The sequence below is a fragment of the Alnus glutinosa genome, chromosome 4 (genome assembly GCF_958979055.1).
Source record: "Alnus glutinosa chromosome 4, dhAlnGlut1.1, whole genome shotgun sequence".
Taxonomy (NCBI): domain Eukaryota; kingdom Viridiplantae; phylum Streptophyta; class Magnoliopsida; order Fagales; family Betulaceae; genus Alnus; species Alnus glutinosa.
Genome location: NC_084889.1, coordinates 9390820 through 9462908, shown reverse-complemented (window position 1 = coordinate 9462908; position 72089 = coordinate 9390820). Strand labels below are relative to the sequence as shown.

Sequence of the window (72089 nt, the reverse complement as noted above, 5' to 3'; positions counted from 1 at the left end):
CCATGATTACTACCATCATCAGCCATCGTGCCAAGTGTGTGAGAATGTACTGAAGACTCAAACAAATTTTCTAAACACACTTCAAACTCTATTTTTATCAAACGACCACTCTGATCACGATACCAAGCATTCATACACCAACAAACACACAATAATAAAAAATAAAAATAAAAAAAAATAGAAAATTAAAGATGGAACGAGTTTACCGGATATGTGACGAATCACAAATCGAAGCAAACCTCGTTAAAACGGTCTGGTGCTCTTTATCAACACCGAAATCCCTGGCAACGGCGCCAAAAACTTGTTGACAACTTAAGTGTGCGAACCCAAGTGCAAGTTGTCGCGAAGTAGTGATTCTCGGAAGTTGAGTGTCGAACCACAGGGATTTGGAAAACAAAGAACACTAAAAAAATAAAATTAAGAAAAATTTATCATAGATGATTTAGTTGAATTATGCAAATAAAATATATAATGAAAATAACAATTAAAAGGGATCGCTAAGGCATTATGGTTTTACTTTTAACAAAATTATAATATTTATTTCGCAACTCATGTGATAATCGAAGAATAGATCAGTGAATACCAAGAAAAAAATATCATCGAAAGATTAATCTTAAAATTGATTGATTTTACTACGCAAAATTGGTTATTTGATTCGCAGGGAATTCAAAGCATTCACTATACCCGTAGTTAACAATTTATCAAGGAATTTTGTAGAACAAAAACATTTTTCTAAGAATAAATCTTGCAATCAATTAAAAAGATCTTGCATTAAAAACCATAAAAGAGTTGAAAAATAAATACTACAATCTTATTAAAAGTTTCACCCTTAGCCTCAGCTAAAAATTTATCTAGACAAGATTATGTAAATAAATTTCATCGTTAAAATCATAAACATCATGCTAGCAAAATAAAATAACTGAGAAGAAAATAAAAATAAATCTTGAACCGTCGTCGATGTCTTCTTTGATCTTGAGCTGAACGTCTTCTTCTTCTTTTTTGCAATTTTTCGGCCCTCTTGTTTGTTGCCGTGTTGCTTCTCTTATAGAGATAAAAGTCATTATTCTTTTGGGATTCGTACTACTATAAGAATCCCAGTCTTCTCTTTGTTCCATGTCTCTCTCTTACACTTGAAATAAAACTCCGTTTCTTTTTATAAGAGCCAAAGACACCTTTTTCTTCTTGGTTTTGTCATGTAGTAGCATTAGAATGTTTATCCAATTCGTGAGTCCAGTAGTTTGGTTTCACATCTTCTTGTTTTACACATTAGACTCTATCTTGGGCATATGATAGACTTCTTCTTTTGACCCACATCTTGGCTTTTACTCTTTGATTTCTTTTGTAATTCTTACATAACTCAATTTCTTGCATTAATATATCATTTAATCTTAATATTAATATTTGAACAATATTCCACAATTAAATATAAAATGCAAGAATTAAATTATAATAAAGTACGATAATACTTATTTTAATAGGAAAAATAAGCATTTTTAAGCTATTATCACTCTCCTCAGCAAATTCTCTCTTCTCCCTCTTTCTAGCTTCTTTCTCTTCTCTTAGCTAGAATTTTACCCTAATTTTGCTGTGTGATTTTTGTGATTATTAAGTCCCGCATCAAATTGGTATTTGATCCTAACCCGATTGTTTCCCTTAATAATTATGCAATTCACGACTGTGCTACCCAGACCAATTTAACACCCTGACAACTACTATTCCAACACCGTTGTTGTCTGCCAACCCCAATTAACCTCTCCACTGTCAACCAACTCAAACCGTGAACCACCAACTTCCACCCTCCGGTATTGTAACGCCTCCAAAATTAATTAACTATTAATTAACTCTGTGCACCTCTCAAAATTCTGAGAAAAAAATCATATCATCGATCGTGTGAGACAGTTCTTGGCAAAATATCAATGCGAAGAATGAAATGAATTATACATAAATATAATACATGATATAGCAGAAATGTAAAGTCGTAACTTTAGCCCTTTCATGATAGGGTTTGTGCCTCCTGAGAGACCTCTAGTACAATACCAATGTTTCGGTGAAGTACAATGCCATGCACCAAGTGGCAGCCCAATCGAGTTCAACGTACCTCGAATGGCTCACACTACTAGCAATACTGTTCGGTCGTGACCATCATGCATACATAGCTATGCCAGTCACTTTCTTGACCCATTGGATCCAGAAAAAATATATTCTCTCTAATAGTAATAAAACATGTCGTATTACATCTCCTGTTGATCCGTTGGTGGAGCCGAGAAGCCAAGTTTTTCATTATATAATTAATTATATTAATATAAAGAAAATGGGGACTAAAAGCGAGGGAAAAAAAAAAAAAAAAAAAACCGTAATTCTGGACCAAACTATCCAGAAATTTATTTAGGGTTTTTTTTTTTTTTTTTTTTTTTTTTTTTTTTTTTTTTTTTTTTTTAGTGCAAGTGGCAATTCGATTGAGTTCGCGACCTCGAGCAGTTCACACTAGTAGCGATATTGTTCGATCGTGACCATCATGCATACATGGCTATGCCAGTCATTTTCTTAACCCATTGGATCAGGAAAAAATATAAACATAAAATTGAACTACAGTCACAATGGCATGCCCCGTATAATGGTAAAAGGCATTGGATATATATCTAGAAGATTTGTGACTGCACGCGTTGCTCTTTTCCACTATGTCAGTGGTGTATCAATTTTTGGTGGGCATAAAATGAAAATGATATGAAGCAATTATTTACTAAAAGAGAAAAACTTTTGAATTGGATAGAGAGTATAGGGCTCTAATTCATGTACAACCACAATGAATCCCACCCCAATGTGTCTTCAGGTTGTGTAATAGTTGGATTAGGATTGTATTTTTAGCATTATCCTGAGAATATATAATATGCACGAGTGTAGCACGTGTAGCTCACACATAGAGCAAATGAAGAGTTTGTATCCCGAAAGGCTTGTTTTTATGTTGTTGGAATATCTTATTCAACGAATTCCATTTTATTTTTTTGGCCCAATAAGTTCTTCCATGGCCGAGCTATTTGGAATGAATTTATGCTCAAGCCAGGAAAGAAGCAGGCCCTGTGGGTTGAAGGCTTTTAGGCTTTTACTTGGTCCTTAAAGACATACAGATTAGGGCTAAATAAATTGATCGAATGGAGCCTAAAACTCATTCTACAATACATGCACAAATCAATCCAAGCCATACTGGACACAACGAAAAAAAACGCTTCAAAGAACTTCAAGCCAACACAAACAATTATGGTTGGGTCTACATGCAGAGCTTCCTGGCTACTGTACGTAGAGGAGTTGTAAAGAGTATTAGAAATTTTGCGTATGTTTTTCTTACAGAGAATCTGTTGAAGGCTTCATTCAATATACTGATAAATATGTTGATAATATGCATACCGTTAGATGTAACAAAATAAAATAGCTCTTCATGTTAACGGTAATCTAACGAAGATAGAAACTAACCTTCTTGTAAAGTTTCTTGGTCGTAAAATAAAATAAAAAAGGAAATGATTTTGAATGACTCCAAAAACTTGTAAAAGTTAAGTCATGGGTGGCTCAAGCCTTAAGCAACTTAGGCGATCCCGAAGGCCCCCAACTAATAATTATACAATAAATTTATATATTTTTTTAAAAAAAAATTAAGGCTCAAAAAGCATTTTAAAGCTCTAATATAGTAAAAAATTAATAAAATACTATTTAATTAAGGCCTGCACTTAATAATTGTACAATAAATGTTATTTTCAAAACAAATTTTAAGACTCTAATATGGTAAAAATTTAATAAATAGTTTCTAACTAAGTCCCTCAATCATGATAAAAGTAATTACAAATTGAAAGTCTCATTATTCACATTCAGAAAAAAAAAATAAAAAAAAATCCATCAATTCTTGAAAAGTTCAACTTATTTACTCTTTTTAAAAGCCCAATTTTTAAGTTCATAAAATTAGTCAAACGTGAAATTTTTTTTCTCCAATGCTTATTTGAATTGAATGTTTAGAAAAATATGAAAAGTATTTGTTGGAGAAATAATTAACACCAAAGACATGTGGGCCTAAGGTAGTATCGGGGGCCGAGCCCATCGGGTTGGCCCGGCCAGATCAGACCCAAGTACAAGACCATTCGTTATCTCCAAAAAGACAGATCTTCAGAATATATCAAAATAGGCTTTTATCCCATCAAATATGGGATAAGGTACCTAATAGAATGACATTAGCTAAAGGGGTAGTGTCCTATCCAGTTTGGACTCTACTACCCAATTTGAATTCTATGAAGATAAAACTCAAGACTATGTGATCTAGGACTCAGACTCCTAATCAGAAAGATAAGATTCAAGACTATGTGATCTAGGACTCAGACTCCTAATTAAATTATGCTCCAAGCACTCTAGCAGTTTTATAACTGTGAACTGTGAGCCTATAAATAAGACTACTACGCCAGGTATTAAAAAACAAGCACATTCTCCGAGCTTTAGAAATTACTGATATTCTCCAGAAAATTAGTTTGAATTGACTTAGGCATCGGAGTGGGGGCCTGGTCGGTACCCCCATAGTCCGACGAGCCGTTTATTATTTTGCAGATTACGAGGAGAGCGAAGATTAAGGAAGGCAACGAATCACAAGGCAACACGTCACCGTATCGGAAACTGTACCAACAGTATTCAAAGTGCATAAATTCTCATTGTTTGAGTTGTGCATAATAGATAGAATTACGCTCTCGGTGAGTCTTCAATGTCCAACGGCATTATGTTCTATTACACATCAATCTTTATATAACTTATTTCCATTTTTCTCTTTATTTTTCTGTAAATCTTATTCTTTTATATCTTTAAATCAAGTGATAGGTCATTCTATATTTAATAAGTTATTAAAACAAAGTTTTAAAATACATTTTACAAATATAAAAAAATGGCATCACTTAAACTTATCGCATTATGTCTCAAAATTTATCGAGCTACCCTGAATTATGCTTGGAAAATGAAGCTAATTGCGTGCCTTGTCGGACAAAGGATTTGACTAAGAAAAATAAAAACACAAAAGGAAACTACCATCACATTTACTAACACGTCTAAATTATCAACGTATTGACCTTGTCAAAGAATGTTTAGAAAGAGAGACGTAACTAGAAAGTTGATTTTAAGAGATCAGATTGTAGTATTTTTTTTTTATTAAAGAGAAACACTAGAGTTCATTCTAATATTCTTTTAGGGTCATTTTATGCTAACCCCTCATCATCACCCTCTGGCGGTGACAAAAACATTACTTCCCCAACAATATCTGGTTCATCAACCCTATGTTCGACATATATGTGAACATTTTTCAATTAATAAACTTCTACAATGTTGAGAAAATTCACTATATGTTCATCATTTGTCAACGGCCTCCCCAATTCCTCCACATCATTGTCATCCATCTTATACCAGTATCTTAGGTCATTCACATACCCAAGATCTCTAACAATGTCCTCAATTTCCCACACCGAAAGGAAATCAACATCATAATTTTTGATTTCATCCATCAACCCCCCAACATACTGAAGGCCAAGATTCTGTTGCGCTATTCCACCATGGTGAATGGTGATATGCAGCGACATATTTGCAGATGGAGTTGTGGATGAATGAGAGTCAAAGAATTTTTTATTGCTAGAATTCTAACTGCTGAATATAAAATATGATGTTTAAAAAAATATGCATGGTTTAGATGAAAAATTTGCGTGCAAGGTTTAGAGTACGTTGCCAACGTTTCAAAATAAATTTTGTCAAACTGTTACTAACATGCAGCAACATAAAGTGGAGAAACTATGTAAGAAATGATTTTAAGTCGACAAACACAAGAGCCACATGTCAACTAGACGTCTAATGGTAAGAATTTAAGAAATTGTTTGAAAACGAAAAACTCCGGGACCAAAATGTCAAACACATACTCACTGCTTACTTTATTTTGAAACACAAACTTAGGGATGACAATGACCCAACTGCCCCGCATGTGAACTACTTAATTTATTCTCAACTCACTACAAAAATTTTACTCATTAGCGTTAACTCTTAGTGGACGCTAATAAGTCGACGCTAAAAGCCCGACACTGATGCTCATTAGCCAATCATCAGCGTCAACTGACATATGTCGACGCTAAAACTTATACCATATACACCATAAGTCGACGTTGATGATAGACTATTAGAGTCGACATTTATGTTGACGCTAATAATCTATCATTAGCGTCGATTCTTGTGGACATTGATACACTAAAAATAAAAATAAAAAAAATTATTAATAAGTCATTAGCGTCGATTGAGTCGACACTAATACCCTAAAAGAAAATTAATATATATATATATATATATATTTTAATACGCCATTAGTTTACTTCCGGTGCTCAAGCGCAGTAATTGATCCTTCTATGAAGAGGGAAGAAAGGCTCATGACAACTTCTAATTAAGCAGCTAGCCACGATATCTCTTTATGCCCCACTTATTAAAAACATCAAGTAATGGAAAATTCTGTGGTACAACCATCATATGTAGTCAATATCTTACATCTGTGGGGTAACAGGGGTTAAATTTTTAATTTGTCCACATGATTTACAAATGCTTGCTAACTTGGCATTGTAAACTCTTGGCTTCTAAGTTCCCAGCACACAGTTACTTTAAGTGAGAATAGAGTGGAGAAAATAATGATTAATGGCATTGCATATCGAGGCTCCCCATTGTGATGGTTCAATTATGAAGCAGGTATTGGTGAAGTACTTCCCACCTTTTTGATAAATATAAATTGAATTAATACATGGACAAAAAAAAAAAAAAAATAGTGGTAAAATAGTGGTAGATATGCTACACAAGAAATGATAACGTTATTATATTGACCTGAGGCATAGGAGAGCCATTATCAGTATTAAGTAGCATTCCAGACTCAAGTTCAACTTCAAATAAATTTGCCCAATTGTCCTCATGGAAGAAGCTAACTTCACTTCACACTATATGGATAACCACATCTTTGAGGTTATAAGTGAAAGTACTAAGCACTAAACAAAACTGTATATGTTAAGATAAAATTTTAATAAATAAAAACCAATCTCAATTAACTTTCCTCATATGACCAACTTCTATTATGTTGATAGCTTTAACTACAAGTTAAAAGCATGAAGTAACTTCACTACTCAGTATCTTCTTTCACTTACCCATATTGGCTTGACGAACAGTAATTGCCCAAGTAGTAATGTCTCTTACATTTCACTATATGGTTGTAAACACTAATTCTAATTCAAGAGCTGGTAGGACCTTAAGAAATATACACACAAGCTTCCCTAGTTTATAGAAACTAATTAATGCATTGATTTAGAGTTACCTAAATGTGAAATTTGTCATTTACATCAAACTTCGACTCCAACCATTTTACAAATATATCATAAAATCAAAAGCACTAGCGGTTCCAACATAGACAGGCAACATAGAATTTCAATTACAACCATTGAGAAGAAAAAAATGTGCAATTATATAGAAGATAGTTCATCAAATCTTTAAGTACATAACAAAATAAAAAGAGACATTGACAGGATCCAAAATAATTACCCGGTCAATGGAAAAGTCATTGTAACTCTTAAGTTTTTCAATTACTTTGTCCAAGGTACATTCAAAGCCAAACGCACCCATTGGGTGTAACTTTTTAGCAAAACAAACAACGTCCTCATCACTGTAAAACATACCAGATCAGAAGCTAGATTAGAGATAAACACACAATATTTAAGTGATCTGAAGTAAATAAATGAATATATAGAACTCCAAAATAGTAAAATGCAGCACCTTACGAAACTGAACAAAAATAGTTGGACACTAGACTCCGAGGAAGAACTCCAAAAATATTAACTGAGTTTATTTGTTAGAACCCAATTTTTGCTTAGCTAATTAGAAATACCATATCCAAAACTATATAAAGCATCAATCATATTCACTTTAGGTGATTGCGTTCTTGCAAATGCCCAGTACCTTGAAATTAGTGGCCAACATCGAGAGCCAACAACCTAAAGATTCCAACATATTGAAGAAAAGCAGCAACATGATAAGCAACAGCCAGACAGATTGGTCAAACATGTTACAAAGAAAACACATGGAAAATTACCGTAGCAATAGATGGGATATCTGATCAACCAGGAGACCCATGTGACATCCATTCCCAAAATTAGAGGAGTAGTATCATTTATCAAAGGAATACGTGAGTAGTGCTCTTTGGCCAACAAAGAATTTCTCCTGTCAAGCTATAAAAGAAAAAATAGCAGCAGAAAGAATCATTAATAGTACATTATTGGTGAGTAAGGATATTAAGCTTTCAAGCTTCTGCATCTACCTCAGAGTTTATTTTAAGAAGCATATTAGTGAGGTATTGATCATTAACCTTAGCAGGGGAAATGCATTGCGTGACTATTAGAGTTTGAATAGCCTTAAAAGAAGAATCCAATACAAACCCTAGGTACGACATAGGCATGGAACTACCACATGTAAATAAACTATCTACATTTTAAAACCATACACGGCATGACTTTCTATACTAACAATTGTGTTGACCAATTGGAGATAACAATGGATAACATTCCTCTGAAATAAATTCCACCTAACTATTGAAAACAGAAGTAGCATATGATTCAAGACGAATTTGTGCAGAGAGCTAATCATGTAGAAAAACCAATAATGTTCAAGTTCCAAAATTTGAATTGTAAGTAAGAAATCAAAAGTCTATAAGAACAAGATTGAGTTGTTACAGTAAAGCTTGTAATGAAAACAATTCGTAATAACAGTTCCAATGAACAATATCAAATCAACATCCAAAAAGTTGCAGCATGAATTCTACCCTAATTATTGGGTCAAGCACTCTTCTTCTAACTTATCCCAACTCACAAAAACTAGGTAATTGCAGTGATTCTGAAAAACATCTTCAACAATTATTGCAATCAGTTAGTGATTTCCCATTTCTAAATTATTTCCATAAAGGAAACAGAAATATTTAGTAAAACTTATTAAACCATCTGATAAGGCCAAGTGATATAATAAACTAGTTAATGATTGATTATTTAATTTCTTTTGCCTTGTCTAATAAATTAATTAAACTTTGTGTCCAATCATTTGTTTCTTCAACGTTTCCAAAATCTAAAAGAATAAACCATTTTTTTTTTCTTCAGAGAATTAATACTTCTACGGTTGCTTTTAGTATAGGCTATGCTTACAATTATACAATTTTTTTCTCTTCTTTTTTGAGCACGTAGAAAACAAACAGTTGTAATCCAATGCTTGACAGATTACCTAGGACACCCTTCAACTCGATCAAGCCATGATGTTCCAAGTTACAAGAGCTCAACCTAACCTGATCGTGGTTGCAATTAGGGGAACCAACCCATTCGACCCAGCAGTTAGGCAGACAGATGTTGATCTCTCGTGGCTTAAGCTTGAAAGCGTAGGTAAGTTTCATAGTGGCTTTATGAAAGCTCTCGGCTTACAAAAGGACAAAAGCTGGCCCAAAGAACTAGAACAAGGAACTCCCTAAAACAACTTATAAAACAATCTCCCCTAATAAGAAATAAATGAAACCACTTATAAAGCATAGTCTTACCTAGTAAGCATATATAACTCAATATCCATGTAATAATTTCACAATCCACCTCTATCCACTTGGGGGTGGATGCACAGCTATCTCATCTCTTCCATATATCGGAGGCAACTGTACGGCCACCCTTTTCTTCCGTATGTGTGGCCACCTCTCTATTCCTTCTATTTTTTTTTTTTAAAAAAAAAAAATTATAAATAACAAGTCAGCATTCACCCTAAAAAATAAATATATGCTTTGTCAAAATATTCCTATGAGAAGATATAACACTTAGGCAAATCTAGTGAATCTAGTGACAAAAAATCGGTAAGAATATGTTGTTCAAATTGGTACCTAAAAGGAAATACTTAGGCAAATGACTATTGGAGCAAATAAAGTTAAAAACATGTTTCCTAAAAGGACATGAAAACATTGGAAACATTATTTACATAGGGAAAAATAATAAATTTTGAGCCTGAAAAACAAAACTCATCGAGTTTTGCTCGGTGGACACGACGTGTGCTTGCTTTGAAAAGAGCTTTTTGAATTTGGGACATATGCGCTATTATGAAACTCGTAGGAAAAGTTATACTTGTTTTACTGTATACTATGCGATACTACCCCCAATATGCATACTAGTCGTTCGAACGAAACTCAATCTTGTTTGAAAGGGACAAGAATATTACGACACATTTGGGGACGTGTAACACTTTAAGTGAGGTCCCGTTCAAACGAGCAAGCCGAAATCCCATTCTAACGAGATGGTCTAACTAGCAGTGCTATATAGGTCATGATCCATGAGCTATAAAAAGAGGGTTTTAAGGTTTGGTTCATTTTGGGCTACCCCCATCTCTCCAGACCTCAGAGAGGGGGAGAGAGAGAGAGAGAGAGAGGTGAGATTAGTGTTCTTGGAGCAAAAAGGTTGGACCAAGCTTCAAAGGTAAGAATCTAATCATTTTTCTCTTAGCTTCCATGAAGTTTAAGCGATTTCTTGTGCATGTTTTGTTATTTTCGGAGTTATTGATGTTGATGAAGTTTTAGTGATTTCTTGTGCATGGTTTGTCATTTTCGAAGTTAATTATGTGTGTGCGCACGCGCGTGTAGGTGTGAAGATAATGGTGATATTTTGGTTGAAGAGTGGAAGAGAAGGGCTCTTCTATATATGAACAAAGTTCAAACCTTTCTTGAGAAATCTTGAGTCTTTGAAGAAAGCAAGTATAAAAGGAGTTTGAGGGCGAGGTAGGAGAGTTTTGTGACATTTGTGTTGTAATGGATGAGTTGTTTGAAATTGGGTTTGTTGGAAAGAAATGGGGAGAGAATAAATAAAGGTTTTTGGAAAGTAAAATTTGTAATTTTGGAATCGAAAATGGTGTTAAATAGGTAAAGGAGTATATATTTAGTGTTCTAGAACATATATTAGGAGGTGAAAAGTTGAGGAAAAATCTAAGCTTGGGCAAAGAGAAATTCGGAGAAGACGGTGAACAATAATCTCGTTAAAACTAGATTATGTCTTGTTCGAACAAGATGAGATTTGGGAGTCCCGTTTAAAAGGCTGATCGAAAACCATTCAAACAAGGTTACTCAGGGTGACTTAGAATGCATCGTTTGATTTTTTCCTTGCACTTAATTGTTTTATCTATCGACTAAAAGAGTTGATTCTCTACCTACTTAAGAAAAAAATATGTCTCCATAATAAATAATAGATTGCTAGGTGGATCCCTGGAGCCTCTAAGAGCTCGTTTGGCAAATTGGTTTTTATTTTTGTTTCTAAAAATTTGTTTTCGAGAACAAAAATAGAAAACTATTTTCTTTTGTTTTTTTCTTTAAAAAACGTTTGGCAAATTGTTTTCGAAAACAAAAAACTAGTGTTTTTCATTAATTTCCCCATATCTTACTTTTATTAATTTAGTTTAGTAATTTAATTTTAGTTTACCTTTGGTTCATTTTATCTTGATATTTATTGCTTTAAAAATTTATTTTTGTTTAGATTAATTGCATGTTAAATTTTATTTTTACTTCTGAACAAATATATTTTTATTGAATTAGATTAGGATTAACTTAATTGGATTTGGTAAGTTTTCTAACGATTACACAAGTTCCTGTGGGTTTGACCCCGCGATTGCAAAGTTATACTTCGGTACAATTCGTGTGTTTGCGAGTACATTTGTATGTAGTTTTTTGGTGATAATTCAAACTGAAGTTTATTGGTTCTCTTGCAAAGTTTTGTTTAGCTTGTTGAACCTATGAATAGAAGACGCATATCTTCTTTTCTTTCTTTCATTAAGCATATGCTATATTAGAATTAATTACTTTTAAAAAAATATGTTTATATGTTTAAAAAGAGTGAAAAACATCATGAAAGGCTACAAAGGATGGAGTTCTTTTTTGGTTAGTTTTATTTTTTGGGTTTCTCTAATTTTCTTATTTGGTTTCGTCTAATACACATCTCGTCTTACGTGACGTCCATTAATTTTTTTTTTTATTTTTTACCTTCTATTATTAAAGTCTCACAGCCCTGTATGGACCAACCGAAGAATTAAACACGTTGGCTTTGGATTGGATTTTGTGGGAGCTTTCGAAAAGTATTCAATTATTTATGGGGCAAATATTTCTCCTCATTCGTCCCTTTGATAGGTGAAGTGCAAAATAGATTTTCAACCGTTTGATAAGTCGTAGAAATTTCTCCAGATCTTACAGGTCTTACCAGTGACACGACCATCAAAAATTCAATGAGAAGAGATCTTTTATTTTTTTATTTTGGTTTCAATAACAAGCAATTTGTTCCTGCAGAGTTAAAAGGCGTTGCTCTTTGCCACTGTGATCAGTTGTATCATCTTTTGGTGGGCATAAAATGATATTCAAGAACTATTTTGTATCCTTTTATGTTGTTGAAATATCTTATTCAAAGAATTTTACTATGTTTTTTCGGCCCAATGAGTTCTTGCATGGCCGAGCTATTTGGAATGAATTTCTGCTCAAGCCTTGCGGGTTGGCTTTTTAGTTGAGCCTTCGGGACAGACAGATTAGGGCTAATTCTGCAATACCTGATAAAGTCCATTGAACCTTACTCTTCCACAAAAGGCACCTTAAGAGAAGAGGTTTGCTCAAGGCTTATAAAGCCCACAACCCAAGTATACCTTGGCAATGTGGGACTCTTAACACGCCCCCTCACGTGTGGCACTATTGTCCAAACACGTGTACAACGGGAGGGAAGGCCCAACATTGTCCAAGGCCCTGAAGCTTTGATACCATGATAAAGTCCATTGAGCCTTACTCATTCTCAAAAGGCACCTTAAGGGAAGAGGTTTGCTCAAGGCTTATAAAGCTCACAACCCAGGCATACCTTGGCAATGTGGGACTCTTAACACGCCCCCTCACGTGTGGCATCTTTTGGCCAAACACGTGTTCAACATCGGGAGGGAAGGCCCAATATTGTCCAAGGGCTTGTGGCTTTGATACCATGATAAAGTCCATTAAACCTTACTCTTCCACAAAAGGCACCTTAAGAGAAGAGGTTTGCTCAAGGCTTATAAAGCCCACAACCCAAGTATACCTTGGCAATGTGGGACTCTTAACACGCCCTCTCACGTGTGGCACTATTGTCCAAACACGTGTACAACGGGAGGGAAGGCCCAACATTGTCCAAGGCCCTGAAGCTCTGATACCATGAACGAACTTCAGAAATAAAAGGAAGGTTGACAATTGTATATTACTTGTATTTCATATACAGAACGGTGGTGAACAATGCACAGATTTATACTGTGTTTACATGAATAAAATAACTAGACAAATGTTAGTGTTTGAGGTGTTCAACACTACAGGATTAAACAAATGTTAGTGGTCTATCATGCAGCAGACATGGGGAAGGTATGGGTTCGGAAGGTATGGATTCCAACAGTTTGTGTGTCCTCTTGTGTATCTGCTGTGAGCGTAGGACAGAGAAGAGCTGCATCTTCTGGAGGCTTAACAATACCTGCACAAATCAATCCAAGGCTCCAACCCATGCTCAACACACAATGAAAAAAACGCTTCAAGGAACTTCCACCCAAGCACAAAAAATTATATATATGGTCAAAGAACATGATTGATCTTGAAAAATCATCAAAATTTAAGTTATTTTCTTTAAAGTTTCACATATCAAATTGATTCATAATTTTGATATATATATATATATATATATATATATATATATATATTCTAATAATTAGGAGCATCCAAAAAAGCATTCAATTTTAGCAATTATGGAGATATATTTTGTTACGTGTAATGGGTGATGGAAAATTAACAAAAATGATACAAAATTTTAGGATAATTTGAAAAATTTTAGGCCTTCTTACAATAACATATGTAAACGTTTGATAACAATTAAATAAAAGACTAATTAAAATAAACTACTTCTAATGTTATTAATAGTAATAACCTACTATGCCTAACATTCAAATCCTAACTCTAATATTATATATCAATAATAATAACTTATTATCTTTTTAAGTCATTTCATTCGATCTAATCCTAAAATTCATCCCCCCAAGCACACGAAACACCTGATTTCTCATCTTCCTGCAGGAAGTTATACGCCAGAGTTCATTGACTAACTGTAATATGTACAGTCCTCTTGTGACTCTTAATTACTTAGCCCAAAAACAAAAAGAAGACTTTGTTTGCTAATTTTTTACAGTATTCCTTAGCTGGGCTTTAAGTCTTTGTCGTCGACGTCTGTCAAATCATATAATGGTGATAAAAGCAACTACAACTACTGAATGGGTTATGGTTTTTTTTTTTTGAATCACCGAATGGATTATTGTTGAGTACGAGACTGAGTACCTTGACTTGCATGCTTTTATGCATCTATCGAGCTTAATCAGATAAGGATCAACCATCAAAACTGTAGACATCAGTTTCAACATATATCCACAGTGTCGGTGATAATATCGCGTGATTCTTCTGCGTTTTCGTACGTAGTCGAGGAAGACAATCTAACTTTTATGCGATTCTTTCAAGTGATTCTTCCGGTTGTTTTATTTTTTTTTTTATTTCTTTCTTTCTTATAGGGTTAAAGACCCTCTTTAGTAGGGGTGGGTTAAAAATTTTATTTTTTAATATTTTAATTTCATTTCGTCTTACAGACAGAGATTAAATTTTGAGAAAAAAAGACTTCATCGAGCTGATACATCCGTCTATTTTACAATGATATAAGAATCCTTCCTGCTTTATTTTAAGATACTATTTATTTTATGTCAAGATTTAAAGTTAATATATTTAATGGTATAAATAATTTTATATTATTTAAATTTTTAAAAGTTATATTAATATTAATTTCAAATAGTGACAGATGGATAATTAAGTTGTTACGCCTGACTTTGCAAAACGTGAAAAATATATATAGAAGTATTTTTGTCAATTTATAGCAGCCCCATGTTCAAGAAAAATAAATCAAGATTTGACCAAGGAAGACTAAATCAATATATAGCAGCCCATGTTCAACGCGGAGATTGAAGCATCCAGGCAAGTAACAATTTAGCATAAAGAAATACATCGATAATTAACCTGCAGTACTTCAGAAAGTCACGATGATGACACCAATCTTTTTGTCTCCGGTGGAAATTTATTAAGCATGATTTCAATGATCCACGTTAAAAAAACGTGGATCATTGAAACAGTCCATTACGTGTCCTAAAAATCATTGTACTCTTTTTACTTTTTAGGCTAGATTTGAGACTTAGAGGCGGCTAGAGATTTCGTTGAGAAGTGTGAAAAGTATTTTTAATGGATAAAAAATTGTACCAAACAAAAAATGGTATGTTTAATTGGTCAAAAACTTTTAAAGTTTTTTGAAAATACAATTTATGTGTTTTCAAATTGATTTTTTTTATTTGTTATTTTTTATTTTTATTTTTTTTTAAAAAAAAAAGAGAAACAAAATTCCAAACGATTCATATTTTATAATTTGGTTTAAAATCGCATTTTTTGTTTAAGAAATCATAACACCAAACACAAATTTTCTTGCAACTAAATTTGAAAGACCAATTTAAAACTAAGATCCAATTTGAAGGTTTATTAGTTATTATGTGATTATCCATTTTTAATATATTTGATCCCTAAATTAGAGGCCATGGTAGTATATGTGATCATGAGGTGTAATCTTGGCAACACGTAGTACCATAAGAAATATTTTAACAAAACCTGTTTTAGTTAAAGCTTTAACAGCTTTATAAACTGTGAATTTTAGAAAAGGGATTGGTTTTTATGATATAATTAATAGAGAGAAATGCGTTACAAATTGTAAATACAATCAAAGCAAAGAACAAAAATTGTTCATAATGTAGATTGGATCAAAGAAGGATTACATCAACTGGGATCTTGGAGGATTGCACATGTGAAGAGGGATGCTAACTCAGTTGCTCACATGTTAGCTAGATAAACTATACATTACGTACATGTTGTCATAGATAGAGTTTAAATTAAACAAACTCCAAATTGTCTTTATGATATTGTCATCATGGAACAATTATTCCCTGATTGATTGTTTATTTATCAAAAATAGAATACAACTTGTCCAAAAAGTAAAAATAAAATAGAGGCTATGTTGAGCTTAGCTAGCTAGCTAGAGAGCATGGTTAACCCTTCAAAACCCAAAGCACTGAAGCATACGACAATTAACGAACTTTAACGACAAGAATTAATTCCTTATATATACTTTGTTCACGCTAGTGACACACCACCCTCCAATTAATATTTGGCAACCATTATCTATATAAATATATATATATATATATTTGGCAACCATTTATATTATAAAGCCAACAACCAAGATTAATTAATAAAAGCCATAATTAAGCATCTCTCACGTCCCTGCCTTATTCTTTTCCAAACTATCAGACACTTGAAAGAAGTACAGGTCAAACACAGATACATAAATATGAATCACATTCCCATATTTCCTATATATATATAGCAACTCGTCAATCATCTTCTTCATTGCTTCTAAGCCATGGCACCTAATGAAACACAATTCTGCGACCATTATATGTTGCTTAGCCCAGAAGATGCAAGTTTATATGATCTTGTTCGCTTTCTGCTTTTCTCTACATCAGAAACAAGTAGATTCATCCAGCGCACCACCAAAGAAGAAGAGGAAGATTTTTGGCGCCGATGGTACATATTCAACTCCCTCCTTGTGCAGAAACTCCTCATTTTCTTGGGAAAGCCCCTGGTTCAGGTTGGGTATATCTTGGAGCTGTGGCTGAATCTTCTTTCACAAAACGGGGGATTTCTCATGTTGTTTTCAAATTTCTTAAAAGGTTCGGTTCATTTTTCTTTTTATGTAGATAATTAATTAGTATATTCAGCATAATATATATAGGTTAATTAGTTCCAAATATAAAGGAATGTGCAAGCATGTATATATGCCCATAAATTGCATGCATGCAGTGATAATGCTATTATGTATGTGTTGTAATGATAATTAATGCAGAATTAATCAACCATGAATGGGTTAATTTATGCAGGAAATGTGACGTGGCCGGATAGGTCATCGGCGACGTTCACGTCTGTGTTGGGAAATCTTGATCCAAGAGTGGAATTAGACAAAAGCATCAAACCTGGTAACAGAAAATATAATGCGTCCCTCTCTATGATGGCCTCCAAATTGGCGTATGAAAATGAATCTTTCCTTCAAACCACAATCCGAGATCGGTGGAATGTAACTATCATATACATGCCAAAACATTTACATACATCTATTTAATTTTAGAGTAATGATCCACTACTACTTTTTAATACAACTTTTCACCACCTTACTTATGTGGCAAGGTGGTCCCCTACTACTTTTTAGGTTTTAAAAATAAAATAAGGTGGGAGACCACCTTGCCATAAGCAAGGTGGTGAAAAATTGTATTAAAAGGTGGTAGTGAATCATTACTCTTAATTTTATGATTCCCATTGCCCATGAATCTTGATGATTAATTCATTTTCTTTTTCATTTTTTGTGCAGATGGAATTCTTGGGTTCTCCAACTTCTGGAACGGTAAGAAGCAACCTTGTATATTTCTTAAAAGTTTGTGTTTAGACGTCAACAGGCCTAGGGAAAATGTTTGGAGTATTAAAGTTTTTACTACAATTCTTATACAAAATGATGTGGCAGTACATATAATTAGTTGATCAAATAATTAATAGTATATATATATATATGTTTGACAAGTTAACAACTAATTTGTTAAATTGACAATTAAGATCTTTTTGCTTAATCATTTCGCCATTTATGAACTGTCAAATTGATCAGTTTGTAAAATGATTTTTTGTGAAAAATATGAAGTATCAGCCGCTCAGTATTCTTACATAATTTTTTTTTCTCTCTCTAATCGCTTTCGTACCTAACCTTGATCTGAAAGAAACACTACAATCTTTGTAATACTTGTACATAGAACTTTTCGTCTTTGAACATAAACCGTTAATTAGCATCATGTACGTCTAAGGTTGGTGTAAACAAGAGGTTTAATTAATTTGTTAGGTTGGTCAGTTGGTGCATGTATCGGTATATTTTTGTTAGGTTTAATTAATGACGGCTTCCATGACCAAGAAGAAGTTCAATATATTGCAAATTAATGACAAAGAAGCTAGAAATTAAGTTAAGTTGAAAATTAAAAAGAAGGGAAACAAATGAAAAACACGATCCACGTTTAAAATTAACTATAATTTTTTTGTCAAGTTGGACCAAAATCAGTTCTAATCAATTTAATTAACTGTAATCTATAATTTTTTTGTCGGACTGACACCTTTCTTCTGATCATAAGAGTTGTCTACTTGTCTTATTACACAAAGCCAACGAATCAGCTGGGTGTATATTTTACTCTCTTTTGTTTTTTTGTTTCTTTTATGGTTAGTCTAAATGTTACCTTGTCCTCGCCTAGCTTGTTTACAAGCTCATGCACATAGTGCATGCTGAACATTCATTTGGTAAGACGATAGACTAGTAAATTGCTTGGTTAGTTGTTTTACTTCTTAATTATATTAAATACAGTCAAAACAGTTTGAGAAAATAATCACTCTTAATTTATATTGTCTCTCCATGCTAATTGGACGACTCAATTTTTGAAATTCCATGCTATTTGTGACAATTTTTATACAAGTTACGAAAAAAGACGCTTTTTTGTCTTACTTAAGGCTATTTTGACATGATTCGCAAACTTAATACAAACTCAACATAAAATTAATGAGTTAGGGTTTTGTATAATCATCAATCATGGATCAACTTGCTTAACTTATGGGTGATATCGATACGTATAACCTGTATAAAATATAATTTTTATTTTTACAATTACAATGCAAACTAGTAGCGCCACTTCTCACTCACTTTTTTCAATTTCTCATGCATTTTTTAACCAAAAAAAAAAAATTAACAGAGCATTTTAAAATGCATGTAAGTCTCAACAACACTCATGTTGTGCTTACTAGCACCATTTGTAGTATGTAATCATTAAACATTGAGCTTGATTATACTCTATAATCATCAAAATTTATCAATTGCTAATGATCTAGGCAGTCGAGTAGTGTTTAAGCATTATATTGAGAGAAAATAGTGCAGGTTAGAAACCTGTTTGCTTTTAAATAAAGTAACTTGTACTATTGTTAATGGCTTGCAGAATTTTTACTTTCAACAAAATGTTCATCAAGCGTATCATATACTTTATCTCATTGTTCCATCAAGTTAATAAAGTTGAGATATTTTTTATCTTATGGTGAAGCTATAGGGTTTTGGTTGTTTTCAATATGATGCAATGCTTATATGCATGTCATCTAATAATATTAAACACAAATCATATCGCAAATCAAGTAAATATTCAGCTATTCTGATTTGATATGCACTAGGTGTATAATTAATTAAAATTTCAATAACAAACAATTTTTACCTTCCGTTTCTATAAACTTGTTAATGATTGATTCTTTAATTTCTTTTGCCTTGTCTAATAAATTAATTAAATTTTGCGTCCAACCATTTGTTTTTTCAATGTTTCCAAAATCTAAAAGAATGAACAATATTTTTTTTTTTTTCTAGAGAATTAATACTCTTCTTCTACGATTGCTTTTAGTATAGGCTATGCTTACAATTATGCAATATTTTTTCTCTTTTTTTTTTTGAGCACGTAGTAAACAAACAGTTTTAATCCAATGCTTGACAGATTTCCTAGGACAACCTTCAACTCAAGCCATGATGTTCCAAGATACAAGAGCTCAACCTAACCTGATCGTGGTTGCATTTAGGGGCACCAACCCATTCGACCCAAAAGCATGGCAGACAGATGTTGATCTCTCGTGGTTTAAGCTTGAAGGCGTAGGTAAGATTCATAGTGGCTTTATGAAAGCTCTCGGCTTGCAAAAGGACAAAGGCTGGCCCAAAGAACTAGAACAAGGAAGTAACCAACGACAATTTGCTTACTATGCAATCAGACAAAGGTTGAGAGAAATATTGCAAAAGAATGAGAATGCGAAATTTATATTAACGGGACACAGCCTGGGTGCTGCGTTGGCGATTCTGTTTGTGACTGTTCTAGCAATACATGAGGAGGCATGGTTGCTGGAGAAGTTGGAGGGGGTGTACACATTTGGGCAACCAAGGGTGGGAGACAAGCAACTAGGGGATTACATGAAGGAGAAGTTGAAGAAGTATGATGTAAGGCATTTGAGGTATGTTTATTGCAATGACTTGGTGGCTAGGATCCCTTATGATGATGCAGATGATCTCTTTTTTGAACACTGGGGGCCGTGCCTCTACTATAACAGCATCTATAAAGGGAAGGTCAGTGCTCTCTCTCTCTCTCTCTCTCTCTCTCTCTCTCTCTCTCTCTCTCTCTCTCTCTCTCTCTCTCTCTCTCTCTCTCTCTCTCTCTCTCTCTCTCTCTCTTCAAGCTTATATAACAATAGAATTTTAGATTAACATTATGCCTCCTGATTGGAGGGAGTCCAGGTTCTACAGGAGGAGCCGAATAAAAACTACTTCTCATTATTATGGGCCATACCGAAGTTTGTCAACGCAGTTTGGGAGTTGCTCAGGAGTTTCATAATCCCATATACAAAGGGTCCCGACTACAAAGAAAGTTGGTTAATGAAAATAGTGAGGGTGGTTGGAATGGTAATTCCAGGATTAGCAGCACATAGTCCTCAAGATTATGTTAATGCAACCCGATTGGGATCCTTAGCTCTAGATCTCCAAAACCCAATTTATCAAAGAGCTTCTAAACTTGACTGATCCACGAGATATATATGCAACTGCGCGCCATCCATATTATCCGCTTATCAATGTGGCATTTGGGTATAGTTTTAGTTTATGTTTATTTTAATTTTCAAGAGTCGATGTATTAAGTGTGGCTCTCAATTATTTTGGGTAACTCAATAATGGGCCTATGTTAGGTGAGTTAATAAAATTATGTTAGGTAAATTAATAAACGATCGAGCATTGTCCTATGGTTTAGTCAGAGTATATTTAAGCATGCTTTATATTGTACTCAATTAGAGGTAGAGTTTGATGGGATAGAATTATAAGAAAGTAATTTTCTCTCTCCTTTTTCTCTTCTCCCCCTTTCTCTCTCTCTTTCTCTCCTCAGCAAATTCTCTCTTCTCCCTCTTTCTAGCTTCTTTCTCTCTCTTAGCTAGGTTTTTACCCTAATTTAATTTGCTATATGATTTTTGTGATTATTATGTCCCGCATCAAATTGGTATTAGATCCTAACCCGATTGTTTCCCATAATAATTGTGCAATTCACGACTGTGCTACCCAGACCAATTTAACACCATGACAACTACTAGCTATTCCAACACCGCTGTTGTCTGCCAGCCCCAACCTCTCTACTGTCAACCAACTCAAACCGTGAACCACCAACTTCCATGCACCCTTCGGTATTGTAACACCTCCAAATTTAATTAACTACTAATTAACTTTGTGCGCCTCTCAAAACTCTGGGAAAAAAAACATAGCATCATGTGAGACAGTTCTTGGCAAAATATCAGTGCGAAAAATGAAATGAATTATACATAAATATAATACATGATATAGCAGAAATGTAAAGTCGTAGCTTTAGCCCTTTCATGATAGGGTTTGTGCGTCTAAGAGACCTCTAGTAGAATACCAATGCCCTGGTGAAGTACAATGCCATGCACCAAGCGGCAGCTCAATGGAATTTGACCTCAAGTGACTCGCACTACTAGCGATATTGTTTGGTTGTGACCATCATGCATACATGGCTATGCCAATCACTTTCTTAACCCATTGGATCTAGAAAAAAATGTAAACATAAAACTGAACTAGTGAACTACAGTGGCATGCCCCGCATAATGGTAAAAGGCATTGGATATTATCTACAAGATTTGCGACTGCGTTGCTCTTTTCCACTGTGATCAATGGTGTATCAACTTTTGGTGGACATAAAATGAAATGAAGCAACTACTTACTAAAAACGGAAAACTTTTTGGATTGGACAGAGAATATATAATATTCACGAGTGTGGCACGTGTAGCTCACACATGGAGCAAATAAAGAATTTGTATCCTGAAAGGCTTGTTTTTATGTTGTTGGAATATCATATTCAATGAGTTCCATTTTATTTTTTCGGCCCAATGAGTTCTTGCATGGCCGAGCTATTTGGAATGAGTTTCTGCTCAAGCCAGGGAAAGAAGCCCTGTGGTTTGAAGGCTTTTCATTTGGCCTTAGAGACAAACAGATTGAACTGAGCCTAAAACTCATTCTGCAATACATGCACAAATCAATCCAAGCCATACAGAACACAACGAATAAAAAGCTTCAAGGAACTTCAAGCCAGCACAAACAATTATGGTTGGGTCTGCAGATCGAGCTTCCTGGCTATTGTACGTAGAGGAGTTGTAAAGAATATTAGAAATTTTGCGTACAGAGAATCTGTTGAAGGCTTCATTCAAGATACTGATAAATATGTTGATACTATGTATACCGTTAGATGTAACAAAATAAAATAGTTCTTCATGTTAACGGTAGTCCAACAAAAATAGAAGCTAACCTTCTTGTAAAGTTTCTTGGTCATAAAATAAAAGTTGAAAAAATAAAATAAAAAAGTAAATGATTTTGAATGACTCCAAAAACTTGTAAAAGTTATGTCATGGGTGGTTCGAGCCTTAGGCGGTCGCTGAAGGCCCCCAACTAATAATTATACAATAAATTTATATATTTTTAAAAAAAAATTAAGGCTCAAAAAGCATTTTAAAGCTCTAATTTAGTAAAAAATTAATAAAATACTATTTAATTAAGGCCCGCACTTGATAATTGTATAATAATTGTTATTTTGAAAACAAATTTTAAGATTCTAATATGGTAAAAATTTAATAAATAGTTTCTAACTAAGGCCCTCAATCATGATAAAAACAATTTACCAATTGAAAGCCTCATTATTCATATTCAGAAAAAACATCCATCTATTCTTGAAAAGTTCAATTTATTTACTCTTTTTAAAAGCCCAATTTTTACGTTCATGAAATTAATCCAATATGCATAATTTTTTATCCAAAGTTTATTTGAATTGAATGTTTAGAAAAATATGAAAAGTATTCAAAGTGTATAAATTTTCATTGTTTGCATTGTGCATAATGGATAAAATTACACCCTTGGTGAGTTTTCAATGTTCAACAATTTTTTCCGCATTATGTTCTATTACAGAACGATCTTTATGTAACTTATTTCTATTTTTTTTCTTTATTTTTCTTACATTTTTCTCCTTATTTTTCTGTAAATATTATTGTTTGATATCTTTGAATCAAGTGATAATCATTCTATATTTAATAAGTTACTAAAACAAAATTTTAAAATACATTTTACAAATAGAAGAAAGTGCTCTAATTGACATATTAAATAAAAAAAAAAGTAACATAAATATCAAAATAAATTTAATTTAATTAATATTTAAATATAAAAAAAATGGTATCATTTAAACTTATCGCCCTATGTCTCAGAATTTATTGAGCCGTCCTGAGTTATGCTTAGAAAATGAAGCTAATTGCGTGCCTTGTTAGACAAAAGATTTGACAAAGAAAAATAAAAACACAAAAGGAAACTACCATCACATTTACTAACACGTCTAAATTATCAACGTATTGACCTTGTCAAAGAATGTTTAGAAAGAGAGAGAAGTAATTAGAAAGTTGATTTTAAGAGATTAGATTGTAGTGTATTTTTTTTTTTAAAGAAAAATGTTAAAGTTTCTTCTAGTGTTCTTTTGAGGTCATTTTATGCTGACTCCTGAGCATCCCCCTCAGCATTCCCCAAACCAGCATCTCCCTCACCATCACCCCCTTGCGATGGCAAAAACAATACTCTCCCAACAATATCTGGTTCATCAACCTTATGTTCGACATACATGTGAACACTCTTCAATGTTGAAAAAATCCACTACATGTTCATCATTTGTTCATCATTGTCATCCATCTTATACCAGTATCTTAGGTCATTTACATACCCAAGATCCCTAACAACGTCCTCAATTTTCCACACCGAAAGGAAATCAACATTATAGTTTTTGATTTCATCCGTCAACCCCCCAACATACTGAAGGCTTGGATTGTGCTGCAATACTCCACCTGCATGGTGAATGGTGATATCCAGCGACATATTTGCAGATAGAGTTGTGAATGAATGAAAGTCAAAGAATTTTTTGTTGCTGGAATTCTAACTACTGAATATAAAATATGATGTTGAAAAAAATATGCATGGTTTAGATGAAAAATTTGCATGCAAGGTTTAGAGTATGTTGCCAACGTTTTAGAATAAAGTTCGCCAAACTGTTACTAACATGCAGTAATATAAAGTGGACAAACTATGTAAGAAATGATTTTAAGTCGACAAACCTAGGGACCACATGTCAACTGCACATCTAATGGTAAGAATTTAAGAAATGGTTTGAAAACGAGAAACTCAAGGACCACAATGTCAAACACATACTCACTGCTTACTTTATTCTAAAACACATACTCAGGAACGACAATGACCCCACTGCCCCACATGTGAACTGCTTAATTTATTCTTAACTGAGAAATGCCATGGGTACAAAAACTTTTACAAAGAAAACTTTACAAACTGACATGGAGCCTCTCATTAGCTTAGTATTAAAATAAGTTAAAACAAATTTTTTATACATAGACATAAATACCTTTCCATCTCCTATTGAACCCACTTCCCCGAAAACCATCACATTGCCAGAAACTCAGCACGCCTGCCACCACGACTCCGACCCCGACCACCGAAAACCTAGCACCCCGAGCCACCGAAAACCCAGCACCCCATACAATCTCTGACTGGACCACGACCCCGAGCATGCTTCTGGTCGAGGAAGGGCCAGATCCCGGCCAGCCGGCCAGGATCCAACCGTTTTGGCTGAGGATGGGCCGGATCCCAGACAGACGGCCAAGATCCGGCCGTTTTGGCCAGGGATGGGCCGGATCCCAGACATACGGCTGGGATCCAACAGTTGTGGTCGGGGATGGGCCAGATCCCGAACAAACGATTGGGATCCGGCCATTCTGGCCAGGGGTGGGCAGGGATCCGGCCGTTTTTGCTGGGACAACGACACTACTAGACTACTGGAGTGATCCATTCATGGCTGGAAGGGTATTTTGCTAAAAGGGTATTTTAGTCTTTAGTTATAATGTCATGTTAGTTTGTAAAGTTCTCTTTGTAAAAGTTACCCCTAACATTTCTATTCTCAACTACCCTTATTGACAAACACATGCATAATTTTAATTTATTGTTCCCACCACTTGTTTTTCAAGCCATCTTAACATCAACATCTGACCTACATGTCTGAAAGTTTGCAACATCCAGACAAATATTGACATTGAAGCCAAAAACTCAACAATAACAAATTCCAAACTAAAAATTATATAAAATTATATCCACATCGGTGATAACAACATCATTTCTTAAAATCTGAACAAAATAACCCAAAATCCTAAATTGGGGAAACCCTAAAATTTAAAATTACAAAAAGCTCGAGATGTTACCTTCAACACAAGGATGGCGGAGACAATGACCAGGAACAGAACGGCTACGAAGAGATTTTCCACAACAACGCTGGGGATGACGGACGGAGACGACGAGCACGGCCTTTGTTTTTGGATGAATAGAAGTGACAGGTCCCTACGTTTTCCACTGTCTTCTCTGTTTCGTCCCTCAGCATTCATGAAAATTTTTAAAATGCCGCCCATTATCTTGTCGCACGTGTTGGGGATGACGTGTAAAGTCGAAAATCAAAATGGCATTGTTTTTAGAATGAGTTGTCTATGCCTACGTGGACAAATGCTGACTCACTCTGACAGAAGTTAGAATAATGGATGAAAAAATGACGAAATGATCATTTTCAAATTCACGAAAAAGTTAAGTACTGAATACTTACTTTCAAAAAGTGAGGGATCGAATTCAAATGACGCTCTGACTTAGGGATTTATTAGACATTTACCCTAAAAAAAAAAAAAAATTACAATTTGATTTCTCTCTCATGTTTTTATTAAAAAAAATAGGGTGCGCATAAAAAGACCACAGAAGGACACTAGAAAAAGAGCTCTAACATTTTTTTTTTTAAAAGGATTGAAGTTGATGGGTTAAATATATAAAAGTCTCCCAAACTACCACTCTTTCTCCGAATAGCCCCCCGAACTACCAGTGCTAGCAGTTCGGTCCCCCTAACTACCAATTGCTTACTTTTTTGCCCCATCCGTCACTTTGTGTCGTCTAAGTGGACGGAAACCGCGTCACATACATGGCACATGACTCTTTTAGCCAAAAAAACCCAACAATACCCCTCTCCCAAAAAACAATTTAGCCCCCCAAACTACCTGTGATTCTCCAAATAGTCTTCCGAACTACGAAGGCTTGGACTCTGACCCCCCAAATTACCAAAAAAAATTCAAAAAAAAGTTCAAAATTTTTTTAATTTTTTTTTTTAAAAAAAAATAAACTAAAATTTTATTTCTTATTTTTTTATTTATTTTTTAAAAAAAATGGGTGTTTAAGGTGGCGTTATTTATCAACCTCGACCTGATCTTCCCAACACCCCTCCGGTCACCGTTCGTTTGCAACACTGTGATGACCGATTTTATATCCTGACTTGGCAAATTTCGATTTGCAATCATCAGCTCGCTGATCTCGGCTGAGCTCAAGCTTGCCCCATTATGAAAAATATCCTCCACCTGAGAGAAAAACTTGTAATTCTTGAGTCCCATGTAACTATTGGCCAACATTTTGAATGCCAAAAAATCATAGAGAGAAAAATGGATATGAACATCGACGAACAAAACAAAACAAAATTGAGGTCACGACCGTTGATTTCTCCATCATAAACCGATTGAGGTCTTCTAACACGATGATAGACTTGTTCGTTGTTTGTAACAAAACAAAATTCAGATTTGAATCATTCATAACCTTTGAAAGATCAATATCATAGATATCGAAGGATAAGAAATTAGCCATGTCCGCGTTCGGATAGGCGGGGACGAGTTCGTCGAGCTGCAGGCGTGCATCGTGCCCAATGACAATACTGGAAAGAAGCAGTATGTTCTTTGGTCGATCGCAATATTTTTTTAAAAATAAAAAAATAAAAAATAAAATTTTAGTTTTTATTTTTTTGTTTTTGTTTTTATTTTTTATTTTGAATTTTTGAATTTTTTAATTGAAAAATGATATGTGGCATGGGTATTATGGAGATATTTCGACAATGGGAAAAGCTAAAAAAAAAAATCAACAACACACTCCTTACACACTCACCCTCTCACATGAGGGGGGGCACATATGTAGTGGATCACACCCTATGTGAGAGGGTGAGTGTGTAAGGAGTGTGTTGGTGTGTTTGTAACACCTCCCTTTGACAATAGGAGCATTTTTCAAAAGTTTCGGTAGTTTGGAGTGTCAGTGTGCAAACCTTAGTAGTTTGGTGGGCCATTCGGAGAAAATGTAGTAGCTTGGAGGGTTAAATTGTATTTTAGGGATGGGTATTTTCGGGCCTTTTGACTAAAAAAGTCACGTACCTTGCACATGACTCGGTTTTTGTCTACTTAGACGGCACAAAGTGACGGATGGGGCCAAAAAGTAAGCAATTGGTAGTTGGGGGACCGGACTGCTAGCACTGGCAATTCGGAAGGCCATTAGGAGAAAATGTGGTAGTTTTAGGGGCTTTTATGTATTTAACCCAAAGTTGATTTACAAGACTTAAAATGTATTTTTTTTAACAATTTTTTTAAATAAAAAATAAAAAATAAAAAAATAAAAAAAGAAGAAGAAAAAAAAAAAGCATTTTTGACAATTTCTTTTTTAATAGAGGGGCCGGTGGCCGGTGGGGTCCTATCCAGTTCCGTCACGCACGGTTCAGAAGTCATGATGATCATATAGACAACCTTCTGGAAATTAATTGAGCATGATGTAGACAATGATCCACGATTCCACCATGCAGATGTTTATATTCCCATGGACATCCAATTTTAATTTATCTATGTACTCGGGGGAGAAAGAAGGGGAAAAGAATCTTGTTTATTTAAATTAATAAATTATAATTAATAATTATACTAATCCAACAAGTAATGGGGGTTATTGATGTCATAAAAACGTGAGGCCAATGCTATATTCCCCGGCCCTGATGCATAAAATGTTGGCAAACTTTTATCGTGGGCCCGTGGCGTTTGATTTTTTTTTTTTTTTTTTTGAACAGAGAATGATTGTTATTGCTACTTCAAGAAAATACATCCATATTGATCCTATACAAGTAGGATCTTAGGGACCCGATCGTTCCCTAAAAACAATGTTACTAACACTCAAAGGGGTGTCTTCCAGCCAGTGTTGATCTATAATGTTATGAGAGACCATCTTTGCTAACTTATGGGCCGCCATATTACAATCACGAGGGATAGCTTGAAAGCTGGTTGACCGAAAAATGGTGCCTTTCCTTTTGAATACTCTCTATAAAATGTCCCGCCTTTGAAAACGGAGGAGAACCCGACAGAATTTCCTTGACCACTTGAGTTGCATCTCCTTCGAAAATCACCTCCCAGAAGCCCGCTTCTTTGCAGAATTGCATAGCTTGCAGAGCAGCCATTGTTTCTGCCGTCTTTGCATCAGTCCTCACCTGTTGCGTTATACTCCTGGCTCCCAAGCATAAACCTTTACTATCACGAGCTATGATGCCCTGACCAATCCATCCTTTGGCCACATTTAAAGCTGCGTCCCAGTTCACCTTAATGACACCATCTGGTGGAGGAATCCAGTGTGTTTGTCTTCTACTTTGTGCCTCCTCCCCTCCTTCCGAGAGGGACGACTCCTTTTCTTTGATATTGCATCTTTTGAAGTCCAGAAGTACCCTTGAGGCTTCATAATAGACTGTGTTGGGATGCTCAAATCGCCTCTCGAATAACCATGCATTTCGTCGTAACCAGATACGTCTAGCAATGACTGCCATTAGCTCCAGATCTTCCTTTGTGCCACGCTCCATGCAATAAGCGAGAAGTCCTTTAAAATTGGTACCTGCATAACAATACTTTTGGAACACAGAACCAGAACTACCCCAAACGTCTCTGGCAGCCGGGCAAAGCCACATTGCATGAAGGGCATCCTCATCTTCCATCTCACAACAAGGGCAAGCTTTCAACTCCGTCACCCTCCTGCGCACCAGGTTTACTCTAGTGGGGAGTATCTCATTGCAAGCCCTCCATATAAATAGCTTTGTCACATTTGGGATCCCTAAAGCCCAAACAAACTTCCAGAAATCTTCCTCCTTTCCTGTATACGAACATTGACCCCCCTTAGATACTTGCAAATCCATGCCTAGATGATATGCACTCCGGACAGAGAAATCACCATTCACTGAGCATCTCCAGATGAGTTTATCCTCGGACTTCAATGGGTTTAAAGGAATGCTTGGGATAATCATAGCTTCCTCCCCCATGAACTCTGCTTGAATGAGGTCCACCTTCCATCTCATAGAATCCTGGTCAATTAAATCTGCCACCTGTGAATTTTCATTTAGCCTTTTTGGAGCTGATTGAACCGAAAAAGTTGAGGGGGTGGGTAACCATTTATCGCCCCAGATCTTAATTTTTCTTCCATCTCCAACCCTCCATACAAGGCCTTTGCATAAGAGATCCCTGGCATAATAAATACTTCTCCACGCATAAGAGGGCTTAGCCCCCAGAGTTGAGTCAATAAACGAGGAGTGGGGAAAGTATTTTGCTTTAATGATGGTGGCTGCCATTGAATTTGGATCTTGCATGAGTCTCCACCCTTGCTTGGCTAGAATGGCTTTATTGAACATAACTAGATCTCGAAAACCAAGACCCCCCATACTTTTGGGTCTTCCCATTTTGGACCAGCTCATCCAATGAATCTTGGAATTTTTTGACATGTGGCTCCACCAAAAGTGTTGCATCATTTGGTTTAACTCCTTGCACAAACCAATAGGCAACTGGAAGACACCCATACTGTAAGTCGGGATCGCTTGCACCACTGCTTTTAATAAAACCTCCTTCCCTGCTAGGGACAGAAATTTTGTCTTCCAATTTTCAAGCCTTCTAGCCACTTTACCAATTATGTCCTTAAAAGCAGTTGTCCTAGATTTGCCTACAAAGGTGGGCAGACCTAAGTAAGAATCAATCCTGTGAGCCTCTGACAAACCTGAAAACTCCAGAATTTCTTGCCTTCTTGCCTGGCTAGTATTCCTGCTGAAGAAGATAGAAGTCTTAGCCAAATTGAGTTTCTGGCCCGACCCCTTCTCGTATATGCCCAAAATTCGAATGATTCGTCTCCATTCCACTGCATTAGATCTACAAAACAGCACACTATCGTCGGCGAAAAAAAGGTGACTCAACCTGGGGCCCCTAAAAGAAGTGGGAACCCCAGTAATGACACCGTTTCTTTCAGCCTTGAAAAGGAGAGCACTAAAGGCTTCGGCACAAATGAGGAAAAGGTAAGGAGAAATAGGGTCTCCTTGTCTAATCCCTCTAGACGGAATAATTTGCCCTACTGGGCTTCCATTGATAATCACTGAATAGGAGACAGTCCTGATACAAGTCATCACCCACTGCACCCATTTTCCTGCAAACCCCATTCTAAGCATCGCCGCTTCCAGGAAAGGCCACTCCACTCGGTCGTAAGCCTTGCTCATGTCAAGTTTGATTCCCATGTAACCCACCTTGCTCCACATCCTAGTCTGCATTGTATGCATAGTCTCATATGCAGCTAGGATGTTATCAGTAATTAATCTCCCCGGAATAAAAGCACTCTGAGTAGGTGAAATAATGGCATGGAGAATGGGTTTCAGTCTATTAGCCAAAACCTTTGAGAGCACTTTATAAATAACATTGCAGAGACTAATAGGGCGGAACTCAGAGACAATGCGGGGGTTAGCAACTTTTGGAATTAAAGCTATGTGGGTGATATTAATGCTGGACTCCAGCGTTCCAGTGTTAAAAAAATGAGTAATCGCTTGACAAACCTCCTTGTGGACCAGCCCCCAATTTTGTTGGTAAAAGCATGCACTGAATCCGTCTGGGCCAGGGGCTTTAAGAGGAGGCATTTGAAGCAACGCCCTAGAAATCTCCTCCTCCGTAATTTCCGCCACCAGGTTGACGTTCATAGCATCCGTTACCTTTTTGTCCAAGGCTTGGATGCACTGATCCACTTCTAGCTGAGGACCCCCCTTGAAAAGGTCTCGAAAATAAGAGACAAAGGCCTCTTCTATCGTTTCCTTTGTAGTGCACCTCTGTCCACTGAAGTCTTGTATTTCTGAAATTCTGCTTCGACGATTCTTTTGGGTAGCTGCAGCATGGAAATACTTAGAGTTACGATCTCCAAGCTGCAACCAGTTGACCTTTGCTCGTTGTTGCCATTTGAGATCTTCCTGTTCCAGCAAACTGTCCAACTCCTCCTCTATTTTTCTTTCCTCTTCCATTTGTACCCCGTTGGCATGTAACTGGATGACTTGGAGTTCCTGTTCTTTCCTTTTTATTTTATCCTCCACTGTGTCTGAGTTCTCCCTCACCCAATTCTTCAGGGACCTTTTGCAGCCCAACAGTTTCCTATGAAAATTGTCCCATGGGTTAATAGATGGTTGTATGGCCCTCCAAACCTGTTTGATGAGTTGATGAGACTCCCTGTTTTTACCCCAAGAGGCTTCGTATCTGAACCTTCTGCACTTGCTCCACTTGACATCCCTCGAGTTAGAGAAGGCCACCAATAATGGGTTATGATCTGATTTTCTCCTTGGAAGCACAAAAACTTCCACAACATTAAACAAATTTGTCCATTCCCCGTTCGCTACCGCTCTGTCCAATCTCTCCCGAGTGAAGTCCTCTCCACTTCTACCATTACACCATGTGAACCTCGGTCCAGAAAAACCCAAGTCAGAGAGGTGACTGTCCTCCAGAGCATTTTTAAAAGCTTGCATATGACTTGGAGGTCTATAAGATGAACTAGATTTTTCTGATAACGCCACAATTTTGCTGAAATCTCCAACACATAGCCAAGGATCCGGATCCATAGAGGACAGAAAACGGAGAAGGTTCCAAGACTCTGATCTCTTCGTGGCTTCAGGGTTGCCGTAGAAACCTGTAAATTTCCACTCCCTGTCATTGTTCCCGTTCTTTACAATTGCATTAATGTGTCGTTTGCTGTAATTTTGCACTTGGATGTTGGTTTCAGACTTCCACATCAACGCAAGGCCTCCACTACGGCCATGGCAGTCCACTACAAACAGCCCATCAAACTTCATTTTTGCTCTCACATACTCCATGGTTTGACTAACGAGCTTGGTTTCCATTAAGAAAACCACATCGGGCTTCTTTTTCCGCACCAATCGGCGGAGAATTCGAACTGTTTGGGGGTTCCCAAGCCCCCGACAGTTCCAGCTCAGAACATTCATTGGGCTGGCCGGGGCTGTGCCACAGCCCCTGCCTTTTCTGTTGATAACTCCGGGATAACTGAGACATTTTTCCTACCTTTTTTCGGCTTCGAGGGAGCTCCCTCCTCTTCCAAAGTCTCATTCTTCCTCTTCCCTTCCGGACTCCCCCCGTCAGTGGGCTTGTTTGGGGACAGCGTCCCCCGTCTGGCCCTCTTCTTCCTAGAGGTGGTTGGAGCCCGAGATTCCCGTTTGCTGCCACCATGGAAATCTCCTGAAGCTGCTCCTAGCTTTGCCCCTATGTTCGGACCGTCGGTTTCTTCAAAACTGGGCAGCACTTTGTTTGGAGTTGCTGCCACGCTTGGTTGCTTTTTACTTTCACTCCGGACACGTGGTTGGTGCTGTTGGACTAAAATTTCATCTCCCAACTTATTTGGGCTGTCAGTTGCACGCATGAGTTCATACACCATCCTCCCAGCGTCGACATCCCACTGTCCCAAGTACTGAACCTTTGGCCCCTCCACTTGCAATATTCCTTCCTTTACTTTTTCTTTTACCGAGTCAGCTGTTTCCACAATGTTTTATTCCCTTTCCATGCTGGTTTGTTCCCTACCCATACTGGCTTGCTCCCTCTCCATGCTGGACTGTTCCTTCCGCAAAGTTGCTAACGAAGGAGTGGAGATCCCCCCGCCGTCCGCTTCGTTTTCCGACGTCCGGGGACGCCCTCGCTGAGAGCCATCTGGATGGGGGGTTCTTCCTGGCGTTTCCTTGCTCTGCCTCCCTGTAGTCGGACTCCGCCCTTCTCCCCCTCGGCCTCCACTCCGCCCTTCTCCCCCTGTTCCTCTTCTGGTTGGGAAAGCAACCCGTAGCCATGGTCCATATGGATACCCTTCTTCATCACCGTTTTTCTTTCCTGCACCCTGCTCTATACACCCCGACCTCCCATGTTTAATGACACCACAGTTATAGCAGAATTTAGGTAGTTTCTCAAATTTGAAAGCAACCCAAGTTGAGCGGCCCTGAAGGTGTAGCATGCGACCCCGAGCTAGAGGGCTTGACAGGTCTATAGAAACCTTCACCCTTAGATATTCACCCTGATGAGTACCAAATATTGTGTATTTGGACCCCTTAATTTACATTAGTTAAACCTTTAGCTTTGTTATTTTCTAATGCTTTGGTTAGTTTTAGTGTTTTTATATTTTGTAGGACAATAAGAGAGAAATGATACAATTCAAGCAAAATACAAGGAAATTCGGATGCAGCAGACCAGTACATTTAGACTGATCATAACAGGACCAAAAGATATCCGTTTTGGGAGTTTCTTAGATCTAAATTGAAGTTCAAGATGTCAGCTTTCCAACACAACAAGTTTCAGCCAATTTGGAGATGCGTGGAAAAAGATATGGCTGTTTGAATTTCAGTCGTCGGATCATCCCGAAAATCCGGAACCATCTCTCTTATTATTTTTCTTTTGCCTCATCCCTTGTCTCCCCAAAGCTAGAGCCAATACACGTTTTTCTCCACATTCTCAGCCACTTAATCACTTTTTTTTCCACTCAACATCATTCCATAAAACACTCACCACTCATTCCATAAAACACTCACCACTCATTCCATAAAACACTCACCACTCATCTCTCCACTCATACACCCACTCACCCATTCCACACAAACCACTTGGCTATAAAAGGAGACCAAGGCTGAAAATTAAGAGGGGGAGAGGAGGCATGAGCCTCTTTGTACATAACTTCTTACTTCTCTTCTTCTTGTAGCTTATTTCTTTCCTTTTGCAACTCTTTGATTTTTATGTTTTTAATGTTTTAAGTTGTAGTTATTTTATCATGTGTAGCTAATATTTTCGTTTGGGGTTGAGGATGAAACCTCACCATTGAAGAGAAACCGAGTTTCTTGCTTGTTCATGCTATTTGAGTTTATGAGTTTGATTTCTCATTGTTCTACTTCGATTTTCTTGAAATGATGTTTTGATATCTCTTGTGGTTTCCGGATACAAGTGATGATGTGGAATAAGTTTCATTAAATCGGTTGCTTGGTTTTTCATCTATCAAAACATTGGACATTCCTTGTGCGTCGTTTGACTAATACATTGTTTTATCGGTTCGAATGAAGATATCCATTGTGATTGAATGATACATTGGATGTTTGGATTTCAATTGGTACTCTTTGTGATTTGTGCTATGAACGAAATCATTGAATGATCTAAATGATTTTTGAAGCAATGTAGAGCATACCTAAGATTTATACGTGACAACCTCGAATAAGTGTGATGAGCATGAGATTAGGTTGATATGATTTGGTGAGTGTGGATTCCAAAACCCTAGACCCCTTTATTTTCATTATTTTTGTTTATATTATCTTTTAACAAAAACCCTAAATTTGGAACTAGGTTAAAATAGGATTAGTTTGAATAGAGATTAATTTTCGCAACACAATTCCCTGTGGGATCGACCTCGCACTTGCAATACGCTATATTGCATAACGATTCGTGCACTTGCGAGTACTTATTTTAAAACACATCAAGTTTTTGGCGCCGTTGCCGGGGAATTGTTTTGTTTGTGGAAATTGATTTTTGTTTGAATTGATTTTATTTTTCTACTAGTTTAGGTAGATTTTTGTTTTCTTTTTCTTCTTCCAATTTTTGTTTCTTTTTATTTTTATTTGTTTTTGTTTTATTGTCTAACCCTAAAAAAAAAAATTAAAAAAAAAAAAAAAAAAAAAAGGTTTTCTGTTTTATTGTTATTTCAGGTTGTGCGGAATGTTACGAAGTCGATCGATCGAACCAACACTGGAGGTGTTACGTGGAATAGTTCAGTAGCAGAAAGTCTTGCCAAAAAAATTATTTTTTGGTCCAAATTTGTAAGTTTTAATTCTTGCCTTTCTGGTGTCTTTGGTTGTTTTATGCATTCGTGTTAGTCTTCAATTTTTTTTTGTTTGTGCTATTTTTTTTTTTTTTCTTTTAATCTTCAAAAAAAAAAAAAAGTATATTTTGCTAGTGTGGTCTTACGGCGCTATCTAAGTGTCGAGGCAAGTTCTGGCTAGGAAAGTCTTGGGATTTAAGTGTGTCCGGTGTGACCCCCCTCACTTTCCTGGGAACGAACCTGGGTTCTTAGAAAATTCTGTCTGCCCCACTTGCAATTTCTTTAAAAAAAAAAAAAAAAAAATTTGGTTCATATCTTTGGTGGGATATCTTCTTGCTATAGGGTGTAAGTGAAGCATGGCTTCTTATTTTGATAATTATTGTGATTCTTCTGCACAACATGTTTCACCTAGTGGTAGGACACTTGCTCCAACCAACTACCCTTATAGTTTCAACCCACATGAACCATGTTCATATTGCTTTAATCCTTATCATAGTGCTAGTAGTTGTCCCTCCTGGGAACAATTCTACAATCTGTCTTATGAGCAAATGAACACCAATCTCTCTAGTCCGGGATTTGATTCAAATTCCAATTTTTACAACCCGGACTGGAGCGACCATCCTGATTTCTCGTGGCAAGCTCAAGCCATGGGAAATTGTGCTCCCCAATTTCAGGAAATGCACTATCCTGATTATCCACATTTTGATAACCAATCTTCCCATCCTTCATCCTACGTTTATCCAGCCTTTTCTTCACAGTCCACTTTGGAAGACACTCTTAAGGTCTTCATGGAGCTCACAGGCCAGGCTATTAGTGACGTGAAGAATGCCACTATGGAAAACACTCAGGCGATTGCTAGGATAGAAGGACAGATGGAATATCTGGTTGCTGAAGTCACCAGAATAGAGGAAGAAGAGCTTCAAATTCAGCTGATGGCTCAAGGGCACTACATGATTGATGAGGATGATGCTAGTCATTCTTGTCATGAGCATGTCCCTACCATCACCATGTTTGAGACTGAGGAAATTGTGGATAGCAATGAGGAAGAAAAAGAGGAGCACCCGGAGCAAGCAGCGCCCCCGCCCAATCCAAATACATCCGAATACGGAATGAGTACTGAAGCTCATTCCTTCATCACCATCCCTCTTGAGACATTTCATGAGCCCCAAGCTTTAATTCTTACATGTCTCAAAGAGCCATCTTATGCCAAAACTGTCAAGGATCTATGCACACAACCGCGCAAATCTAGGAACCATCGTCCTACAAAGATCCTTCGAAGCAAGCAAGTTAGCTACATAAGATGGCGAAACATTTCTCTCGAGGGACATCAATTCTTTAAGAAGAAAGGGTGGAAGGGATTGGTTGGACATCCACATGATCGGGGAAGGCGCTGTAAATTTTCTTTTACCTTTTTGCACAGTTGTTTTTTTTATTATTTTTGTTAAATATTTTGTTTCTGTTTTACCTTATTTTGTTGTCTGTTTTTGTTTGTTTGTTTATTTTTAATTTTTCAATGGTGGGATAACTTCTTGCTATAGGGTGTAAGTGAAGCATGGATTCTTATTTTGATAATTATTGTGATTCTTTTGTACAACATGTTTCACCTAGTGGTAGGACACTTGCTCCAACCAACTACCCTTACAGTTTCAACCCACATGAACCATGGAAAGCTTGCTAAATGAGAACATGGAAGCCTCGAAGGAGAGGAAGGTGGGGAATGTGAAGAAAGCAAAGAAGGCGAGGCAAGCAATCCGGAAAGGATATGAGTGCGGTACTCATATCGTAGTGCTCTCTCTCTTCTGTCATAGATCGCCATCACCGGATTGAGGATAGATGTGAGGAGCGTCCAGGTTGACAAGACGGAAGAGAAGGTCTTGCATGATCAAGAATAATCTTGCTTCTGGATAGTATGATCAAGAATAGTCTTGCTTCGTTGTTTGTGAATCTGGTTGTGATGCTGCATTTTTCCCAACTTTAAACTTTGAAATTGGTTATGAACTACATCTTCCCTTCCAGGAAGCGATGATGAGTTCAGATTAGAAGAAAGATTTGGCTCTCGAAGTGTGAAGGGTTGAGAGCTCATAGGTGTGCTTTGCAAGAGAGAAGACGAGTGAATTTATAGAGAAAATTTGAGAGGGGACGGTGCAAGTGGTGCCGACAGTGAATCGTAATATCTCCATCCCTTTCTCGGAACGCTCATCCAGCTCATTCTCGGGATGCCCCTCTACGACTGCTAGTTGCGGAAAGTGCGGCGATGAATCCGGAAAAGTCATTGGGTAAATTCGGAATTCGAGAAGGTGAAAAGGGTGAAAACTTGAAAAAGAAGAGAACTCGTGATTCGAGGGCGGCTGTCTACTAGTGATAGTGGAGGCTGCGCTCAGAAAGAAGAGAACTCGTGATTCGTGGGCGGCTGTCTACTAGTGATAGTGGAGGCTGCGCTCAGAATGACGTTGATTAAACCTCGTCTCGCCCACTGATTAAGTTCTCTTTCCTTCCCTTCAAATATTTCGAATCACCGCTTCATTTCTATCTTTCTCTCCTTCAGATTCTTTGAGGGATATCATCGTTTCCTAAGTTTTCCAGAAAAATGGCTTCTTCCTCTTCCCAAAATAATCTTGATCTGAATGCTACGCCAGTAGTACAACCCGAAATTTGGCGTCCATTATTCTTAACGCAAAAAGGTCCTCTCATGACCAATGACTCTGTGATGCTGAATGATGCAGCAGCTGCAGCCGTGGCTCAAGGCATCATAACTCCTCGAGATGATAAGTTGTTGGCGGATAGGACTGATGCTCAAGCCATCAATGACTCTTTGGCTTTCAGTATTCAAAGTGCTTCTTCAGTTACAAACATAGCTCGACGTCTGCAAGTTCGAGGGAATGAAGTTCAAGCGCTAAAAGCTCAAACTTTGGCTTTGCAGCGAATGTACATGAACTTTAGGCGTAGGAATCGGGTCCTACAGCAAGAAAATAAAAAGCTGAAGAAGGTGGTAGATTCGTATGCGAAAGACTTGGAAAAGAGGTATGCTGAGTTAGAGCAGAATACCAATCGTCTGCAAGAACAACACCAGGACCTCTTGCGTGTAGTCCAAAACCTCAGGGTTTTCCGCCCAGAAACTTAGTCAGGTATAAGCATACCGAATACTCTGGGGATGTTGCAGGAAAGGTCCGATTCGCAAGTTTATGTTTTCTTAGAAGTACTTCGTTTTGTAAGACAATAATTATATTTTTTATTTTTATTTTTATTTTTATTTTTATTTTTATTTTTATTTTTATTTTTATTTTTATTTTTATTTTTATTTTTTTTATTTTTTATTTATTTATGGACTGTAATAAAAATAAAAAAAAAAAAAAAAAAATGGCGCTACGAAGATCCTTCGAAGCAAGCAAGTTGGCCACCTGAGAAGGCGACACATTCTTCCAGAGGGATATCAGATTCTAAAGAAGAAAGGGTGGAAGGGATTGGTTGGACATCCACATGATCGGGGAAGGCGCTGTAAATTTTCTCTTACTTTTTTGTACAGTTGATTTCTTTCATTTTTATTTCTTTTCATTTTATTTTCGTTTCTGACAGCAACTAACATTTTGATGTTTGTGTCTATGAGAAATGTTGCTGTTAAGTTTTTGTTGACAGGTGTTTTGGTGTTTAAGTTTGGGGGACGCCTTGACCTTTCACACCTCGATGTTTCCGTATTTCTGGTAATGTATTTCTACACTACACATTGCGGACAATGTGTAATTCAAGTTTGGGGGTATGGAAAAGCACTCTGTCCATTTGTTTGTTTGTTTATTTCATTTGTTTGTTTGTTTAAATTTTCTGTTTGTTTAAGTTTCCATTTGTGTGTTTATTTAATTTTTCTAATTGTTTTTAGTTATTTTTAGTTGTCTTTTTGTTCTTAAAATGTTTTAATTAAAAAAAAAAAAAAAAATTATGTTGTCAAGTTTGAGTTAAGCCATAGCTGTGGTTTGCATTTCATCGGCTTGCTTAAGTTTTTGAACACATCATGTCTTTAGGAATCTGAGTCTTTTGACTTATTTTTGGGCTAGTAAGATTTCACTTGAGTTGAACTATCACGAGCACGTTAGCATGTAATTTGTGGGGTATGAATTTGTGCTTAATTGTGTATTTTGAGAGTTGTTGGATGACTTATTGATAAATAACCTTGGCTTGCAAGATATATATATATATTAAAAAAAAAAAAAAAAAAAAAAAAAAAAAAAAGAAGATCATTTTGAGTTTTTCACTGAGTAACCGGGCATCTTGCCTCACTAAGCATTGAGTGTTCGCGTCAAAAGGTGAGAATTTCAATTTGGTTAATTGTATGGCTAGTTTGGCTTCGTAGCCTTTTTGACTTGAGTAATTAAGCCCTTAGGGATGTTTCTACATCTAGTGCCCTAAGACCATTTGGTTTGGGAGCCACTGGCCCAACACTCGTTACATGGGTCAATTAGAAAGCTTAAGGGAGCCGAGCATTGCACAGCCAACATATTAAAAAAAAAAACAAAAAAAACAAAACAAAACAAAAAAAAACAAAAAAAACAAAAAAAAAAAATATATATATATATATATATATATATATATATATAAATAAAATAAAATAATTTGTATATCTTGCCTTGGTTGTTTCATTTGATAGGGATTCCAATGATTTTTGAAGTACTTATCTTGAGATTAAAATGAAACCTCATAATTGCATGTTGATTTCACTCTACACTTTTGAGGAAATGTGATGTCTTAACTGTCCATTTATGAGTGATTTGATGATTGGATCCCCTGTTGATGTTTATGATGGGGTTTGTCTTTTTAAGCATGCCAATGACGTATGAACCATGGTCTGGGTAAAACTTTTTCTCGTTGACAGCATAATGTTTGAATGTTTGTGGGTATCATTTCTGGCAAACCCTCACGAGACTTCACTCGTCCACTAGGGAGTCCTAGGGGTTTAAAAGGCTTATTGCATATGCTAAATGCAATCGTGTCTCCCACGAAAGAGGATTTATGTTTCATGCTTTGATTTTGTTTTTCATTTTGTTTTGCTAAGGGACTAGCAAAATGTAAGTTTGGGGGTATTTGATGAGTACCAAATATTGTGTATTTGGACCCCTTAATTTATATTAGTTAAACCTTTAGCTTTGTTATTTTCTAATGCTTTGGTTAGTTTTAGTGTTTTTATATTTTGTAGGACAATAAGAGAGAAATGATACAATTCAAGCAAAATACAAGGAAATTCGGATGCAGCAGACCAGTACATTTAGACTGATCATAACAGGACCAAAAGATATCCGTTTTGGGAGTTTCTTAGATCTAAATTGAAGTTCAAGATGTCAGCTTTCCAACGCAACAAGTTTCAGCCAATTTGGAGATGCGTGGAAAAAGATATGGCTGTTTGAATTTCAGTCGTCGGATCATCCCGAAAATCCGGAACCATCTCTCTTATTATTTTTCTTTTGCCTCATCCCTTGTCTCCCCAAAGCTAGAGCCAATACACGTTTTTCTCCACATTCTCAGCCACTTAATCACTTTTTTTTCCACTCAACATCATTCCATAAAACACTCACCACTCATTCCATAAAACACTCACCACTCATCTCTCCACTCATACACCCACTCACCCATTCCACACAAACCACTTGGCTATAAAAGGAGACCAAGGCTGAAAATTAAGAGGGGGAGAGGAGGCATGAGCCTCTTTGTACATAACTTCTTACTTCTCTTCTTCTTGTAGCTTATTTCTTTCCTTTTGCAACTCTTTGATTTTTATGCTTTTAATGTTTTAAGTTGTAGTTATTTTATCATGTGTAGCTAATATTTTCGTTTGGGGTTGAGGATGAAACCTCACCATTGAAGAGAAACCGAGTTTCTTGCTTGTTCATGCTATTTGAGTTTATGAGTTTGATTTCTCATTGTTCTACTTCGATTTTCTTGAAATGATGTTTTGATATCTCTTGTGGTTTCCGGATACAAGTGATGATGTGGAATAAGTTTCATTAAATCGGTTGCTTGGTTTTTCATCTATCAAAACATTGGACATTCCTTGTGCGTCGTTTGACTAATACATTGTTTTATCGGTTCGAATGAAGATATCCATTGTGATTGAATGATACATTGGATGTTTGGATTTCAATTGGTACTCTTTGTGATTTGTGCTATGAACGAAATCATTGAATGATCTAAATGATTTTTGAAGCAATGTAGAGCATACCTAAGATTTATACGTGACAACCTCGAATAAGTGTGATGAGCATGAGATTAGGTTGATATGATTTGGTGAGTGTGGATTCCAAAACCCTAGACCCCTTTATTTTCATTATTTTTGTTTATATTATCTTTTAACAAAAACCCTAAATTTGGAACTAGGTTAAAATAGGATTAGTTTGAATAGAGATTAATTTTCGCAACACAATTCCCTGTGGGATCGACCTCGCACTTGCAATACGCTATATTGCATAACGATTCGTGCACTTGCGAGTACTTATTTTAAAACACATCACACCCCACCCAGCCGCTTTTTCCCCCACGTCCACTTCTTCCACCACCCCCACTGAAGCCCCTATCTTTTCTCCCGTTGATTTGCCCATACACGCCAATGGGAGGTTGTACATCCGGATCCAAAAAGATCCACGTTCAAACTTCAGCTCTTTCGGTGGAGTTAGCCCATCGAAGTCGGCCAAAGAGACCAAGTATCCGTCAAAGATCCATGGTCTCCCCTCAAGAATCCGAGATTTGTCCTCACCATGTTCGAATTCTACAACGAATAAGTTCTCCCCAATAACATTGAACATTAACTCTCCCAACGGACGCCAGATCCGGGTCAACGGGTCCTTGTAGTATTCCTTCGGTATTATCCGATCTGCAATCAGTTTCCCCACAATACATGACCTTCCCCGTTTCACCAAAGGCTCGACCTCAGGTGCTCCCAAAGAGACTCCCACATTTTCTTCCTCCCGTAGGGAGAATTTTCCCCACATGGACGATAACTCCTCCATCATACCACCCCGCCGCTGAGGAGAACACACTCTTGTAATAACAAAGCTCTACGTCCAGGGACGAGAGGGTCTTCAGCTTCACCTCCTTGTTCGCAAGAGAGAACTCAGAGGGAAGGTCTCTATTTACCTATGTTTCTTCGTGGTCTGAAAGCTCTGTGGCGTTTGATTTGAAGTAGTGTATGTGCGAATCTGATCATTGCTAATATTTGTACCAAAATTCGTAAAATATAGATATTATTTTTAAATATTTGCATCTGCGTCATGTTTTTATTAGTTAATTTCATTCGTGCAGTTATTGTAATTTTTATCCCTTATCTGCATATTATGTAATAGGCCTATTTTAATCTTTTGAGCATTCTTCAAGTCTCTATTATGACTTATTTTAAACGATTCTAAAAATAATTTTGGCATTTTTTAGTATTTTGAGCTTGTTTTAATTTTTTATTTTTTTTAAAAAACCTTAATCTATTCAAAATATATTGACTTAACAATATTACTTATACCATTTTGCCCAAGTGTTACACTAAAAAGCAACATAGCCAACCAAATCAATTTAAACATAACTAAAACGGCTATACCTAATCTAAAATTGCATCATTTTGGTATCAACACTCAAATAATGTTGTTTTGGTGAATATATTAAATATACTATATATAAAATATATATTATATACAAAATGTGAGTGCGGTTATTATTAATCGTATTTGCATATCCTAAAACCTATATCAACATCTACATGTGTACGTAGTGGATAATTACGGATGTAAACGGTTAATATTCGCTCGCATGTACACCCTTATGTTTAGTTGTCAAGGAAAAAAAAAATGTTAGATTTTTCTAATCAAACTCCAAATTAAAGTTAAAAATATATATATATTATTTCTCAAATAATTACTCAGCAAGAAAATAAATCTTGGGATATGCTGTCTTAAAAGTCTTTATTATTATTATTATTATTATTTATAGACAATGTTGTCCTAAGAGTCATTGTACTTTCTTTGGGTTACGTTTGAGACTTTGCTTCACTTAAATTATAGCTGTCTCTCTCTCTCTCTCTCTCTCTCTCAATTTTCTTAACATATATTTTTCTTTAAAAAAATCACTTCACATATATACAGTATGTATTTTAGTTTTTCATATGCACACACACGTTAAACCCCACTTATAAAATTGTAATCGAGCCTAGTCAAGTATTAAATGTTCAATCTTAACTCGTTTAATTTTTTTTCGAACATGAACCGAGCTCTAGCTTATTACTAAGTTAAATAATATGTTCAATCTCTATTCAATTCTTTTCGAACGACCTCGAATTTGTTCATAAGCTACTCAATTAACTTATTCATTTTATATATAAAGTAAATGTCTCAATGATGCAAATAAAATTGAGAGAGTTGAATTTAAAATTAAGATCCAATTTAATTTCAAGGTTTATTATGTGATGACCCATTTTTTTAATATATTTGATCTCCAAATTAGAGCACTAGCAGCAGACACTCAACCATTTTTCCTAATTTAGGAAAAATTTAGTGAATCAAACCACTTTTTTTTCTCTATACAAAAACACCTCACAACAGTTTCCTTTAGAGAATCAAACCACTCGAGAAGGTACGTTTGGTCGGGAGTGACCAAGGTCTCGGGAACATATGGTTGGTCGGGAGTCACCAGGATCCTTAGCATTTATTATGATCTTAGTACTTGTCAAATCAGGTCAGAAATCAGCATGTAGCACCATGCCTAATATCTTCACACTTTACTGGTCACTGTTCACACTGTATAATAACAAGACTTTTGCTATGCATCAACAGTAAAAAAGAGTCTATATATATGTCTATCATCTAAGAGGTATGAATATATCTAAGATATATGAGCAACACTCTCTCTCTCTCTCTCTCTCTCTCTCTCTCACTCACTCTTTCAACTGACTTGGCGTCGGAGGAGATTCCGCCGGCCAACTCCTGGCGGGCCTTTGTTTTGTTTCAGGTCACAGGCGGAGGGACGAACCAAAAGCTGCCATGTTATCAAGCAAAAAATAGCATCAACAACTACAGCGATATTTAAATAGGAAATCACGTTCCTATGTTTCCAAAGTATTCTCAATTGAGACGTTGAAATATATAGCAACTCGATCATCCAATTCATTGCTTCTAAGCCATGGCGGTGGGGCCTTGCCATGAGGCAAAATTCTGCGACCATTATATGTTGCTTAAACCGAAAGATGCAAGTTTAGGTGATCTTGTTCGCTTGTTACTTTCCTCTACATCAGACACAAGCAGATTCATTCAGTGCACGGAAGACGAAAAAGAAGCGCCGATGGTATATAGTCAACTCTCTCTTTGTGCATAAACTCCTCATTTTCTGGGGAAAGCCCATGGCTCACATGGGGAATATGCTGGAGCAGTGGTTAAATCTTCTTCCACAAAACGGAGGATTTCTCATGCTATTTTCAAATTTCTTAAAAGGTTTGGATCATTTTTCTTACCATGCAGTGAATTAATTAGTAGATATATTGAGCTTCATGTATATATAGTTAGTTCCAAATATAAAGGAATCTGCTGCAACCATGTGTATGCCCAAAAATTGCATGCATGCAATAATAATACTATCATGTTTGTGTTGTAATGATAACTAATGCAGAATTAATCAACCATGATTGGGTTAATTTATGCAGGAAATGTGGTGTGGCCGGATAGGTCATCGGCGACGTTTAGGTCTGTGTTGGGAAATCTTGATCAAAGAGTGAAATTAGACAAAAGCATTAGACCTGGTGACAAAAAATATAACGCGTCTCTTGCTATGATGGCCTCTAAATTGGCATACGAAAATGAAGCATTTGTTCAAACCACAATCAAAGAACAGTGGAGACTTACAAGCCAAAACATAATAAATGCATGCGTCTATTTAATTTTAGGGTGAAAGACCTTTTTGGTACATAGAGTTTGGAAATTTTATTTTTTAGTACCTCAGTTTTAATTAGCATAGCAGATGATACCTAAGTTTTGGAAAAATATTAACTTGGTATCTCCGTTGATTTTTCAGTCAAAATACTAACGATATGTCACGTGTGAACTCCTGAGAGTAAACACATGTCCTAATGTAAAAAATAAAAACAAAAAATAAAAAGCATTAAAATTAATAAAAATATTAAAACTTTAAAAAATAAAAGTATTAAAAACTTTTAAAAAAAATAAAATAAAATAAAATAAAAAAGATAGAAGAGGGGTGGCTCAGCCATCCCCATGACCTATTTGGGGGTGGTTCGGCCACCCCCATTTTGGCTAAAGGGGTGGCTCAGCCATCCCCATTACCTATTTGGGGGTGGTCGAACCACCCCCATGGCCCTTGGGCCACTCACAAGGGCCAAAACCCCTTAATACATTTTTTTTTTTTTACTCTTTAGCCCTTGGCCACCCCTAAGACTGGCCATTGCGGTGGGAGCCACCCCTCTTTTTTTTTTCTTTTTTTTTTCTCTTTCAATTTTTTCTTTTGCTTTTATTTTTTCTTTTTCTTTTATTATTTTAATTTTTCAATTTTTTTATTAAATTTTAAATTTTTTTATCTTTTATTTTTTTTATTTTTTTTAACTTTATGACATGCACGTGTTTACCCTCAGGGGTTAACATCTGGCAAACAGTTAGTTTTTAGATGGAAAAACTAACGGAGGTATCAATACAGTATTTTTCCAATACTCAGGTGCCGTCTACAATATGAATTGAAACTAAGATATCAAATAATAAAGTTTCCAAACTATAACTACTAAAAATGTCTTTAACCCTTAATTTTATGATGCCCATTGTCTATGTCATGATGATTCATTTTCTTTTTCATTTTTTGCGCAGATGAAATTCTTGGGGTTCTACAACTTCTGGAACGGTAAGAAAATATCCCTTAAAAGTTTATGGTTAGACAGCCACAGGCCTAGGTTACTACATGGAGTATTTTTACCTAATTAACCTTAATCTGAAAGAAACTATCTTTTTAATGCTTGTACTTAATTAAAACTTTCCGTCTTTGAACATTTACTGTCAGAGATATATACAGATTGGGTAAACAATACTGCATGTTGGTTGTGATTAATTAAAATATGGCAATTTTAAGTTAATTTAAGGATTTTTATACATCTGGATTACTATAATATATATATTTGTCTGCTGACGTAATAAACAAGAAGCTCAATTAATTTGTTAGGTTTGTGTAACCTTTTCTTTAATCATAAATTTCCTACAAACTAGTTTATAAAAAACTCATACAAACCAATCTCTAAAAGCGACATGTGTCATTTAAGCTATATATTAAAAAATCATATAAGAAACACATGCAATATTCAAAAAAAAATATGTGATTCTCACGTGCAAATAACACATGTCACTATTAGAAGTTGATTTTATAGAAAATTTCATACCAATTAACCAATTTATAAGAAATTTCTATCCCAAATTTAAATAATATTGATGGCTTCCATTGCTAAGAAGAAAGCTCGATCAGTTGTAAATTAAAGAAGGGAAACAAATTAAAAACACGTTGCACTTGCACGTTTAAGGCTATAATTTTTTATCAAGTTGGCCCTGCAGAATCAGTTCTTATCAATTTAATTGTAATCTATATTTTACTTCTTTTTTGTTTTTCTCTTTTTGGTTAGTCTACATGTTACCTTGTCCTCGATCGCCTAGTTTACATGCATGCTGAGCATTCATTTGGTAAGATCATAGAGTGTTTTGAGTAAAATATTGCTTGTTTTGTTCTTATATTACTACTACGTACGTACCCTCTGGTTGCAGTCAAAACATTTGAGAAAATAACCACTCTTTATATTGTCTCTCCATGCTAATTGCAGCACTCAATTTTGAAATTCCGTGTTAGTTGTGTCATTTTTTGTACAAGATACCAAAAAAAAAAAAAAACTCTTACTATATATCTTACTAGATATTCTCACACTATATTGTAATTGATGCCTCTACTCTATATATGAGGTTGTTGCTCTTTTATATATAGAGGAAAGAAACAGAAAACTTAAAACATTGATAAAGCTAAGCATCTTTACATTTTATAAAGAAAGTTTCATCCGCTTTGCTTTTGAATAAATTTTAAGTAACATGTGTTATTGTTGCCAGCTTGGCAGAATTTTTGCTTTTTATAAAAGGTCCATCAAGTTTCTCACATGTTTTATCTCATCATTCCATCTGGTTGATAAGGTTAAGATTTTCTTGGTCTTCTATTGGTGGGAAAGCGACTTGATTTTGGCTATCTTTTTAATATATATGACACGGTGCTTCTAGCTATGTCATTTGCTAATAAAGACAAATTGTATCCCAAAACAAGATTTTTTTCTTGTCGTCATATCTAGCGTCAAGCAAATATTCAGCTTTTCTGATTTGATCTGCACTTGGGTGTATAATTAATTGAAATTTCAATATGAGTTTCTACCATCCATTAATTACTATAAACTTCTTAGTTGTTGATTCTTTTTAATTTCTTTTGCCTTGTTTGATAAATTAATTAGCTTGGTGCGCTCAACTCAAGCCATGATGTTCCGAGATACAAGAGCTCAACCTAACCTGATCGTGGTTGCATTTAGGGGCACCCACCCATTCGATCCAATAGCATGGCAGACAGACGTTGATCTCTCGTGGCTTAGGCTCAAGGGGGTAGGTAATGTTCATAGTGGGTCTGGGCCTGCAAAAGGACGACAAAGGGTGGCCAAAAGAAATAGAAAAAGGAAGTAACCAACCACAATTTGCTTACTATGTAATCAGACAAAGGCTAATAAACATATTGCAAAGAGGGGGGGGGGGGGGGGGGGGGGGGGGTGATTGTTGCACTATGCCTCCTGATTGGATTCCAGGTTCGATACAAGGAGCCAAATAAAAACTACTTGTCATTATTATGGGCCATACCGAAGCGTCTAAATGCAGTTTGAGAGCTGCTCCGGAGTTTCATAATCCCATATATAAAGGGTCCGGACTACAAAGAAAGTTGGTAAATGAAAATGATTAGGGTGGTTGGATTCATAATTCCCAGATTAGCAGCACATTGTCCTCAAGATTATGTTAACGTTACCCGATTGGGGTCAGCTCGAGACCTCAAAGACCCAATTCATCAAAGAGATTCTCAAGTTGATTGACACACGTGCTAGATATCAATGCGGTGTATCTTTCAAGTTTTTGTTGGTGGCAACTGACAATTTCTTCTTTCAAATTTGTTACTTGTAAGGATAACGTTACATTATATTGTGTGTGCATATGTATCTTGTCTCATATTATTTATTGTTGTGTATATATATATGTATTACTAACCTATATATATATAGGCATTTCATGTACAGTATTATGTGTAATTCAATATATAATATTATTCTCAATATGGTATCAGAGCACAAATTCTAAATCACTTTTACTTTTCTTTTTGGCATTTTCCCAAAAAAAATTCCGGCACCACCTTTGCTTCAGTCAAATATCATCGCTCTGTCGTCTTTGGTCCTTCTTCTTCTAGTCATTGTCTTGAGTTGGTGACTACACCACTCGAAACCTTGGGAGACGACCATGCCAGAGCCATCAAGATCACCTTCATCAGAGACGTCACGCGCCTCCACACGCTGCCTGAAGACTCTGCCGCCAGAAGAACCTGTCGTATGCCTCGCGCCACTCCTAACGGCCGTTCATCCCGATTGCAGCGCCACTCCATAGATCCGTCGCCGAGCTATCCAGTGACATCCAGAACATCTCCATCAGACCACTGACATGCTGCCCGAAGTTTCTAGATCTCAGCTTCACAATTCCACGCGCTGCCATCCTACCGTGCATGTATCCACGTGCCTATAGTGCTCTTCCGTTGGCCATGTCGACCCTAGCATTCTGTTAACTGATCTTGGGAGTGGCTAAACCACCAGCTTGTCTATTTTTTAAAAAAAATTAAATTTAATTATTTTTTAATTGAAAAATGACACTTGTCAGGAGTATTGTAGGCATATTTCGACAAAATGAGTCTTTTTGAAACTTTTTGGCAATTTAGGGAGCCAGAGTCCAAGGGTTAGTAGTTTGGGGAGCTACTTCCAAAACAGCTAATAATTTGAAAGGCTAAAATATAATTTTTCCATATATAATATTCACGAGTGTGGCAAGTGTAGCTCACACATGCATGGAGCAAATGAAGAATTTGTATCCTGAAAGGCTTGTTTTTATGTTGTTGGGATATCTTATTCAATGAATTCCATTATATTTGTTCGGCCGATGAGTTCTTGCATGGCCTAGCTACTTGGAATGAGTTTCTGCTCAAGCCAGGAAAGAAGCCATGTGGGTTGAAGGCTTTTCGTTAGGCCTTAGAGACAAACATATTGAACTGAGCCTAAAATTCATTCTGCAATACATGCACAAATCAATCCAAGCCATATTGGACACAACGGAAAAAAAGCTTCAAGGAACTCCAAGCCAGCACAAACAATTATGGTTGGGTCTGCAAAGCTTCCTGGCTACTGTAGAGGAGTTTAATTGTAAAGAGTATTAGAAACTTTGCGAATGCTTTCCTTACGGTTATGGAGAATCCGTTGAAGGTTTCATTCATGATATTGATAAATATGTTGACATCATATATACCGTTAGATGTAACAAAATAAAATAACTCTTCATGCATATTAATAGTAGTCTGACGAAAATAAAAGCTAATTTTCTTGTAAAGTTTCTTGGTCGTAAAAAAAAAAAAAAATAAAATAAAATAAAATGTAAACAATTTTGAATGACTCCATAAACTTGTAGAAGTTACGCTTAGAAAATAAAGCTAATTGCATGCCTTGTTGGATAAAAGATTTGACTAAGAAAAATAAAAACACAAAAGGAAAATACCATCACATTTAATTTAGTAGTTGCTAACACGTCTAAATTATTGACGTAGTGAGTCTAGCGACCTTGTCAAAGAATGTTTGAAAAAAAAAAAATAATAATAAAAATAAGAAGAAGAAGAAGAAGAAGAAGAAGAAGAAGAAGAAGAAGAAGAAGAAGAAGAAGAAGAAGAAGAAGAAGAAGAAGAAGAAGAAGAAGAAGCACTTTTTACCCTTTTTTTTTTTTTTTTTTTTAATAGAGTTACTGGTGGGGGCCTATCTAGTTCCGTCACCATTCAGAAGTCATGATGATCATATAGACAACCTTGTGGAAATTTATTAAGCATGATGTAGACATTATTAATTACAATCCCCGATTCCACCATGCAGATGTTTATATTTCCACGGACACCCAAATTTAATTTATCTTTGTACTCAGGGGAGAGAGAAGGGGAAAAGAATCTTGTTTATTTAAATGAGAATTGATAACGTTCACTTTCCTTTTTTTAATATTAAAAAAATCAATTTCAAAAGTAAAAGTACATTTTTCTTTTATTTTTATTTTTTTTAATTAAAATTAATTTTTTTAATATTAAAAGGGAGAGAGGAGACGGCTGAACGTCCCGTCTCTATCAATTCTCTATTTAAATTAATAAACTATCTTTAATAATTATACTATAACAAGCAATGGGGGTTATTAATGTCATAAAAACATGAAGCCAATACTATATTACCCTGATGCATAAAATATTGTTGGCAAACTTTTATTGTCGCGTTTGAAGATATAGGAGTGTACACGTGGATGTGATTATTTATAATATTTGTAATCGCATCATATTTTTGTTAACCGCATCCGTGTGGTTATTGTAGTTATTATCCGCTATTTGCATATTAGATGATGAACATATTTTAGACTTTTGGGTCTCTAATTAAGAACTATTTTAAACTATTTTGAAAATAATTTATGCTGTTTTTTAGTATTTTGAGCTTGTTTTAATTTTATTTTTTTTTTTTAAGCCTTAATATTTTCAAAATATATTGATTTAACAATATTACTTTTACCATTTTGCCCAAGTGTTACACTAAAAAGCAATATAACTAAGCAAATCAATGTAAACATAACTAAAACGACTATACCTAATTCAAAACGGCATCATTATATATGGTATTAGACACTCAAATAACGTCGTTTTGGTGAATATGTTAACTATATTATATATAAAATATATACTATATACAAAGGGTATGCGGGTGCAGTTATTATTAATTGTATTTGCATACCCTAAAACCCATATCAGCATCCGCATATGTGAATAGTAAATAGTGTAAATAGTTGTAGATATGGTTGGTTAATATCCGTTCGCATGTATACCCTTACGTTTGGTTGTTTGAAAAGAAAAAAAAAAATAGTAAATTTTTTTAACCAAACTCCAAGTTAGAGTAAAAAAAAAAAATGTCATTTCTCAAATAATTACTCAGCAGGAAAAGAAATCTTGGGATATGCTGTCCTAAAAGTCTTCATTATTATTATTTTTTATAGATAATGCTGTCCCAAAAGTCATTGTACTTTTTTTGGGTTAGAATTGAGACTTGGCTTCATTATAGCGCTCTCTCTCTCTCTCCCAATTTTCTTAACATATATTTTTCTTAAAAAAAAAAATCACTTCACATATATACGGTATGTATTTAAGTTTTTCATATGCGCATACACGTTAAACCCCACTTATAAAATTAGAATAGAGCCTAGTTGAGTATTGAATGCTCAATCTTAACTCGTTTAATTTTTTTCGAACATGAGTATAGCTTATTACTGAGTTAAATAATTTGTTCAATTTCTCTTCAATAATTTTTGAATGATTTGGAGTTTGTTCATAGCTATTCGATCAATTAACTTATTCATTTTATATATAAAGTAAATGTTTGGATGATGCAAATAAAATTGAGAGTTGAATTTTAAATTAAGATCTGATTTAATTTCAAGGTTTTTTATGTGATGACCCATTTTTTAATATATTCGATCCCCCAAATTAGGGGCCATATATGGTGAGCTTAGAGACGATGGTTAACCAACCTTCAAAACTCAAATTGAAGTGTACGTACGTCGACAATTAACGGCAAGAATTATTTTTTATTCGTTCATGCGAGTGACACCCCACTCTCCAATTTGGCATCCATTATTAATAGCCAACAAGTAAGATTAATTAATAAAAAAAAATTAATAAAAGCCATACTTAAGCATTATCTCTTGCCTTATCATTTTTTCAAAAAACTAATTATGACACTTAAAGAAGTTGAAATATATAAGTATGACATCACATTCCTATGTTTCCAAAGTATTCTCAAATATTGAGACGTTGAAATATATAGCAACTCATCTTCTTCATTGCTTCTAAGCCATGGCGCCTTATGAGACACAATTCTGCGAGCATTATATGCTGCTTAACCCAGAAGATGCAAATTTACGTGATCTCGTTCGCTTTCTGCTTTTTTCTACATTAGAAACTTGTAGATTCATCCAGCGCACGAAAGAGGAAAAGGGAGATTTTTGGCGCCGATGGTACATATGCAACTCCCTCTTTGCACAGAAACTCCTCCTTTTCTGGGGAAAGCCCATGGTTCAGGTAGGGTATATGCTGGAGCTGTGGTTGAATCTTCTTTTACGAAATGGGGGATTTCTTATGCTGTTGTCAAATCTCTTAAAAGGTTTGGTTCATTTTTCTTTTCTATGCAGCTAATTAATTAGTGTATAAATATATATATATAGTTAATTAGTTCCAAATATAAAGGAATCTGCAGCAACCATGTGTATGCCCAAAATTGCATGCATGCAGTAATGATGGTATTATGTATGTATGTGTTGTAATGAAATGGTAATGATAATTAATGCAGAATTAGACCATGATTGGGTTAATTTATGCAGGAAACGCGGTGTGGCCGGATAGTTTATCGGCGACGTTCACATCTGTGGTGGGAATTCTTGATCAAAGAGTGAAATTAGACAAAAACATTAAATCCGGTGACCCAAAATATAACGCGTCCCTCGCTGTGATGGCCTCCAAATTGGCATACGAAAATGAAGCGTTTGTACAAACCACAGTCAGAGATCAGTGGAGTGTAATAATTAACTATCATTTACATGGCAAAACATAATACACGTGTTTAATTTTATCATGATGATTTATTTTCTTTTTCATTTTTTTGCGCAGATGGAATTCTTGGGGTTCTATAACTTCTGGAATGGTAAGAAAATATTCCTTAAAAGTTTGTGGATAGACAGCCACAGGCCTAGGTTACTACATGCAGTATTTTTACTTAACCTTAATCTGAAAGAAACTATCTTTGTAATGCTTGTACTTAAAACTTTCCGTCTTTGAACATTTACCGTCAGCAATATATATATAATCAAAATATGGCTATTTGAAGTTAATTTATGGATTTTTTTTATACATCTGGATTAATATAATATATATATATTTGTCCCCTGATGTAAACAAGAGGCCCAATCAATTTGTTAGGTTGGTGTAACATTTTCTTTAATTATAAATTTCCTATATGTCACTATCACAAGTTGGTTCATACAAACCAATTTCATAAGAAATTTCTATCCTAAACTTCAGTAATGATGGCTTCCATGACTCAGAAGAAAGCTCAATATATCAGTTGTAAATCAAAGAAGGGAATTAAACAAATTAAAAACACGTTTCACTTGCACGTTTAAGACTATAATTTTTTTTTTTAACGAGTTGGACCTGCAGAGTCAGTTCTTAATTATCAATTTAATTGTAATCTACATTTTACTTCTTTTTTATTTTAATTTTCTTTTTTTGGTTAGTCTACATGTTACCTTGTCCTCGATCGCCTAGCTAGTTTACAGGCTCATGTACATAGTTTCATGCTGAGCATTCATGAATAAATTTCACCCGCTTTGCTTTTGAATAAATTTAAAGTAGCTCGTGTTATTGTTGCCAGCTTGGTGGAATTTTTGCTTTTTACGTACGAAAGGTCCATCAAGCTTAATTCTCACAGGGTTTATTTCATTCTTCCATCTGGTTGAAAAGGATAAGATTTTCTTTGTTTTCTATTTGGTAGTGAAGCGATCTGGTTTAGTTTTGGCTATTTTCAATATGACATATATGGTGCTTCTATGTCATCTGCTAATAAAGACAAATCTTACGGCAAATCAAGATTTTTTTCTTGTCGCCATATATGTCTCCAAGCAAATATTCAGCTTTTCTGATTTGATCTACGCTGGATGTATAATTAATTGAAATTTCAATATCGATCAGTTTCTACCATCCATTACTATAAACTAATTAGCGGTTGATTCTTTAATTATTTTTTCATTGTCTGATAAATTAACCAAGCTTTGTGCTCAATAATTTGTTTCTTCAACGTTAGCAAAAGTTCAAAAATAAACCATCAGAGAATTCTTCTTCTCTGCTGTTGCTTTTAGTATATGATTTGCTTGCAATTTTACAATATATTTTCTCTTCTTTTATGACCACATAGAAAAGAAACAGTTGCATGTAATCCATTAATGCTTGACAGATTACCTAGGACAACCTTCAACTCAAGCCATGATGTTCCAAGATACAAGAGCTGATCAACCTAACCTGATCGTGGTTGCATTTAGGGGCACCTACCCATTCAATCCAATAGCATGGCAGACAGACGTTGATCTCTCGTGGTTTGAGCTTGAAGGCGTAGGTAAGATTCATAGTGGCTTTATGAAAGCTCTCGGCTTGCAAAAGGACAAAGGTTGGCCCAAAGAAATAGAGCAAGGAAGTAACCAACGACAATTTGCTTACTATGAAATCAGAAAAAGGCTGAGAGAAATATTGCAAAAGAATGAGAATGCGAAATTTATATTAACGGGACATAGCTTGGGTTCAGCGTTAGCGATTCTGTTTGTGACTGTTCTAACAATACACGAAGAGGCATGGTTGTTAGATAAGTTGGAGGGGGTGTACGCATTTGGACAACCAAGGGTGGGAAACAAGCAACTTGGGGATTACATGAAGGAGAAGTCGAAGAAGTATGATGTAAGATATTTGAGGTATGTTTACTGCAATGACTTGGTGCCTCGGATCCCTTATGATGATGAAAATCTCTTTTTTGAGCACTGGACGCCATCCCTCTACTACAATAGCCTCTATAAAGGGAAGGTCAGTGCTCTCTCTCTCTCTCTCTCTCTCTCTCTCTCTCTCTCTCTCTCTCTCTCGTCAAGCTTATAAAACAGTAGAATTTTAGGTTAACACTATGCCTCCTGATTGGATTCCAGGTTCGATACGAGCCGAATAAGAACTACTTCGCATTATTATGGGTTATTCCGAAGCGTGTAAATGCAGCTTGGGAGCTGCTCCGGAGTTTCATTATCCCATATATAAAGGGTCCGGACTACGAAGAAAGTTGGTTAATGAAAATTATTAGGGTGGTTGGATTGGTAATTCCTGGATTAGCAGCACATTGTCCTCCAGATTATGTTAATGTTACCAGATTGGGGTCCATAGCTCTAGACCTCAAAGACCCAATTCACCAAAGAGATTCTCAAGTTGATTGACACGCGCACTAGATATCAAGGTGGCATATCTTTCAAGTTTTTGTTGGTGGCAATTGACAATTTCTTCTTAGAAAGTGTACATGTTAAGCGCAAGGGTATAGGGCTGTCTGAGGGGAGTGTGTGAAGTGTGGTTTGTCTGAAGAGGAAGTTTCGTGAAGGTGAACGTGTGAAGTGAAAGTGGGTGCTGAAGTGATAAGGAGGGGGTAGTTTGGAGTCAGCCACGTGTCCCACTTGTTGAGTGGGGTGTGCGTGTATCTCTCTGCTTTAGATAATGTAGTAGTGGTTAGTGGGCTTTTGTTAAGGAGTTATGGGCAGTTATTATGTATGGGTCAGTTATCTTAGTGGTGGGTCAATGGAGTCCAGTAATTATCTTAGTGGGTCAATAGTTATTGTATTTAATTCAGCATTTCCAGATTAATGAACCATCCAGAAACTATCTTGAATTTGTATCTCCTAGCTGTGAGTTAGAGAGAGCAGATGGATTGACCCAAACTAATTTCATTTCCAACATTATTACCTCAATCAACAATCAGGCCCATAATAGAAAGATGTATACACAAATCTCAACATGCTATCAATGCTAGGTTTTTATGGCCTTCCAAAAACGTCCACTGACGTTTTCCAGCCTGTTCAGCGCATATCGCAGGGCTCACTGCCTGTTCAGCCACCCGCCACCATAGTCCTCCAATTGCTACGGTAGCCACGCCTTCAAAAAGATCTTCAGTCGAAGAGTCCAAATCAGCCCAGAAAACAACCATCCGACCTTCAACGCTCTCTCATGCGCCACAAGTAGTTTATGATAGCTACTCCATGTGCCATCGCCGGCCACTACTCACCGGAAGTTTTTGATCGCTCCATAGCCTGTCGAGGAAGTAAACCACAGATCCATTATCGGTCGCTGCCGATCTACTTGTTCATGCCCAGCACGTGCCCCCACGCGCCCATATAGTGTTTTTATTAGTGGATTTCTCCTCCACGTGCAGCTGTCGGACTTCCCACACTATCACTATAATCAGGTTTCAGAGAAAAACCACCAAATTCGTGATGGGAGGCAGCCATTCTATATATATACGAACATCTATCTTGGCCGCGATTGTAAGAATGGTAATAGAGATCACACAATATGCATCACTGTACCTGCAACTCAAGAAAATAAATATCAGCACTACAAAAAAAAAAAAAAAAAAAAAAAAAAAAAAAAAAAAAAAAACAGTTTTGCATCGATTAAGAGATGACATGAACAATAAAATAAACGACACAGATATTTTACGCCGTTTATTTGACGTCTTCACCGTATCAATTCTTTCCTTAAGACTATCCCTCAAGTTGGAGTGGATATATATTGAAGACACCCAACTTGCCAAGGAGACGATGAAATTGTGTTGTACCAAGAGCTAAATAGATCGGTAGGTTGTTGATTTGTAGGCACATGAAAAGTTTGGAGTTTCTCTCGAACAAGGTGACAGTCAATCTCTATATGTTATGGTTGCTACTTGCTAGCTCATGCAATACTGTATTTGAGGCTATATGGATGATTGTATTGTTGTCACAATATATCTTAATTAAACTGGTTATGGATGTCACATAAGGATCCTTTAATAAATGTTTTAACCAAGTAATCCTGCAACAAGTGGAAGCCGTGGCTTTTTGGCCGTGTTTGGCAAGTAGCTTGCTATGCCAGAATAGTGCTTTTCTACTATTCATGTACTTTTTTTTACATTTTTCAATAACAATCAACTTCAAAACATTCATACTTTTTTCACTTTTTATATCACATCAATAATTTTTTTATTACTATTCAAATAAAAAATTCACTAAAATACAAAATATTTTCACTTTTCTATACAACTTTTTACTTTATATTACATTTACCACTTTTTACTAACTCTAAAAAATAACAACCCACTATTCTGGCATGGCAAGTCACTTGCCAAACAAAGCCTTTATTCTGCTTTAGCCGAAGAACATGACACGGGTGTTTGCTTTTTAATTAGTCTTCCATAGTTCCATGAGATAGGTGATTATTCAAATAAAAAATTCACTAAAATACAAAACCTTTTTTTCACTCTTTTATACAAAACTTTTTATTTTATATCATACCTACCACTTTTTACTAACTCTAAAAAATAACAACCCAGTATTCTGACAAGTCACTTGCCAAACAAAGCCTTTATTCTACTTTAATCAAAGAGTGTTGACACGGGTGTTCGCTTTTTTAACTAGTCTTCCATAGTTCCATGAGATAGGTGATTCTCCAAGTCCGAATACAATACCATGTGATTGATCATCTTCGAGTGTCTCTGCAATGAGGTCTCCATCATGTTCACCAAGAGTCATAATTAATTGAAGTGGAAGACAATTAACAACAAGAATTAATTCGCTATTTGTTCGTGTGAGTGACACATCACCCTCAAATTTGGCAACCATTATCAAAAGCCAACAAGTAACATTAATTAACAATAAAAACCATAATTAAGCATGATATCTTCTCTTATAATTTTATTTTTTATTTTTTTAATTCAATATTGGGAGAGTGCAAAGGGATATATTACAGAGGATTTTTACCACCCTTAATCCTTAAAGAATAAATAAAAGGCTAGGAGAGTAAGCGATAATACTTCCAAACATAAGGTGGAAAGTTGAGCTGCTAAAGAATAGGATCGATCTCTTATCTATTCTTTTCCAAACTAAGAAACTTAAAAGAAGTAAAGTAAAGATATAGAAATATGAAATCATTAACTTGATATATACACTGACATACATATAGCAACTCATCTTCTTCATTGCTTCAAAGCCATGGCGCCTTATGAGAGACAATTCAGTGGCAATTATATGTTGCTTAAGCCAGAAAATGCAAGTTTATATGATCTTGTTCGCTTTCTGCTTTCCTCTACATCAGAAACAAGTAGATTCATCCAACGCACGAAAGAGCAAAAGGAAGATTTTTGTCGCCAATGGGTCATATTCATCTCCCTCTTTGTGCAAAAACTCCTCCTTTACTGGGGAAAGCCCATGGTCCAAATAGGAAATATGCTGGAGCATTTCTTTCACGAAACGGGGGATTTTTCATGCTGTTATTAAATATCTTAAAAGGTTCGATCAGTTAATTTTTATTTTTTTTTCTATGTAGATATATAATTAATTAGTATATTGAGCATCATATGACATATATGCATGCAGTAATAATGCTATTATATATGTATGCATGTGTTCTAATGAAATGGCAATTAATGCCTAATTAAACCATGAATGCGTTAATTTATGCAGGAAATTTTGTGTGGCCGGAGAGGTCATCGGCAACTTTCACATCTGTGGTCGGAAACCTTGATCAAAGAGTGGAATTAGACAGAAGCATTAGACCTGGTAACCCAAAATATAACGCATCCCTTGCTATGATGGCCTCCAAATTGGCATACGGAAATGAAGCATTCGTGAAAACCACAGTCAGAAATCAGTGGAGTGTAACTATCATTTACATGCAAAAACATAATACATGTGTTTAATTTTATGATGCCCATTGCCCATGAATCATTTATATATAATGAGCCATTTTCATTTTCATTTTTTGCGCAGATGAAATACTTGGATTTCTACAACTTCTGGAACAGTAAGAAGCATGCAACCTTAAGTATATTGTTTAAGAATGTATAGTTTACAAGTTAACAACTAATTAATTAAATTAGGGTTAAATACTCCATTGGTACCTGAGTTTTACGTGTTTTTAAATTTAGTACCTCAGTTTTGTTTTGTATCATAGGTGGTACCTGAATTAAGGGTAAAAACCCATTTGGTACCTCTGTTAGATTTTCCGTCAGAATTTTAACGGCTCGCCACGTGTCAACCGCTGAGGTTGACACGTGGCACTACATAAAAAAAAATTAAAAATTAAAAATTGAAATCTTTAGAAAATGATTAAAAATAATAAAATTTTAAAAAAGAAAATTAAAAAAAGAAAAAAGAGAGGGGTGGCTGAGCCACCCCCCTTGGCCACCATGGGGGTGGCCGGCCACCCCCATTTTGGCCAAGGAGGTGGCCCAGCCACCCCCTTGGCCGGTCTGACCGGTCTGGGGTGGCCGAACCACCCAATAGGGGGTGGTTCGACCACCCCCTAGGGCCAAAACCCATCAAAAAAAAATTGAGGGTTTGCCCTTGGGGGTGGCCGAACCACCCTCTAGGGCCACGAGGGTGGTTCGGCCACCCCCATACAGGCCGGACTGGGGTGGCCGAACCACCCCCGTGGCCCATGGGGGTGGTTCGGCCACCCCAAGGGCAAACCCTCAATTTCTTTTTGGATGGGTTTTGGCCTTTGGGGGTGGCCGAACCACCCCCTAGGGCCACGGGGGTGGTTCGGCCACCCCCTAGGGCCAAAACCCTTCAAAAAAAATTTTTTTTTTTTTTTTCAACTGTGGGGTGGCCGAACCACCCCCTATGGGATGGTTCGGCCACCCTAGACCGGCCAAGGGGGTGGCTCAGCCACCCTTCTTCTTTTTTCCTTTTTTAATTTTTTTTTATGTAGTGCCACGTGTCAACCTCAGCGGTTGACACGTGGCGAGCCGTTAAAATTCGGACGGAAAATCTAACAGAGATACCAAATGGGTTTTTACCCTTAATTAAGGTACCACCTATGATACAAAACAAAACTGAGGTATTAAATTTAAAAACACGTAAAACTCAGGTACCAATGGGGTATTTATCCCATTAAATTAATAAGTAAAATTTTGTGCTTAATTACTCATTTTACCAATTATCGACTACCATGTCAATTTATTAAAAGATTTGTAATAAAAAGACTTATCCGATCGAAAGAAACTATCTTTGTAATACTTGTACTTAGATTGTAATACAATATTTTTCTCTTCGTTTTCGATTACGTAGAAATTAAAACAAACAGTTGTAACTTGTAATCCAATTACGCACTGACAGATTTCCTAGGACAACATTCAACTCAAGCCATGATGTTCCAAGATACAAGAGCTCAACCTAACCTGATCGTGGTTGCATTTAGGGGCACCCACCCATTCGATCCAATAGCATGGCAGAAAGATGTTGATATCTCGTGGTTTGAGCTGAAGGGGGTAGGTCATGTTCATAGTGGCTTTATGAAAGCTCTGGGCCTGCAGAAAGACAAAGGGTGGCCAAAAGAAATAGAAAAAGGAGGAAGTAACCAACCACAATTTGCTTACTACGTAATCAGACAAAGGCTGAGAGACATATTGCAGAACAATGAGAGTGCGAAATTTATAGTAACAAGACACAGCTTGGGTGGAGCATTGGCGATTCTGTTTGTGAGAGTTCTAGCAAAACATGAGGATAAGATGCTGCTGGAGAGATTGGAGGGGGTGTACATGTAAATCTCACAAATTCAATGATAAATTTATAAAAAAGTTATACAGAAAAGACCGAAAGGAAGGACGTGAAGCATGTCTCTCTAAAAAGTTATAGGAAACTCCAGTCTGCATGTGGATGAGGATAAACCATGTGAAGGGTCAATACTCCAACAAAAGAATCTTCTTTATAACAATTCAAAATTGGTAAGCTTAATAGTTTGTGCTTTGCTTTGTAGAGAAGTTGAATTTGTTGCTTTCTAGCTAGATTCTAGATTAACACTTGAAAAGCTTAGAAAATAAGCTTGATTGATTTAACATGGGCCGTTGGAGGCCTCAAACAGTTGCCAAGTCTATAAAGGACCACATGCAAGCCATCTTAATGGATGCCAAGTCTACCACTTTTCCGGATTTCACTTAAAATAAATGCTACACAAACCTTTTTTTTTTCTTTTTTTTCTTTTTTAAAAAAAAAATTATACTTTGAAGTGCTTACTTTTTAATATTGTAATGGTCACGTCTGTTGTAAAATCAAAGAAAATAACAAAACAATATAAAGAGATGGCAATATGTGAAACTAGTTCTTCAGGAATTATGTATGATTATTCTCTATTATTATGTATCTCTACATACACCTCAACACTCCCTTTTATAGACATGGAATCATAATGGGAGGTTAAGGAATATGAAAAGGTAATACATGAATTGAAAGGCTACATCGATGTATTACATGAATGTTATGAAGTTCTAAAAGATGACATGAATGTGTAGAATTCCAAGAGATGGAACTAAATGGTCATCCACCAAATGCATAATGCATTCATAACACTCCCCCTTGGATGACCATACACTAAGAATATGCCTCGTTAAAACCTTGTCAAGGAAAACCCAGTGGAAAAAAAAACCTGTGGCGAAGGAAAAATAGTACATTATTCTTGTGTGCCGTCTGATGCTTTAGGACTGCTTCATTAAAACCTTGCAAAGAAAAACCAATTGGGAAAAACCTTAGCAAAGGAAAAATAGTACAATCAGCATAATCATTTTACTCCCCCTCATTAGGATGAAGAGCTTCAATTGTTTATGATGAAAAATCCTTGAGTCGGCGCATTCCAATGTTATTCACCAACTTCTTAAATGTTGCAGTGGGTAATGTTTTCATAAATAAATCTGTCAAATTGTCACTTGATTGTATCTGCTTCACATCAATATCACCACTCTTCTAGAGCTCATGTGTATAAAAGAATTTCGGTAAAATGTGTTTTGTTCTATCACCTTTAATGTATCCTCATCTGGTCTGTGTGATACAAGCAACATTATCTTCATATAATATTGTCGGGCTATCTTTGATTGTGGATAAACCACACTTTTCTCGAATGTGTTGAATTATTGATTTTAGCCATATGCATTCTCGACTTGCTTCATGAATTGCAATAATTTCTGAGTGATTTGAAGAAGTAGCAACAAGTGTTTGCTTGACAAATCTCCATGAAATAGCAGTACTTCAACATATAAATAGATATCCTGTTTGAGATCTACCTTTATGCGGATCAGAAAGAAAACATGCATCTGCATATCCAACTAACTGTGAATTTGAACTTCTTGGATAAAATAATCTCATGTCAGTTGTTCCATGAAGATAACGTATAACATGTTTGACCCCATTCCAATGCCTTCGAGTTGGTACAGAACTGTATCTTGCTAGTAAATTAACTGAAAATGCTATATTAGGTCGTGTGCAATTTGCAAGATACATCAGTGCACCAATTGCACTAAGTTATGGTACTTCAGGACCAAGAATTTCTTCGTCATCTTCTCGAGAGCGAAAATGATTTTTTTTCACATCAAGTGATCGAACAACCATTGGAGTGCTCAAAGGATGAGCTTTCTCCATGTAAAAGTGCTTCAAGACTTTTTCCGTGTATGTTGATTGATGAACAAGAATTCCATTTTGAAAATGTTCAATCTGTAAGCCAAGACAATTTTTTTTTTTTTCCAAGATCTTTCATCTCAAACTCATTTTTTAAATAAGTGGCAATTTTTGTGGGCTCTTCTGGAGTCCCAACTAGATTTAAATCATCTACATAAACTGCGATGATAGCAAATCCATATTTTGATTTCTTAATGAAAACTCATGGACAAATTGGATTATTTTCAAATCATTCTTTCAATAGATATTCACTAAAACGATTGTACCACATGCGTCCGGATTGCTTTAACCCGTATAAAGATCTTTGTAGCTTGATAGAATAAATACTTCGGGATTTTGGAATATATGCTTCAGGCATTTTGTATCCTTCAGGGATTTTTATGTATATATCATTATCAAGTGATCCATATAAATATGTTGTAACCACATCCATTAAACGCATATCCAAACTTTCTGTAACTACCAAACTAATTAAAAATCTAAATGTAATTGCATCCACTATAGGGGAATATGTTTCTTTATAATCAATACTAGGTTTTTGCAGGAAACCTTGTGCAATATCTTCATATAATATAATATTGGCTTGCTTTGTTTCTCACAATTTCATTTTTCTCATTACGTTTTCGTACAAATGCCAACGTGTATCCAACAGGCGATACACCTTCAAGTGTTTGGACTACAGGTCCAAATACTTCACGTTTTACTAGTGAGTTCAATTCTGCCTGAATTGCTTCCTTCCACATTGGCCAATCATTTATACGTCAACACTCTTCGACGGATTGTGGTTCAATATCATCATTACTTCTAGTAATGTCAAATACAATTTTAAATGAAAATATGTTGTCAACAACAATTTTGTTTATATCCAATATTTCTCCTGTACTTATATAGTTTATTAAGATCTCATTATTTTCAGGTACCTGTTCCGGTTTAGGGGGTAACTCTTCAGGAGATTCCTCTTCAAGAGGTTCCGCTTCAGGGGATTCATTTTCAGGATAATTTTGTACAGAAAGTTTGGATGGATAAATTTATGTTGCCTGTTTTGTGGGTAAGGCCTCTTCAGGAGCGCCGATTTCATTTCCTTGTGTTTTTCTCTTCCGGTGAATCTTATCCTTTGCACCAATAGGTCTTCCACGCTTCAGGCGTGCCTTAGACTCATTTGCTACTGTGTTAATTAATTGTCCTACAGGGACTTCTATCTTTGCTGGAGTATTAGTAGCTGGAATGTGAACTTAATTATTTTTTTGTTGTCAGTAAGTGCATCCAACAATTGATTTGCAATATTCTACAAATGAATGATCCTCTGAACTTCTAGTTCACATTGATTTGTACGAGGATCAAAATGAGATAACGTTGAATTATTCCAAGTGATTTCTTGTTGTGCTTCTGGCAACAACTTTTCTTTTCCTAGTGATGGGAATATATTTTCATCAAAATGACAATCTTCAAAACATGCTTTAAAAATATCACCAATTAAAGGCTCAAGGTATCTAATAATAGATGAAGAATCAAAACCAATATAAATCACAAGTCTACGTTGAGGTCCCATCTTAGTGCGCTGAGGTGGAGCAATTGAAACATATACAGCACAACCAAAAATGCGAAAATGAAAAATATTTGGTGGTTGACCAAATGCAAGTTGTAAAGGGGAATATTTTTGGTAAGATGTTGGTCTGATCCGAACTAATGATGCGGCATGTAATATTGCATGTCCCCAAGCCGAAACAGGTAGTTTTGATTTCATAAGCAAAGGTCAAGCAATTAACTGAAGTCGTTTAATAAACGATTCAGCTAAATCATTTTGAGTATGAGTATGAGCAACAGGATGCACAACATTAATACCGATTGACATGCAATAGTCATAAAATGCTTGAAATGTAAATTCATCCGCATTATCCATCCGAATAGATTGAATTGGATAACCAGAAAATTGTGCTCGTAATCTAATTATTTGGGCAAGAAGTCTAGCAAATGCAACATTACGAGTAGAAAGCAGGCAAACATGTGACCATCTAGTTAATGCATCTATTAAAACCATAAAATATCTAAATGGCCCACATGGATGGCGAATCGGCCCGCATATATCCCCTTGAATTCTTTGTAAAAATGATGGAGATTCAACAATTACCTTAGAAGGAGATGACTTTATTACAAGTTTACCTTGAGAACATGCAGTACAAGGATAATCACTTGGTAAAAGAATCTTCTGGTTCTTTAAGGGATGCCCATGAGAGTTCTCAATTATTTACGCATCATAATTGTTCCTAGATGTCCAAGACGATCATGCCAAATCATAAACATCTTTGAATTATAGCACTTCTGGTGCATCACAACATGTGATTCAATTGTTCTTATTGTTGTATAATACAACCCGAAAGAGAAAGCAGGCAGGTTTTCCAATATGAGCTTCTGACCCGAAAGTATCGAAGTAATATAAAGATATTCGTCACTGCTTTCATTAGTGATTTCAACATGATAACCATTTAGACGAATATCTTTAAAACTGATTAAATTTCTTCTAGATTTAGAAGAATACAAAGCATCGTCAATACAAAATTTTGTTCCTTTTGGCAATATGATATTTGCTCTTCCAAAGCCTTCAATTAGGTTTGGTGAACCTGATATTGTATTAACACTAGCTTTGTTTAATATTAAGTATTGAAAATATTTGTTATCTCTAAGGATTGTGTGCATTGTACAACTGTCTGCTAGACACAAATCTTCACCAATCATCTTGAAATTAATTATTCCATCAGTATGACTCATACCTCCATATATAAATAAAATAAATATTAAATTTCATTAATCAAAATAAAATAACAAAATACAATTAAAATTGACAACGTAAACATAACATAATGAAAACGTATATATATTACTACAGGATTATTGTGATTAGCAAAATTCATTTCAATCCATTTTTGTTTCTCTTTTATGGATGCTTGATATAAGTCTATCAGATGTTTAGGCATACGCCAGGTACGCGACAAATGTCCTTTCATACTACATCTGTAACATTTATCGATCTTCATAGTTCTTTGTAGGTTTATTATGTAAACCTTTGTTTTTATATTCTTTCGCCTCAGTGTGGTTCCACTTCTGGTGGAAATGAAAATTTCTTTTGTAAGAATTATGAGTACGTTCCCATTGACATATATATATATATATATATATATATTATTTTATTTTCCTACCACGTCCATGTCCACGATCATGGTTTTCTTTATTACCATGAAATGAGGTTCCATTTGCTTCAGGAAATGGTGTAGAACTTGTTGGACGAGATTGGTGATTTTTCATTAATAGCTCGTTGTTTTGCTCAGCCACTAGAAGACAAGATATTAGTTCAGAATATCTTATGAAATTACGCGCTCGATATTACTGCTGCAGGAGCACATTCGAGGCATGAAATATGATATATATCATCATAAGTGACTTTTTCACCGCACAGTTTTAACTGTGAGCTAATTTTAAATAATGCAACTTCAAGTGCATCCAACCATAATGAGCTTTTTGGGAGGATAACTGTCTTCTGGTACTCGTATCTCTCCATTAAATTATTACACAAGGTCAAGGGATCTTTTACTATAAGGTACTCATTTTTATTTTTTTTAATTCATCATGCAGATGATGGCGAAGAAAAATTATTGCTTTAGCGTGATCCTGCTGGGATGCTTGATTTTCATTCATTGCTTTAACGCGATCCTGCTTGAATGCTTGATTTTCATTCTTAATAGTATTTCCAAGATTCATAACATCAATATTCATAGCATGATAACATTTTAGTTCATATTAATCTCACATAGATCATAAGATTCACATGTTATAATATGATTCTTAAAACATTAAAAATTTGTAAGCATATGTTAGAATGTTAATTAACAAACTAAATAATAAGATTACTAAATCTTAAAGAGACTTACAATGAATTAAGAATATCCCACGGATAGCTTTTGATGTTGAAGATCAAAAGAACACAACAACTGGCTAGAGCTTCGTGTTGATAACGTATTGTAAAATCAAAGAAAATAACAAAACAATATAAAAATATTGCAATATGTGAAATTAGTTCTTCAGGAACTATGTATGATTATTCTCTATTATTATGTATCTCTACATACACCTCAAGCCTTTTACTACAATTTCATTTTTTATTGTTATTTATTTTTAATTTATTATTATTATTATTATTTTATCCCATCTCATCTGTCACTTATGAACAACTCACAATCTCTCATCTCTTTGCGTGGCTTTTGTAGGATGATTTGTCTTTATGGTTGTAAAAACTCGATTCCTAATTTATTATTATCATGGCCTTTTCCATCAATTCTTGAAAACTTCAACTTATTTACTCTTTTTAAAAGTCCAATTTTTAGGTTCATGAAATTAGTCCAACATGCATAATTTTTTCTTCAACGTTTATTTGAATTGAATGTTTAGAAAAATATGAAAAGCATTCAAAGTGCATAAGTTCTCATTGTTTGCACTGTGCATAATAGATAGAATTACACTATCGGTGAGTCTTCAATGTCCAACATTTTTTTTCCGCATTATGTTCTATTCAGAGACGGAGCCGGACATTTTAATGGGAGAGGGCCAAATAAATAAATGTATGTATGTATGTATGTATGTATGTATGTATGTATGTATGTACGATTTGCATGGGATAAGGTAATTATGAAACTTTGACCAGTGTACCTTGCAGCTCGTATTGTTTGTTGACCATACTTCATGACCCCAGTTACCATAGGGAACATACTGTAAATATCTATGAATATTTTTATGTTTGTTTCTTTCTCTTGTTTGAGACAAGCCACAAATTGAGAATAGACCGAGTTGGTAGTATTTATCTTGATATATTTATATTTATGATAGATAGGTTACAAATCTAGCAAAAGCCCTGAATTAGACCGCTTAAATTCTATCTATTATATAATAATAAAAAAAAAAAAAAACTACGTCTGAATCGATCTTATCCTTTATTTAATAAAATTAATAAATAATTTCAATTTTTATTTGTTGAATAATAACTTTAAGTCTTCAATAAAATACTGCTTGTAGAAATATCAATAACCCATCTTTTTCATAATTGAAAAAGAATTATACATTCTATTAGTTTAGTTGATGAATTATGACACTAATTCTATCTCTATGACTATGTATATAGGAAATACTAAAATAAAGAATAAAAAAAAAAGGGAGATCTTTTTATTATTATTATTTATTCTTCCTATTCTTCTTTCTTTTCTTAAAAAAAGTGGGGATTCTAAGAAAAATGTATGTATGTATATATGTATGTATGTATGTATTTATTTATTTATTTTAAGTAGGGTTAAAGTATGAATATAATAATATAATAATACAATATATATATATATATATATAAGCAAATTTTAAGTAAATTAAACATCATCCAATTTTAATATTTTTTTTCTTTGTAACAGCTTACATCCATAAACAAACTGTTGGACTTATTTTTTCAATAATTTTGCATCAGGCACTCTTGAAGTCCATGGGTGCTAATGGATCCACTGACCTGGAGCTGTTGCTCTCGCAGAAAAGAATGTGGCTTTATTTATTTATTTTATTTTTGTAAAGAGACTGAACTGTATTAGAACTTAATCGTACATAGATAGACCAATCCGAAAACTTCTGGAAAGACAATCTGGCCACGTGTCCAGCCAAGTGCGATTAATTCCTTTAGAGACAGCTAGACGAGCCAAACCATGAGCCAAGTGGTTCCCTTCTCTACTCACAAAGCTGATCTCCCAGGACTGGAAAGAGGACAGGAGGATCTGAGCTTCATCACAATCTACTGTAAGCTTGCGCCCACCCTTCGTTCTTCCGCATGGCAGTGACTATATCAAGCAAATCTCCCTCAAGAATGATGTTCCGGATGCCCAACTCTCTGCATAACTGATTCTACGACGAGCAACAAAGGCTTCCATAGTGGCTGGATCAGAGATGTAAGGCTGGGACGCTAGGTCATGCATAAAGCAACCGTAAGCTGTCCCAAAGAGTCCCTAACAGGCTAACAGCTAGACCCACTCCCATAATCTTTTTCTTCTTATAAACGGCGGCGTCCCAGTTGAGTTTCAGCTGTCCACTTCTGCACTTCAATATGTGCTATTTCTTCAACACTTCAATATTTTTTTCTTCTTAAAAGTTAGGGGGCACCGTCCCCCGGTTGTATTACACATCAATCTTTATATAACTTACTTCCAGCTCTTCATTTTTTCTAAAATTTTATTATTCTATATCTTTGAATTAAATAATAAGTCATTATATATTTAATAAGTTTTAAAATACATTTTACAAATAAAAAAAAAAGTGTTTTAATTGACATATTAAATAAAAAATATATATATAATATAAATATTAAAATAAATTTAATTTAATTAATATTTAAATATTATTAAAAAAAAAAAATTGTGCTTAGCAAATGAAGCTAATTGCGTGCCTTGTCGGACAAAAGATTTGACTAAGAAAAATGAAAACACAAAAGGAAACTACGTACCATCACATTTAGTAGTTACAACACGTCTAAATTATCAACGTCTATATTGACCTTGTCAAACAAAGTTTCTAATCGACGTATTGACTGGAATTAGAAAGTTGATTTTAAGAGATTTTTTTTTTTCTTAAGGATTAAAGTTGATTTACAAGACCTAAAATGTGTTGTTTAACAAATTTAAAATCTAAAAAAAAAAACATTTTTGACTATCTAGCTAGTTCCGTCAGGCACGGTTCAGAAGTCATGATGATATAAACAACTTTGTGGAAATTTATTAAGCATGATGTAGACATTATTAATTACATTAATGATCCACGATTCCACGATGCAGGTGTTTATGTTCCTACGGACACCCAATTTTATCTATGTACTCCTTAGGGGAGAGGGAAGGGGAAAAGAATCTTGCTTATTTAAATTAATAAATTATCTTTAATAATTATGCTAATCCAACAAGCAATGGGGGTCATTGATGTCATAAAAACATGAGGCCAATGCTATCTTTCCCTGACGCATAAAATGTTGGCAAACTTTTATTGCCGCTTTTGAATAAGAGCGTACATGTGGACGTAGTTATTCGTATAATTTGTAATCGCATTTATAAATTATTCGCTATCTACATATTAGGTAATGAGCATATTTTAGACTTTTGGACTTTTTTTAGGTCTCTATGAAGACTTATTTAAGCGATTTTGAAAATAACTTATGTTGTTTTTTAGTATTTTGAGCTTGTTTTATTTTTTTTTTTAAAGCCTTAATCTTTTCAAAATATACTAATTTCACAATCTTACTTTTACCTGTTTGCCCAAGTGTTACACTAAAAAGTAACATAATCAACCAAATAAATGTAAACATAACCAATACGGTTATACCTAATTCAAAACGGCGTCATTTTGGTATTAAACACTCAAACAACGTCGTTTTGGTGAATATATTAAATATACTATATATAAGATATATATTATATACAAAGAGTATGCGGGTGCGGTTATTATTAACCTTATCTGCATATCTTAAAAGCTCTATCAGCATCTGCATGTGTAGATAATGAATAGTTACAGATGCGGGCAGTTAAAATTCGCTTGCATGTACACCCTTACATTTGGTTGTCAAAAGGAAAAAAAAAAAAAAAAATGTTAGATTTTTCTAACCAAACTCCAAGTAAAAAAAAAAAAATAAATAAAAAAATAAAAAATAAAAAATAAAAAAATTACTCAGCAGGAAAATAAATCTTGGGATATGCTGTTCTAAAAGTCTTATTTATTATTTTTATTATTATTATTTTATAGATAATGCTGTCCGGCCTAAGAGTGAGTACTTTTTTTGGGTTAGATTTCAGACTTGGCTTTACTTAGATTTAGGGGTGGGCGTCGGTTCGGTAGGCGGTTAAGTCGGTTAATTCGGTCGGTTAACCGACTTTTGTCGGAATGTAGTCGGTGAATTTATTTCGGTTAAGTCGGTTAAGCGGTTAATAGGCGGTCGGTTAAGTCGGTTAAGCGGTTAATAGGCGGTCGGTTAAGTCGGTAAGGCGGTTAATAGGCGGTCGGTTAAGTCGGTAAGGCGGTTAATAGGCGGTCGGTTAAGTCGGTTAAATCGGTTAACATTCGGTTAAAATGGGTAATGAAACGACGTCGTTTTGATTTTTTTAAAGGAAAAAAAAATGATCATACGTTTCGTTCTTACTAAAACGACGTCGTTTCGTTTTATGTCGGTTCGGTTAATCGGTCGGAATAGCATTCGGTTCGGTTCGGCTGCCGATCCGGCTTTCGGAATAAAATTTTATACCGACTACCGAACCGAAATTAGTCGGTTAAAGTCGGTAGGCGGTCGATGGCGGTTCGGTTCGGTTCGGTAAGCGGTCGGTAGGTGGTAGGCGGATAATTTGCCCACCCCTACTTAGATTATAGCTCTCTCTCTCTCTCTAGCTCTCTCTCTCTCAAATTACTTAACATATATTTTTCTTAAAAAAAAAAAAAAAAACCACTTCACATATATACGGTATGTATTTAAGTTTTTTCATATGCACACGCACACGTTAAACCCCACTTGTAAAATTGTAATCGAGCCTAGCTAGTCAAATATTGAAGGTTTAATCTTAATTTATTTAATTTTTTTTTTTTTTTTGGCCTTTGGCCTTTCTCTCTCTTCGTCTCTCACTTCCTCTGTCTGTTTCCAAAGACATAGGTTGTTGATCGCCGGGAAGGGGGGCTTCTAAGCCTCCCTTCCCCGGTGGATTTTTTGTTCCCTCCATGGTGTTTACCATGGGAGGGTAGTTGTTCTCCCAGTCGTTTTGGCTGTGGAGTTTTGTTTCTCCGAGTCTTTTGGACTCTGGAGTTTGTGTTGTTTGGGTTTGTTTTTCCTTTTCTTTCTTCTTGTTCTCTGGCAGGAGGTCCTTCCCGAGAGGTCCGGCGGGGGTTATTGTCTCTGTTTTGTCTCGCCGGTGGAGCGTATTGTGCATTATTCGTCTTCAAATTTCGACGCTAAATCTACGGCTATCCATCGGCTTTCTAGAGACACGCGCCACCCAGATGGGCTCACCGGCGCTTTCTTGTTCCGCCGCTGCTGTTTCCGGCTGTCGGGATCTATGGTGGCCGGCGCGTGATTGTCACGCGCCAGTGAAGTTTTCTCTTCTACCGGCGC

At 35.6% G+C, this 72089-nt stretch overlaps 1 protein-coding gene, 1 long non-coding RNA gene and 3 pseudogenes across 2 annotated transcripts; 4 read left to right on the top strand and 1 right to left on the bottom strand.

Moving 5' to 3' along the window:
* Window positions 1-7590: 7590 nt before the first annotated feature.
* LOC133865838 (uncharacterized) lies at window positions 7591-8224 on the bottom strand. Its single transcript, XR_009899821.1, has 3 exons — window positions 8117-8224; window positions 7984-8018; window positions 7591-7690 (listed from the first exon to the last, which is right to left on the bottom strand). It is a non-coding gene; the product is annotated as an uncharacterized LOC133865838 (long non-coding RNA).
* Window positions 8225-16476: 8252 nt separating this feature from the next.
* Window positions 16477-21130, top strand: LOC133867097 (triacylglycerol lipase OBL1-like; annotated as a pseudogene).
* Window positions 21131-44471: 23341 nt separating this feature from the next.
* On the top strand, window positions 44472-49053 carry LOC133866107 (triacylglycerol lipase OBL1-like; annotated as a pseudogene).
* Window positions 49054-52483: 3430 nt separating this feature from the next.
* On the top strand, window positions 52484-55759 carry LOC133867065 (triacylglycerol lipase OBL1-like). The gene is made up of 5 exons (XM_062303742.1): window positions 52484-52830; window positions 53048-53241; window positions 53334-53367; window positions 54676-55292; window positions 55409-55759. The coding sequence occupies exons 1-5, from the start codon at window positions 52524-52526 to the stop codon at window positions 55685-55687; spliced, it is 1431 nt and encodes a 476-aa protein (XP_062159726.1). The 5' UTR covers window positions 52484-52523; the 3' UTR covers window positions 55688-55759.
* A 2706-nt stretch (window positions 55760-58465) lies between these two features.
* On the top strand, window positions 58466-61038 carry LOC133866106 (triacylglycerol lipase OBL1-like; annotated as a pseudogene).
* Window positions 61039-72089: the final 11051 nt, after the last annotated feature.

Coding starts and splice junctions, on each gene's coding strand:
- LOC133867065 (XM_062303742.1), top strand. CDS start 52,524: ATGGCGCCTTATGAGACACAATTCTGCGAGCATTATATGCTGCTTAAC. Junction 53,368..54,675: donor GTTCTATAACTTCTGGAATG/GTAAGAAAATAT, acceptor AATGCTTGACAG/ATTACCTAGGACAACCTTCA. Junction 55,293..55,408: donor ATAGCCTCTATAAAGGGAAG/GTCAGTGCTCTC, acceptor ATTGGATTCCAG/GTTCGATACGAGCCGAATAA.